Genomic DNA, 67,212 nt, shown 5'->3' on the forward strand with positions numbered 1-67,212 from the left:
TTTATGTTCTAAATGTTATTTTTGTGTTTTAAGTGTTACTTTTGTACTCATTTATCTTTAAAAAATTTTAAATTTTATATTTTTAGATACACCACAATGGAATGCATTGCAATTCTAATTACACATATAGAGTACAATTTTTTACACTTATATGTTTAAAACAAAGAGTAAAGAGTTAGAAACTACATACTCCATGACAGTGACTATATTTAGCTACCATAAGGAGCTACTGAGCTATATATACCACTATTTCTCATTATTTTATGTGGGCTGAAGGTTCTGTCTTTTTTCATTTCCTTTAACCTTGATGGCTCTATTGGCATTTCTGGAAGAGTTGTTTACTCACCACAAACCTTTTCTTGTACAAATCTCCCCTTATGTTTTGAAGCACAGTTTTGCAAGGTATAAAATTATTGATTGTTAAAAAAAGTTCCATTATGTCCTCCCATTGCCTTACAGCTTCTTGGATTCTCTAGGGAAACCCACTATTGCTGTCTTGTTTCTGATCAACTGTTTCTCTCTGACCGCTTACGAAATTGCCTCTTGCTATTTGTTTTAAAGCAGTTTGACTACTATAGTTCTTCTTATCTGTGGTTTCCATTTGTGTAAGCTATAAAAATTCCAGAATGAGCAACACATGAGTTTTAAATTGCAAAGTGTTCTGAGTAATATGATGCAGTCTCACCCAACCCCACCCCTCCAGGGCATGAGCCTCTGCCTTCTCCAGCAGTTTCCCAGTTGATATACTGTTTTTGTAATACCTTCCTGTTAGTTGCGAGTTGCCATCTTTGTTGACAAACTGACTGTCATGATAGTGCTCCACTTGTGTAGAAGAGAACATCTCTCCAATTACTCATACACCACATTCTGTTTGTGCCCATGTTGCATTATTAGCACCTTGGAGCCTAAGAATAGAAGACACACCTTGACCCTCTCCTAATGGAAAACATGATTTCCCACGAGACTATGACCCAAGAAATTGAGATGAGTTTAATAAGTTTAGGATGAAACTGTTTCACAAATAACCTCAAGAGAAAGTACCAGTGACTAGGAAGTGAATTCTACTTCATTGTAATGCTAAAATGTCCAATCAGGAAGGAAGTTGAACCATGTTTTGATAGTATATGGTTGTATAACAAAGTGTCCTTAAGAATGGCTCATGTGTAACCAAGGCAGTCTGGTGCATGCCTAACTCCCAAGATTGAACCTGATTTCATCTGACAATGCAAGGTAACCCTCCACCCCCGCCACAATGCCATGATCTGAGGGATGAGGTATCAGTCCCTGGGAATAATGAGGAGCCAGTGGAGGCCCTTGTTCTCTCCAAAAGGAAAATGTTATAGTCGTCATCCATGGGAGAATTTAAGCCTTATTCTCATACCATGTAATACATGCAGAAGCACATATTTCTCGTGATCCTGGGCTAACATTTTGCAACCTCTACCGATTACTTGGCTGTGAGAGTTTGAAAGCTTCTTAGAAGGAATTTCAGTGGCCAATTCTGCTCATTATTTATTTGTTTGTTTTTGGCACCAGGGATTGAATACAGGGCTGCTTAACCACTGAGCCACATCTCCAGGCTGCCCCCTTTTATTAAAAATATATACTTTATTTAGAGACAGGGTCTCACTTGGTTGCTTAGTCCTGACTAAGTTTCTGAGGCTACCTTTGAACTCACGATCCTACTGCCTTAGCCTCCCACGTTGCTGGGATCATGGGCATGCACCATTCTATATGGCTCAGTTAATTTTCCTTAATGATAAAAATAATGATTGTTTTGATGATATGGGTTGAAGTCAAGAAATCAAAGAGAAGTTGTTTTTTTAAATTTGTTTTTAGTCCCCACCAGTTTAAGCAAGAGCCAGTAAGGGTCCGTACCAGTTCTGGATGAGAAGAGAGTTATAGAAAAACTTCCATATGAAGTTGATTGCAAGTAATAGAATGGATATCTGGCCAAGGACAAGGAGTCAAAGGCCACTTCAAACGTCTTGGTGATAAAATGTGAGAACCCAGATAAAAAACAAGTTTGTGGGAAGAGAAAAGTGAAGACCGAGTCCAGGAGTTGAGATGTCTTGCAGTTTTCATTCAGCATAGGTGGGTGACTTGTTCCAGGCCAGCAATCCCCAAAGGATGGCAAAGTGCCTGTATTTATGTATACAGTTTGCAGACAGCCTGCTCGCGTCCTTCTGTAAGTTAAATAATCTCTGGGTCACTAATACAATTTGATACAGGGCTTGGGCTGGGGCCCAGTGGCAGAGTGCTCACCTAGCACTTCTGTGGCACTGGATTTGATCCTCAGCACCACATGAAAATAAATAAATACAAGAAAGGTATTGTGTCCATCTACAACTAAGAATATCTTAGTTAACTTAGGTAACTGGTACAAAGTAACCGCTATGTAAGTAGCCATTATACCATTGTCATTACTTGGGAAAATGTCTATACATTTACTTGGTACATGAGCAAATCATGTTCAAATCCTTCCCAGCCACCAGGGTTTGAGACCTTGGGGGCAGAATCCAAGCATGTGGCCACAGGTATTTCCAATCCCTGGAGAACACCCAGGGCAGGTTGTCTAGAAAAGGCTTAGAAATATGTTGTAGGGATTCCAATAACATCTGGCCCAGAGAGAGAGGCAAGTAGAGGGTCACAGATGGCACCTGGGAAAGCAGGGGGTGACAGGCAGAGCCTTGAGTGTTGGGGGGTGGCAAAGAGGACAGGCAGAACATTTGGGAACACAGGGAAGGTGAGCAGATATTGTGATGGGGAAACACTGAATGCTTGGGGAAGCAGACGGAGAGAAAAGACGTCATTGTTAATAAAATAAAAAAATGGGGACAGAATAGATTTAGAAGCTCAGGAAGTCTTGACATTCAAATTCCTCCTCCATTTCAGAAGATTGTGTTTCCCTTTCTGAGCAGAACATACAGTGGGTTTTTTTGTTTTGTTTTTGTGTTTTTATTTATTTTTTTTTTAGAAAACTGGTAAAGTGTTCACTGGTTTTGAAAGATGATTTATGGCCCATGATTAAGGTTTTCTCTAGTTTCAGGTCACACAGTATTGGTCTCTACTTTTTTCCATTTTTCATGAATATCTAACACCTGGCCTAACAGTGGATACTAAATTTATAAGCCAGTGTTTGTATTTTTAAAATGAAAAATTATTATGGAACTCTATTGCGGACTCCGACCAGCAGAGTCGAACAAAAGAAAAACAAGGACCCGGCGGAACTGTGACAGGTTTTATTGAAGGCGCAACAAGAGGAACCCGGTACCAAGAAAGTGCATAGTATATATAGGACATTGGAGCCAATCACAGAGAAGGTCACATTTCAACCTTGTGGACACATAATAGGGAAGACAGGAAGCATTTACTGGGCCCGAGCTCTTGTGGTTTCTACCGGCCAATGGGGTGGACTTCCTGGTACAGGCGCAAACTTGTTTACGCCAAAGACGGCTGATTTGGCCCAAAACCAAGCCCCATCTTTCCTTGGGCAGGGGACAGCCCTTGGCCACAGGAACTGTCCCCGACACTCTATAGGGTGATACATAATTGGTTCTCAAAGATACAGCTCATCCCTTCCTTAGTTTATCTCTCTCTCTCTCTCTCTCTCTCTCTCTCTCTATCTATCTGTCTGTCTGTCTATTTTCAGTGCTGGTGGTGGATCTATCACTCAGCTACATACTGATGGTGGTGGATGGTTAGCATGAAGACGTGATTGATGGGATCATGCAGGTCAGGGAGTCATTTTATAAACCTGGCCCACTGTGCAGACCCCCACTTTTCTTTTAGAAAAGTAATTTACCTAGAGCCCTGCCTGGGCCAAGTCAGTGTCCTATCTTCCATTCCTCAACCAACAACCTGTGATTGCTGTTAGAAGTGCTTTCTACTCTGCTTGAGAACACAAGTTACCCTGGAGGGAATAAGTTCTGGGACACTTTCACAGGCCAGATTCCAGAACTCTTGGGCACAGGATGATTGCACCTAACCATCAATATGCAAGAACCATTCCAGACCAGCATGGGCCAATGTGACCTAGAGTTGTCCTGGTTCTTTGGCATGTCAACTTCCTGTTCCTGTCACTAGTGTGAATCTGCTAACTATGATTTCAGACACACACCTCACTCTCTCAGGTATTAGCTTATTTAAAGACATAGGGGAGGGAAATAGGTACACTCTCAAGTGGGAATGTCCTGTCCAATAGTATGTTGTGCCCCTATTTTCCTACTGGTCCCAGAAAAATTCCAATGAAAACTGGTCAGTGCAGACCAAGGTGACTTAAGGATTGCATTTATGTATTTAGAATATCATCTTCAACTTTTCATAATAAGTTTTTTCTATTGATTTTTTAAAAACAATAGAATGCATTACAATTCTTTATTACACATATAAAGCACAGTTTTTTATTGCTTATTTACATATAAAGTATGTTGACACCAATTTGTGTCTTCATACATGTACTTTGGATAATGATGTCCATCACATTGCACCATGCTTGCTAATCCCCTGCCCCCTCTCTTTCCCTTCTGCCCCTATTTTCTATCTAGAATTCATCTACTCCTCTCATGCTCCCCTTCCCTACCCCACTATGAATCAGCCTCCTCATATCAGAGAAAACATTCCACATTTGGTTTTTTGGGATTGGCTAACTTCACTTAGCATCATCTTCTACAATGCCATTCATTTACCTGCAAATGCCATGATTTTATTCTCTTTTGTTGCTGAATAAAATTTCATTGTGTATATATAACGCATATTTTTTTTTTTAATCCATGCATCCTCTAAACGGCATCTAGGTTGGCTCCACAGTTTAGCTATTGTGAATTGCACTGCTATAAACATCGATGTGGCTGTGTCCCTGTAGTGTGCCGATTTTAAGTCCTTTGGGTTTAGACTGAGGAGAGAAATAGTTAGGTCAAATGGTGGTTCCATTCCCAGATTTCCAAGGAATCTCCATACTGCTTTCCATATTGGCTGCACCAATTTTCAATACCACAAGCAATATATGAGTGTACCTTTTCCCCCACATCCTCACCAACACTTATTGTCATTTGTCTTCATAAAAGCTGCCATAATAAAAGTTTAAAAACAGTAAATTCACACACACACACTTGGGTTTAGCTTTGGTGACTCTGGACAAGACCATGTGGAGTAGGAACCTACAAATACAATGTCATCCTACTGCCAGTTAAGAAGTAGGAATTGGTCCACAGGCAGGCCTCTGGAATCACACACAGCGTCTCCCATAAAGTTGAGGAGCCAATCAGGTGTGAGGCCTAGAGATGTCAGAGAAGCCTCACTGTTTCCTCCCTTTCTTTTGATATTGATTTCTGGGCCAATAAACTTTGCTCTACTTTGGATATATTTTATTTATTATCTAAAATCCTCTCTTGCTTTGTTATTTTTATTTTTAAAAATAGTTTTTAGTTGGACAGGATACCTTTATTTTATATATTTCTTTGCAATGTGGTGCTGAGGATCGAATCCAGTGCCTCACAGGTGCCAGGCAGGTGCTCTGTCACTGAGCCACAACCCCAGTCCCTTGTTTTTAATTTCAATTTTTTTTGCGGGCATTTCTGCATTCTGGTGATTTATGAACCTTCTCCTTTGAGGTTCAGTATAACATTCTTCTTGACATCCCAGCATTTCTGTCCCAACCAGACATGTTCCACAGTTCTTATGGACCTCAAGTGTTGCTAGAGGAATGATTAAATGATCATTTAGTTATCAAAGCAAAAAGGGCAGTGTTTCCAGGATAGAAGTCTTCAAAGAATGCTCATTATTAGATTTCTATTTTTACTTATGTATTTAGCCATGGACTCATATGGTTTTTGCAGTGATCCACAAACGTGGTCCACAAACCAGCAGATTTCAGAAACTTTTCACATTGACAGCTATTTTCAAATAGTTGCATTCTGATTGAGGAACATTGGACTGAGGGTAAACATTAAGATTCTTTTAAAGTGCCCATGGATTTTTCTGGCTAGAACATTGCAGAGGGTTTTGCCAGTTTTCTCACCACTCTGCTTATCTCATTTGTGTTGAAAAAAATCTCAGATGCAAGGAATGCACCCCAGAGGCAACTTCTTGCAGCTGGCCACCCACAGGCCCCCAAACCCACCGATCCAATCCTCCATCCCCCATTATTTGCGTGTCAGGTGCAGTTGGATTGTTAATTATTGGGTAAAATCCAGAGTTTTGGCCCCAAGGAGCCCAAGGTCTAGCTTTTTGGTTATTGGACCACTGGGTTGGTTATTCACTTTTCTTTGCCTCTCAAGACAAATCTGAGCTACATCGGGTGACCTAAATCTAGTAGCACTGGTAGTTTAGGAAAATTTCTCATTTTGGTTAAGAAAACTAACAGCAAGAATAATTTGTCAATTCCCTGTGGGAGGAATGTGGGGTTCTGTCCCCAAGGTGTCCCTGGCTCTTTCCCTCTTCTCAGCCATATAATCTTCTCCTCATCCTGGGCAAGACAACCGTGTACTGCTCATCCCTGGAATCCTGGGCATGTGCCTTCATCTTCTCCGTCTTCCATCAAGAGAAATATTCCCATTTCACAAATGCAGCAAAACTTGTCCCCCAAATAACTGGGCTACTATTACTGAGAAGAAACAATAAAAACTACTGAACATGGGGGCTGGGGCTGAGGCTCAGCCATAGAGCTCTCACCCAGCATGTGCGAGCCTCTGGGTTCCATCCTCAGCACCACAGAAAAATAAATGGATAGAGTATTGGGTCCAACTCCAACTAGAAAAAATACTTTAAAAAAATACTGAAAAGGCAAAGTATTCTAGCAATTAGGGAAATGCAAATTAAAACTGCACTGAGATTTTCTTTCACTCAAGTCAGAATGGCAATTATCAAGAATATGGTAACAATAAATTGGTGAGGATGTGGGGGACAGGGAATGCCCACACCTTGTTGGAGAAACTGTACATTGGTGCAACCTCTCTGGAGAGCATGATGGAGATTCTTCAAGAAATTAGATCTTGAACCACCATCAGACTCAGTTATCCCACTTCTCAGCATAAATCTAGAGGATAAAATCAGCATACTACAGGGACATAGCCACATCAGTATTTATGATAGCACAGTTCACAGTAGCTAAGCTCAGAGCCAGCCTAAATGCCCATCAACAGATGAATAGATAAAGAAACTGTGGTATGTATACAAGGTGGAATATTACTCAGCTTTAAAAAAGGATGACTTCATATCATTGGCCAGTGAATGAATGGATCTGGAGCTTCTTATGCTAAAGTAAAATAAGCCAATCCCCCCAAAACAAAGGTTACATGTTTTCCCTGACATGCGTTATCTATATCACAAGGAAGGTGGCGGGCAAGAAGAGAAGTTCCATAGATTAGAAAAAGAGGAATAATAGGAAGGGGGTGGGGGATAACACCAGAAAAGATTGTAGCATGAATAGATCATACTATTTAAATATATGAAAATACCTAAGTGAATCCACCCATAATGCCCACCCACAGGAATGGGGTCCTTATGAGAATAAGGTATAATTTATGTTTGGATAATTTTACCAAAATGGACTCTAAGGTCATGTATAACTAAGAAGAACCAATAAAATAGAAAAAAGATAAAAAAAGTACTGAAAAGGACAATGGGATCAAATTGATAGCATCACAGCCGGATGACGAAATGTCTTTAGGTACATTCCAGAATTTTCTAAACCGCTCCCCCATTGGATGCTGCCAAAGGTGTTGGAGCCTGTGGGAAGGTGGAGGTTCAGGGCGCTGCATGGAGTCGAAAGGACTCCCCCCCCCCCCGCATTGATCTGCAGGTGCAGGAATCCCAGGGGGCAGGTAACCTTGTGGCCTCCACGGTTAACTAAGGCAGAGAAGAGCAGGGTGCATTGGAGTCTATGGAGTTATTTACCAAATTAGGAAAACCTGGAATTGTTGTTCCTGGACTCCCAATCAAACCCAAATTGTTATTCCTTAAGGAGAGAGACCCTTGAACCCCTCTTAACAAGGAGTCTTCTCTGTATTATGTGACTTTTTGCAACACTAAATTGGGGGGACAAGACCAGAGCTCTCTTTGGAAACAAATTGTCTTTGTTTGCACCAAGACAAGCAGGTAGGGTCTGTCTTTTTTCTATTTCTTTTCTCCTCAGTAAAAGCAAGGTCCTAAGCAACTCAGTGAGACCCTGTCTCTAAATAAAACTCAAACTAGGGCTGAGGAAGGGGCTCAGAGGTCTTCTGAATTCAACCCCCAGTGGCCAGAGAGTGAGGGAGCCCGGGTGCAGCTGGGGTTTACCCAGGTCTGCTCTCTGGGGGTCTCTTCTGTGCTGATCTCCTTATTCTGCTCAGGCTCAACGTGGGCTGGAGATACAGATTCAACTCAGCTGCAGGAAAATCAGCTCTCATGCTGCCAATGGGATGGCAGCCTCCTCCAGGGCGCCTGCCAGGTCCCTGTGACCCTTCCCCAGCGGGAGCCATGACTCACTGGGCAATTCCCAAGGGGCGAAAGGCCAGTTCTGCTTGGAGAATTTAGCACAGATGAACAGAGGACAAGTCAGCACCCCCCCACCCCCACGCTCTGCGTGGTCTTATAATAGGAGGAGGCCCAGGTGGTGAAACTTTCCAGACATGACTTCAATTTCCTAACATCAAAACCCAACAGACCTTAGAATTCTGGTCACCCTGACCCTAACCCAATACCCAGACCTCAAAAGAAAAAGAAAAAAGCTGGATCCAAACCCTGCCATTCTAGCCTCCTTCTTGCCTGGGGTGGATATCACCCGCTGTCACTCAAAAAGAAGGCTAGCTGGGCTCAGGCTGGGGAGAGCGGAGACTGACGGACGCCCTGTCCAATCAGAAGCCCCTGTGCTGAGCGCTGTCCAATCCTGAGCGCAGCCAGCGAGCAGGGGGCGGGCCTCCGCGCTCGGGATGGGATTTATTTCTCCATGGTCCGTGCTTCTAAGATTCCTGTAGTTGGATTCCAGGCTTCGCTCCGTGCCCGGGATCCCGCGTGGGCCTGCCATGCAGGGACTGAAGCTCTCCAGGGCAGGCTTGGCTGCAGGGCACCAGGAAATGGTGAGTGTGCAGTGGCACCTGGTGCCTGGACAGGGAGGCTCGGGAGGGAGATGGGGCAGGGGGTCCTGCGGGTCCTGCTGTGGGGGGAACCCGCCTTGGCCGACCCCGACTCCAGGCGCTCTCTGGGTCCACAGGCCTGAGCCCATTTGGGACAGCGCCCCTCAGTCCCCCTGGCCAGCGGGGTGCGGAGCGTGACAGTGGCAGAGATCCCTCGCAGCCTCCCCATCCCCTGGGGCAGCCTCAGCCCCTGCAGGAGTCCTATCTATCTGGCAGGTGATCGTGGCTGCCCTGCGTCTTCCCGGGCTGTGGTGATTGACAGGTGGGACCAGGAGAAGAATCCAATTCCAAGCCAGGGATGGCGCACAGCAGTCATCCCAGTGGCTGGGGTGGGGGCTGATGCAGAAGGATTGCGAGGTCAAGGCCAGCCTCAGCAAGTGGGTGAGGCAATTAGAGACTCAACCCTGCTCTAAATAAATTGCAAAATAGGGCTGGAGATGGGGCTCAGTGGTCAAATGCCCCTGAGTTCAATGCCAGTTACCAAAACAAACAAACAAACAAACAAAAAACCCTCCAAACACTGTTTTCCTGCAGGAGGGGAGCTGAGGTGTACAGGGACCTCGCTTATTCCTGAGCTAGTTTTGTGGAGTTTATTTGTTTTGTTTTGTTTTGTTTTGTAGTTAACAGAAGGGTGCTTTACCACTCAACTCTGTCCCTGGTAGTTTTTAGTTTTTATTCTGACTGTGGGTCTAGCTAAGTGGTTGAGATTGGCCTGGTTAGGGTTTGATTGATAATGACTTTTCCATTGCAATGAAGTGTATGATTTTTACACACTCATGGATTCGTGGATGGACTTTGTTGACGTCGTGATTCCTCAATGACAATTGTAACAGTACAGCTTCACAATGTACGTGTTACGTAATAACTTTTTTCTCTTATAATTCAAAAGTTTCTTGGTTAAGTTTACATATATTTAACTGTGGATGAATTTTAGGACTGGATGTTTCCATTAAGAGTAAAGCATGCTGGATTGTTTATTAGTGCATCATAGTTATACATAATTCCACATGCATATGGCACCCTGTAAAACTTACCCATGGTATTTTATACTATTTTTAATCTGAATATCCCATGACTATTAATGTATTATCCTGGTCATGTGAACTGATTTGAGTACGTCCACTCCAGTGGGGGACTATCAAGTGTCTTTATTGGCAAAACAGTTTCCACAAATTGTTAGGAAGCACTTAAACTCATTGAGTTTATTAGAATTCTTTGGTTTCCTATCGTCATTGATACTATTTAATTTTCCCTCTGATAGGGTTTTAGTTTACACTTATTGGGTTTCTAAAGATGTTGGATTCTTTTTATTCTTATTATGGAACACATGGGTATCTCCTGTACAAATTGGCAGCTCAAGTCTCCTCCCTGAATTTCTTCTGTGGTGGATTTCAGAGTGTCGGGACCGTGAGAATCACAACTCCGTAGGCCCTTTTCCTACCCAAGGGGGCTGGGATCTGCAGGGGTCTCAGGGTTTTCTCCCCCCTGAGGTTTTCTTTCTTTTGGGGGGCATGGGGCATAGTGGATTGAATGCAGAGGTCCTTTCCCACAGAGCTACATCCCTCCTACTTTTTATCATTTATCTCCTGACAGATGCTGAGATGCTGAGTCTGGCCTTGAACTTATACCTCAGCCTCCTGAGTGGCTGGGATTACAGGTGTGTGCCCTCCTGCCTGGGGCCCCCTGAATGTTCTAAATGTAAGGGAAGCAAAATGTCAGATCCACAACCCTGTCTCCCAGAGGAAATCTGTACACATGTATCCATAAATTCCTCAAATTCCAGTTCCCTGTCCCTATTTCCAGTGACAGTTTTGCTCCCCATGTCACATGAGAGAAAAGTACACCAAAAACCACTTGACATTTGAAAAAATGTGTGTGTGTGTGTGTGTGTGTGTGTGTGTGCACGCGCGCGCATGTGTATTCTCCCTTCCTCTCCCAGGCCAGACACCTTGTCAGAATGTCTTTGGGCTGAGTGTCCCCCCTGTGGACTGCATGTCCCAGGGGTCTCATGCCCTCTGTGATATTTCCCTGGTCCTGTTTTGGCTCTGCCTGACATGAGGATCCCACACCTGGCACATCTGAGGTCTCTTGAGTGTCTGGTACATATCAGCCACCTGTGGACCTATGAGCAGGTGCATTTAGGGGAAGTAGTTTCTCAGGGGAGCAGGTGATGGCCCTGCAGCTGGGAGGAGTCTCCTTCTCCAGAAGCCACTTCAGATGTTCCCTCGTCCTGGCTCCTGTGGATCCTGGAACAGCGATGGGCATGCAGCCATTTATGAACACACTGGTTCAAGTTCCTCTGGAAATGCGTCCAGAGGGGTCGTTACTCTGTTAGCTTTTAAAGAACTCCATGCTATTTTTAAAAATGGCTGCACTGAGCTTATATTCTAGCCCTGTGTGAGCAGGTCTCTTTCTCCATATCTATGTCATTGAAGGACTAGTTCCTTCACCTGTTTGATAATGGAGCCTTTCCCACAGCTGGACTCAGGCTGCAGAAGGTCTCCTACTTGGCTGGGGACTGAATTCCTGATGCAATTGGTTACAACCCAGGCTGCCTGTGCTCACTGCAAGAAGGTGGTGTGAGCCTATTCTAGAAAGAAACAGGGAGCAGGGGTTTTGATCCTTTTTCTTCACTCCTGTGGGGGGGGGGGCGTTGATCATAGTCCATGTAAGTGCTTGCCGCCAATGTGAAGCCCTTCTTTGTGATCTAGGGAGATTTGCACATGCTCAGTTGCCATTGCTCCCAAAGCTTGGTAGGTTGGGATGGAGTCCATGGAATGGGGAAATATGTTGGGACCCTGAGTGCCTGGACATACTTCTACCAGAAACAACTGGTCAGGCCTGGAGTTATTACTGAGATAGGGGGGAGAGGGCTCAGGCAGGGCTGCTGGGTGAATTGCATTTGTCCTGTCTACCCTTAAGGACTGGCTAGAGAGGAGCTCAACTGTTAGCAACCACAGTTTGCAGATCATGCTGGAAATCCCTTCTAGGGATAAACTGGGACCCTTGATCCCACTCCCCTTCTGTCCTGGTCCCATGGATAAAGCTTATGACCCACCACAGCCATAGAAAACCATTCCTTTTCTCTCATCCTGATACTTGTGTATATCCAGCTCTTTCTTCTATGAGCACCAGACAAATTGGGTTTCCAGCTACAAGTCATTTAGTGTCCAATGGGCTCCATTTGTGACCCCAATTCAGTCTGCCTCTACCCTGGGTGACACTGGATTAGGGTATTCTGTCCCAATTATGTGTCACATTGCTCAAGGCAGGACTAATGCCCAAGAGTTCCCCAACTTTGCCTGCCCTTTGGGTGGTAGAGATTTTCTGAGTGGTCCAATGCATAGGTCTCTCAATCCATGTATAACTTTATTTAAGAGGGACTCAAAACAGAAGTAGGTGTTTATTTGGTGTATCCAGGAGCCTTCTATTCTGGTATAATTTTGAAACATCCTCCTCTTCAACATGTGCTTCTTTGGGGTGCTGGAGTGTAATCCTGTACCATGCACATCCTGCACCCAAGCCCTACCAGTGCTCTGCGCCTCCAGTTCCCACACCTCCCTTCATGGTGGGTTGTCTTGTTCCTTCATGTCAAATCATCTGCTGGATATGGTTGCATTTATCTAGGCCTTTTCATTGCACTTCATAATAATAATGACATTTACATACATATGGAGTCATCTATGAAATTTCTGCATTGTGATTTTTTTTGGTCCTAAAATTACTGCAATATGATAATTTTATAATATGCATTAATGCCTGGTATTGATAGCTCCTGCTTTTTGCTCTTAGAGTTCAGAATTCTTGGCTAATTGCATATCAGTTTAACCTTCCAGGAGAATTTTCAAACTGTTTGCTTTGGTCCCTTCTTCAATTACAAGGAAATCATGGTGAAATTTTGATGGGGTATTATCATAGATGAACCTGAGGGAAGTCGTCCTCTTTATAATGAGGAGTCCTATCTATTACCAGAATGTGTAATTCAGTCTGCTATGAGCTCATCTGCATTTGCCTTTTCTTTAATTCTGAAGATGTACTTTGTAAGTCTGAGTGTGTGTGAAATGCAACATTTATGTGACATCTAAATAAACTGACACAGTGTTCCATAGTATTTGTCAAACTGTATGCCAAATGGCAAACAAAATGTGGCTGATTGCCAGAAATGGTCATTTTCCATAGTTTATTATTTATCTATTTTCAAATGGACATCCTCTGTCACCAGGCCCCAAGTTTTGGCTCTGGATGAGCATGCTGTGTCCCCATAAGAACAGGTGCTGTAGTTTCGACGTCTGTTTCTGGGAGCCTTGGATGCTCCCTAGCAAAACAGCTTCCACAAATGAATAGTGAGCAGGGCTCAGACTCCATCTTGCCTACATGTTCTTCAACACTGTCTCAATTTGTGTATACAATGTGACTTTATGGTACAGTCCCTCCTTTCTAAAGACGTTGATTGCTTTGTGATGATGGGACATTTAGATACCTGGTATTTGAAGGGGCTCTTCACGGCTCTTGCCTGCGTTTCTCTCTCAGTCTCTGTTCTCCTTTCTTCAAAGAGTTTGGTTAAAGGTGAGGCAGTTGGTTTCTTTCATCTGTCACTTCTCCTTGAACTCTTTAATGGAGTTATTTGAGGAATAGATTTTTTTTGTTTTCAGATATACAATTTATAAATTTAAAAATTTTTTTTCTGTAACTTTGAAAAAATGACTTTTTTGTTCTTTTTTTCCTTTTGTGAAACTGGGGATTGGAACCAGGGTGTCCTATTACTGAACTGTATCCTCAGCCCTTTTTAAATTTTATGGAAAAAATTTAAATTTTTAAATTTTTTCTTAATTTTTTATAATTACTATTACCTACTTTTTAAAAATTTAGGCAGGGTTTCACTCAGTTGCTGGGGTCAGCTCCTCAATTGTGATCCCCCTGCCTCAGCCTCCAGACCACTGGATATATCAGGTATCTAGCACCACATGCATCCTATCTCACAATTTCTTTATTTCTCTTTCTCTCTCTTTCTCTTTCTCGCTCTTACTCTCTCTCTCTCTTTCTCTCTCCCTCTCTCTCCCTCTCTCTCCCTCTCTCTCCCTCTCTCTCCCCCTCTCTCTCCCTCTTCCCCCCTCTCTCCCCCTCTCCCCCTCTCCCCCCCTCTCCCCCCTCTCTCTCCCTCTCCCTCCCTCTCCCTCCCTCTCTCTCTCTCTCTCTCTCTCTCCCCCTCTCCCTCCCTCTCCATCCCTCTCCCTCCCTCTCCCTCCCTCTCCCTCCCTCTCCCTCCCTCTCCCTCCCTCTCCCTCTCTCTCCCTCTCTCTCCCTCTCTCCCTCCCTCTCTCTCCCTCCTCTTTCTCTCTCTCTCTTTCTCTCTTTGACTCTCTCTCCTTGACTCTCTCTCTTTGACTCTCTCTCCTTCTTCCTCTCTTTCTCTCTCTCTCTCTCTCTCTCTTTCTCCCTCCCTCCCCCTCCCTCTCTCTGTTTTTAGGTCATTATTTATTTTTTTAGTTTTTAAATATTTTTTTTATTTTTTATTATTTTTTAAATACACAACAACAGTGGAATGCATTATAATCCTTATTACCTATAAGCCGAATTTTTCATATCTTTGTATATAAAGTATGTTCACATCAATTTATGCCATTAGACATGTACTATTTTGCATTTCAATTCTTAACACACATATATATCAATTTTTCATCTCTCTTTGTATATAAGGTACGTTGACACCCAATTCAAGTCTTCATACATGAACTTTGTATAAAGATGTCCATCGCATTCCGTCATCCTTGCTAATCCCCTGTGCCCTCCCTTTCCCTTCCACCCCTCTGCCCTATTTAGAATTCATCTATTCCTCCCATGCTCCCCCTCCCTAACCCACTATGAGTCAGCCTCCTTATATCAGAGAAAACATTCGGCATTTTTTGGGGGGGATTGGCTGACTTCACTTAGCATTATCTTCTCCAACTCCATCCATTTACATGCAAGTACCATGATTTTGTTCTTTTTAATGATGAGTAATATTCCATTGTGTATATAAGCCACATTTTTTTACCCAGTCATCCACTGAAGGGCATCTAGGTTGACTCCATAGTTTAGCTATTGTGAATTGTGATGCTATAAACAATGACCTGACTGTGTCCCTGTAGTGTGCTGTTTTTAAGTTTTTTGGTATAGTCTGAGAAGAGAAATAGTTGGGTCAAATGGTGGTTCCATTCCCAGATTTCCAAGGAATCTCCATACCGATTTCCAAATTGGCTGCACCAATTTGCAGTCCCACCAGCAGTGTATGAGTGTGCCTTTCCCCCACATCCTCGCCAACACTTATTGTTGTTTGTCTTCATAATAGCTGCCCTTCTGACTGGAGTGAGATGGTATCTTAGAGTGGTTTTAATTTGAATTTCTCTGACTGCTAGAGATGATGAGCATTTTTTCATATAATTGTTGATTGATTGTATATCCTCTTCTGAGAATTGTCTGTTCAGGTCTTTGGCTAATTTATTGATCAGATTATTATTATTATTATTTTTTGGTGTTAAGACATTTGAGTTCTTTATATACCCTAGAGATTAGTGCTCTATCTGAGGTATGAGGGGTAAAAAATTGCTCCCAGAAAGTAGGCTTCCTATTCTATTGGGCTTTTTTGATAAAAAAATCTTTAGTTTCAATCCATCCCATGTGTGGATACTTGGTTTTAATTCCTGTGCTATAGGAGTGTTATTAAGGAAGTTGTAGCCTAATCCCACATGATGGAGATTAGGGCCTACTTTTTCTTCTATTTGGAGAGTCTCTGGTTTAATTCCTAGATCCTTGATCCATTTTGAGTTAACCTTTATGCATGGTGAGAGAGAGGGATTCAATTTTATTTTGCTGCATATGGATTTCTAGTTTTCCCAGCAACATTTGTTGAAGATGCTCTCTTTTCTCCAGTGCATATTTTTAGCACCTTTGTCAAATATAAGATAGTTGTGGTTTTGTGGGTTGGTCTCTGTGTCCTCTATTCTGTACTATTGGTCTACCAGCCTGTTTTGATGCCAGTGCCATGCTGTTTTTGTTACTGTGGCTCTGTAGTATAGTTTAAGGTCTGGTGTAGCAATACCACCTGCCTCCCTTTTCCTGCTAAGGATTGCTTTAGTTATTCTGGGTCTCTTATTTTTCTAGATAAATTTCATGATTGCTTTTTCTATTTCTATGAGGAATGCCATTGGGATTTTCATCAGAATTGCATTAAATCTGTAGAGTGCTTTTGGTAGTAGGGCCATTTTGATAATATTAGTTCTGCCTATTCAAGATCAAGTTAAACCTTTCCATCTTCTAAGGTCTTTGATTTCTCTTTAGTGTCTCGTAGTTTTCATTGTATAGATCCTTCACCTTTTGTTGATTCCCAAGTTTCTTTTTATTTTTTGAGGATATTGTGAATGGGGTAGTTTTTTTCATTTCTCTCTCAGAGGATTTGTCACTGATATACAGAATTGCCTTTGATTTGTGGGTGTTGATTTTATATCCTGCTATTTTGCTGAATTCTAGTTCTAGAGGTTTTCTAGTGGAGTTTTTTTGAGTCTTCTAGGTTCAGAATCATATTATCAGCAAATAGTGCTAGTTTAAGTTTTTCTTTTCCTACACATATTCTTTTAATTTCTTTCATCTGTCTAATTGCTCTGGCCAGTGTTTCAAGAACTATATTGAATAGAAGGGGTGAGAGAGGGCATCCCTATCTTGTTTCCGATGTTAGAGGGAATGCCTTCAGTTTTTCTCCATTTAGAATGATGTTGGCCTGAGACTTAGCATAGATAGCCTTTAAAATGTTGAGGTAAGTTGTTGTTATCCCTAGTTTTTGTAGTGTTTTGAACATGAAGGAGTGCTGTATTTTGTCAAATGCTTTTTCTGCATTTTTTGAGATGATCATAAGGTTCTTATCTTTAAATCTACTGATGTGATGAATTACATTTATTGATTTCTGTATATTGAACCAACCTTGCATCCCTGGGATGAATCCCACTTCATCATGATGCACCATCTTTTTGATGTTTTTGTATTTGATTTGCCAGAATTTTATTCAGAATTTTTGCTTCTGCTTTTTAGAGGTATTGGTCTGAAGTACTCTTTCTTTTCTGTGTTTGTCTGATTTTAAAATCAAGGAGATATTGGCCTTATAGAGTGAGTTTGGAAGTGCTCCCTCTTTTTCTATTTCATGGAATAATTTGAGGAGTATTGATGTTAGTTCTTCTTTGAAGGTCTTGTATCCATTGAGTCCTGGGATTTATTTATTTATTTTTTTGGTTGGTAGGCTTTTGATGGTGTCTTCTATTTCATTGCTTGAAAATGATCTGTTTAACTTAGTTGTGTAAGTCACGTGATTCTAGACATTTGTTGATGACTTCAATATTTTCTGTTTTATTGCACTACAAATTTTCAAAATAATTTCTAATTATCTTCTGTATTTCTCTAGTGTTCATGGTGATATTTCCTTTTTCATCATGGATTTAGTAATTGGAGTATTTCTCTCCTTCTCTACAGTAGCATGGATAAGGTTTTATCAAATGTATTTGTTTTTTCAAAGAGCCAACTTTTCATTTTGAAAATTAAAAAAAAAATTAAAAATATATGGCAGCGGAATATATTACAATTCTTATTACACATATACAGCACAGTTTTTCATATCTCTGTATATATAGGTTGGCATCAATTCGTGTGTTCATACGTGTACTTTGGATAATGATGTCTATTATATTCCACCATCCTTGCTAATCCCTTTCCCCTCCCTATTCCTCCCACCACTCTGCCCTAAATAGAATTCATCTATTCCTCCCATGCTCCACCTCCCTACCCCACTATGAGTCAGCCTCCTTATATCAGAGAAAACATTCAGCATTTGTTATTTTGGGTTTGGCTAACTTCATTTAGCATTATCTTCTCCAATGCCATCCATTTACCTGCAAATGCCATGATTTTATTTTCTTTTATTGCTGAGCAATATTCCATTGTGTACAGATGCCACGTTTTCTTTATCCATTCATCCACTGAAGGGCATCTATGTTGTCTCCACAGTTTAACGGTTGTGAATTGCTCTGCTAAAAACATTGTGACTGTGTCCCTGTAGTATGCTGTTTTTAAGTCCTTTGGTTATAGACTGGGGAGTGGGATAGCTGGGTCAAATGGTGGTTCCATTCCCAGTCGCTTTGTCAATTTTTGTTGCTACTTTTGTTCCAATTTCATTGATTTCAACTCTGATTTTAATTATTTTCTGTCCTTTACTGCTTTTGGTGTTGATTAATTGTTTTTCCTAGGGTTTTGAGATGTAAATTTAGGTCATTAATTTGACTTTTTCTTTTTTTAAGGAATGAACTCCATGCAATGAACTTTCCTCTTAGTAATGCCTTCATAGTGTCCCAGATATTTTGATATGTTGTATCTGTGTCCTCATTCATCTCTAAGAATTTTTAAATCTCCTCTTTTATGTTTTCTACAACCCATTTTTTATTCACTAGCATATTATTTAGTCTCCAGGTATAAGAGTAGCTTCTATTTTTAACATTGATTTCTATTTTCATTCCATTATGATCTGATAGAATGCAGGGTAGTGTCTTTACTTTTCTGTATTGCACAGAGCTCCTTTTTTGGCATGACATATGGTCTATTTTAGAGAAGGATCCATTTGCTGCTGAGAAGAAAGTGTCTTCGCCTGTTGAAGGAAGAAATAGTCTATGTACATCAGTTAAATCTGAGTTATTGATTGTATTATTGTGTTCTATAGTTTCTGTCTGGATATTGTTTGGAAGATCTATCCAGTGGTAAAAGAGATGTGTTAAATTCACCCAGAATTATTGTCTTGTGGTCTACTTGGCCCTTAAACTTGAGAAGAGTCTGTTTGAACATAGATGCTCCGTTGTTTTGGGGGTGTGTATATTTTTAATTGTTCTGTCTTGTTGGTGTATGGTTCCTTTAAGCAGTATGAAGTGTCCTTCTTTATCCCTTTTGATTAACTTTCACTTGAAGTCCACATTATTTGATATAAGAATGGAAACCCCTGCTTGCCTCCACAGTCCATGTGAGTGGTAGGTTTTTTTAATATTTATTTTTTTGTATATGGACACAATACCTTTATTATTTAGTTTTATGTGGTGCTGAGGATCGAATACAGGGCCTCACATGTGCTAGGCAAGTGTTCTACCACTGAGCCCCAGTCCCAGCCTGAGTGATACATTTTTTTTCCAACCTGTCACCTTCAGTCTGTGGGTGTCTTATCCTATGACTTGAGTCTCTTGGAGTCAGCATATTTTTGGTCTTTTTTTTTAAATCCAATCTGCCTGTCTTTTGATTGCTGAGTTGGAACTAAACTTTCAGGGTTATTATTGAGACAAGATTTGTATTCCCAGTTATTTTTGTTTATTTTTGGTATTTAACTAAGTCAGTTTCTCTTTGATAGGTTTTTCCTTTAGAGTGATACTACCCTTTTCTGATTTTTTATTGTTGTTCATTTCCTCCTCATGGAATATTTTGCCAAGGATATTCTGTAGTGCAGGTTTCTCATTGTAAATTCTTTTAAGTTTATGTATGTTGAAAGGTTTTTATTTTGTCATAAAATAACATCTGAATCGAAATCTAATTGCTAATCAAAGTTTAATTTTGCTGGGTATGATTCTTGGTTGGCATCCCTTTGTTTCAGAGCTTGGTTTATATTGTTTTGGAGGATCTTGTAGATTTCAGGGTCTCAGTTCAGAAATCAGAGATCCTGATTGGTTTTCCCCATATGTAATTTGATTCCTTTCTCTTGTGCCTTTTGAAATGCTCTGCTCCTCCTGTATGCTAGCTGTTTTCATTCTGATGTGCGTTGGTGTAGACCTGTAATGATCTTGTTCATTTGGTGTCCTATATGATCCTTGTATTTGATTTCCCAATTCACTCTTCATGTTTGGAAATTTTTCTGGTATTATTTCATTGAATAGATTGTCCATTTCTGTAGTTTAGAGCTCTATGCCTTCCTCTATCCCAATAGTTGTTAAATTTGGTCTTTTCATATTATCTCACAATTCTTGAATCTTCTGCTCATAGTTTCTTACCATCTTCACTGGGGTCAACTTATTTTCTCAAGATTATATATTTTGCCTTCAATGTCAGAGGTTCTGTCTTCCAAGTGATCTATTCTGTTGGAGATGCTTCCTATTGAGTTCTTAATTTGGTTTACTGTTTCCTTCATTTCAAGGATCTCTGTTTTTTTTTTCCAAAATCTCTATCTCCTTATTGAAGGAATCTTTTGCTTTCTGTATTTGCTTATGTAGCTCTTTATCAAAATGATCCTTTGCTGCCTGTATTTGCTCTCATATCATCCTTTAATTCACAGAAAATTATGTACCTTCTCCCACTTATCCTGCTATTCTGACCATGGATTCTAATAATGTAGCATCTTTGTTTGGGGCATATTCTTTCTTGGTTTCTCATGTTGTTTATGCATCCTCCCTTCCAGCTCTGTGTTTTTAAGATATATAGCCATGTAGGCTTATAGTGTCCCCAATGGGTTTCAATACCTTTCTTTTTAAAAAATTTATTTATTTTTATAAATACATGACAACAGTGGAATGCATTACAATTCTTATTACACACATAGAGCACAATTTTTCGTATCTCTATATAGAAAGTATATTCATGCTAATTTATGCCATTGTATATGTACTCATTTCTTTCTGCAATACAACTCTTAATACACATATATATCACAATTTTTCATATCTCTTGTTGTACATAACGTATGTTGGCACCAATTTGTGTCTTTGTACATGTACTTTGGATAATGGTGTCATCACATTCCACAATCACTGCTAATCCCCTGCCTCTTCCCCTCCCCTCCAACCCCTCTGCCCTATGTAGAATTCATCTATTCCTCCCATGCTCCCCCTCCCTACCCCACTATAGTCAGCCTTCTTATATCGGAGAAACCATTCAACATTTATCTTTTGGGTTTGCCTAACTTACCTCTCCAATACCATCCATTTACCTGCAATTGCCATGATTTTATTATTGCTGAGTAAAATTGCATTGTGTATATATGCCCCATATTTTTATCCATTCATCCACTGAAGGGCATCTGGGTTGGCTCCACAGTTTACTATTCTGCATTGTGCTGCTATAAACATTGACATGGCTGTGACCCTGTAGTATGCTGTTTTCAAGTGTTTGAGAATAGTCCGAGAAGAGGAATAGCTGAGTCAAATGGTGTTTTCATTCCCAGATTTCGAAGGAATCTCTATACAGTTTTCCACGTTGTTTGCAGCAATTTGCAGTCCCACCAGCAGTGTATGAGTGTGCCTTTTCCCCCACATCCTTGCCAACACTTGTTGTTTGTGTTTATGATAGCTACCATTCTGACTGGAGTGAGATGATATCTTAGAGTGGTTTTGATTTGCATTTCTCTAATTGCAAGAGATGATGAACATTTTTAAAAATATTTTTTGATTGATTCTACATCCTTTTCTGAGAAGTGTCTGTTCAGGTCCTTGGCCAATTTGTTGGTTGGATTATTGGGTTTTTTGGTGCTTAGCATTTTGAGTTCTTTATATACTAGATATTAGTTCTCTATCTGATATGTGAGGGGTAAAAATCTACTCCCAGGTTGTAGGCTCTCAGTTCACCTCAGATTTTTTTTCTGAGAAGAAACTTTTTAGTTTGAATCCATCCCATTTGTTGATTCTTGGTTTTAATACTTGTGCTATAGGCATCTTATAAGGAAGTTGGGGCGGCCTAGCCCCATGTGATGAAGATTATGGCCTACTTTTTCTTCTATTAGATGCAGAGTCTCTGGTTTAAATCCTAGGTCCTTGATCCACTTTGAGTTGAGTTTTGTGCATGGTGAGAGATAGGGTTTTAATTTCATTTTTTTTTGAAAATGGATTTCCAGTTTTTGCAGCACCATTTGTTGAAGAGGCTATCTTTTCTCTAATGCATGTTCTTGGCACCTTGTCTAATGTAAGATAATTGTAATTTTGTGAGTTAGTCTACGTGTCCTATATTCTGTACCATTGGTCTACCGGCCTGTTTTAGTGCCAATACCATGCTGTTTTTGTTACTATTACTCTGTAGTATAGTTTAAGGTCTGGTATAGTGATACCACCTGCTTTGCTCTTCCTGCTTATAATTGCTTTAGCTATTCTGGAATTCTTATTTTTCCAGATGAATTTCATGATTGCTTTTTCTTTTTCTATGAGAAATGTCATTGGTATTTTGATCAGAATTGCATTAAATCAGTATAGTGCTTTTGATTGTATGGTCGTTTTGATAATATTAATTCTGCCTATGCAAGAGTAAGGTAGATCTTTCCATCTTCTAAGGTCTTCTTTGATTTCCTTCTTTAGGGTTCTGTAGGTTTCCTTGTATAGATCTTTCACCTCTTTTGTTAAGTTGATTCCCAAGTATCTTATGTATTTTTTTGTTTGAAGTTGCTGTAAATGGTGTAGTTTTTCTTATTTCCTTCTTGAGGTTTTGTCACTGATATACAGAAGTGCCTTTTTAAATGTGTGTTAATTTTATATCCTGCTGGTTTGCTGAATTCATTTTTTAGTTCTAGAAGTTTTCTGGTGGTGCTTTTGGGGTCTTCTAGGTATAGAATTGCATTGTCAACAAATAGTGCTAATTTAAGTTCTATTCCTGTAGTTATTCCTTTAATTTCTTTCGTCTGTCTAATTGCTCTGGCCAGTGTTTCAAGAAATATGTTGAATAGAAATGGTGAGAGACAGCACCCCTGTCTTGTTCCAGTTTTTAGAGGGAATGCCTTTAGTTTTTCTCCCTTTAGAATGATGTTGTCCTTAGGCTTAATGTAGAGAGCCAGTATGATGTTGAGGTATGTTCCTGTTATCTCAATTTTTAATTTTTTAAATTTTATTTATTCTAATTTGATATATCCCACAGAATGCAATTTAGCTAATATTATACTAATAGAGCACATTTTTTCATGTCTCTGGTTGTACACAAAGTAGTCATATCATTTGTTTTAATAAATGTACTAAAGATAATGATATCCATCTCGTTCCACAGTCTTTCCTACTTCCTTATCTCCTCTGTTCCCCTCCCACCCTCTGCCCTATCTAAAGTTCATCTATTTCTCCAATGCTCCCTTCCATCCCCACTACGAATTAGCCTTTTTATATCAGAGAAAAGTTTCAGTATTTGTCTTATTGGGATTGGCTAACTTCACTTAGCATTATCTTCTCTATCAGTTCTAATTTCAATTATTTCTTGCCTTCTACTACTTTTGCTGTTGATTTTTTTCTTCTAGGAATTCGAGATGAAGTATGAGATCAATTATTGACTTTTTCTTCTTTTAAGGAATGAACTCCATGCAATGAAGTTTCCTCTTAGTACTGCTTTCATAGTGTCCAAAAGATTTTCATATGTTGTGTCTATGTTCTTGTTTACCTCTAAGAATTTTTTAATCTCCTCCTTGAAGTCTTCTGTAACCCATTGTTCATTCTATTGTACCAAATTGATTCACTCGTTGAACTGCTTATAAAACTTGAAATATTTCAAGTTTGTCTTTTCACGAGGTGGAAGGTGGAAGTGTCACTTTACATGTCTCCAAACATTAATATTTTATGAATATTTTACACATTGGTAATGTGTCATGGATGATACTTGAAACTAATTGTATTGGGGAACTCAATCTATTTCATGGATAGAAAGCAGAGAGAATAGAAACCAGATTGTTTTCAAAAGCTTTTTTATCGCTCTATTTGTCTCCCTTGTGCACAATCACCTCATGAGAATATCTTTGACAAGTCTGATTTGCATCTGGAATGTCCCCCAAATTTCACATTCACTGATGGTAGAAATGTTAGGAGTTGGGTTTTTATTCAGTGCTTGGATTATGGTATATATCCTTCACTTCACTCTGATATGGAATATATATATATATATAATATATACATACTGTTTTTAGACTTATGTATTTTCCTCTGAATTAGATAATGGAAAGTATCTTATTACATAATTAAAGTCACTCTCTACATGACAGTCAGTTCTACTAACTCTTAATTCATATTAAAAACTGAATAATGGTTTGGTCCGTGTTGATCTAACAATTTTTATTTCAGGAGCCATTGACATTTGGGGATGTGGCTATTGATTTCTCTAAGGAGGAATGGGAATGCCTGGATCCTGCTCAGCAGAATTTATATAGAGAAGTGATGTTGGAGACCTACAGCAACCTGCTCTTTGTGGGTGAGCATAATTTTCCTTCAAAATTTCTAATTATAATTATTTAATTTTCTTCCCTTGAAGTATATCTTTTGGGAACTTCTCCACAAGAATGTGTTGCAGATTTATGCTTTCAATAAAAAAGATGGGGTAGTTCTTGGTGCTGACAAGAAAATGTTAATGATGTTTCCTTTCATCCTTAATGTTCTCCTTTGGTGGCATGATATATATCTTTCACTTGACATATGGTTGATTAGAGGAATGCAGTGATGTCAAATCCTGTGGCCCACATTTAGCAGAGGACATAGTTAAGGTAGAGAAGGAAGCCTAAATTAAAAAAAGGTTCATTGAGACATTATCCAGCAGAAAATATTTTTGAGAAGCTTTGAATTCTTTCTCTTGTTATCATAGAAAAACCTGTTCTGTGTTTTGTGCTTTAATATTATGTAGTATTCTCCTTTTCCTCTAGTAATATCTCCATACATTCAAATTAACAACAAAACACTCCCCTTGCCTTGTGAGTGTCAATGTTATCTGACAGCTCTTCCATAATTTAAAAAATATTTTTAGTTGTTAGTGAATTTCCTATTTATCTATATATGGTGCTGAGAATTGAACCCACGACCTCACACATGCTAGGCAAGCTCTCTACCACTACTCTACAACTCCAGCCCTTCTTCCGTCATTTGCAGGAAAGTTCACATTTCTGGAGACATCTAGGTCCATCCAGTGTAATACATTACTATCATAAGTCAGTTTCTCTAATCTTATTTGTACATTTTTTTTCACTAAAATTTCCTTATCAGTGTTCTTTCTGATATGTGTAATGGATTTTCTGTGAAATTATCTGCCATGGAATGAATGTGGAGTTGGACAAAGACTGCTGTTTTGAGAGATGGTGTAAGTTTTATTTGAATTAGAGGATTTGTAAAATAATACATCTGTGGATATTTACAATTTGGTTATTTTTTTCTCTTTTTTTAATTGTGTACAGTAGGTTTCATGTTATAGACTGGGTTTCCTCATATCAGTTAATTGCTTCAGAAACTAAGATATATATGATTCTTGTTTGTATTGCCAATAATATTATATGTGCTTTTGCTTTTATAAATATTAAGCCTGTTTTGTCCATGACTTTTGTATTTTATCTTGATTGGCTTTTCATTCTGCCCATGTACGTAGAAATTGAAGTTTTCTATGTATAAGTGTAATGGGGATTGATGGCAGTGATACTCTCATGCTGAACTACACCCCAAGCTCCTTTTCACTCATATTTGTAGAGAGGTTCTCACTAAGTTATTGAGGATGTCTTGAATTTGCAATTCAATTGCCTCAGACTTCCTAGTAGCTGAGATTACATGCATGTCCATCATTTGTATATGGATGAGCTTGTTCTTATTTATAGGATTAAGACCACATTATTTTAAATGTAGCTTTGAGAAATGTTGCAATTCTCTTTATCTTTGAATTTTCATTGTAATCAAAACCACAAAATAAAACTTACTGTCTCCAAAATTTTAAATGTACAGTTCAGTAACATTGATTTAATTTGTTATGCAATATATCTCTACAAAGTTTACTTCTCAGAAAAAAAATGCCTAGGAAGCAAGGGCTCATTTCTTTCTCCTCATCACAAAACTATTCTCTTTTTTTCAGAAAGCTTCTTTTTTAGTTTAGAGGTGTCATGTTTGTAGAATTCTGTAGTATTCTTTCTGTGACATTTCAGTTAACCTAGTGTACATACATTTTGTGAAATATATAATTAGAATAAATTATTTGACTTCAAAGTTCTATAGTTTCCATATTCCAATATGGCCCATCATTCTTTTCAAGGGATATTTGGTTTGTATCCCCCATGATGGCTCTGTTGAATAACAATTTAACAACACTGGTGTGCAGTGTTTTTAATTTGCTATTGATGTGAGGGCTTATTGCCACACTCACTAAGAACTCCGTCTACCTGACTCCATGTTTGCATTTACAATTGAATGCTGTAACTTTTAGTATATTCTTTTTAGCAGGGAAATAGTCTTATTTTTATTTTGGGGAATATTCATACAATTTAAAGGATAAATTTCTCTGCAAAATTTTTTTAACAATGGTAGGTTGATGAATACTACATGGAGCCTCTAGTTAACTTTAAGTAGTATAGTATAAACATCTTTAAATTTAATCTTTCAATTTTGAACAACAGCATGCAAAAGAGTGTTCAATCAACTGACACATATTTAGGGATTTTTGAAAATACCTACCACTTTTGACTTCAAATATTTATTTCATGTTGGTTACAAAATAACTATCACTTAAATATTTATTAACCTTTGTTTTAATATATAAAATTGATCTAACCAGCATAATATCCCACTTGTGATTAAGAACAGGAATTCTATAAGTCTATAGTAGTTTCAAAATATTTTCAAAGTCTTATGCTTAGCAATTACCATTTTGCTTCACTCTATTTCCCTTTTCGGTAAGGGGGGATTTATGTCTCTTAGTATGACAATGATTCTTTGTTTTCATTCAACCCTCTCAGTGTTTTCTTTGTGTGTTTGGGAAGTATGAAGTATGTAGCGAATGTATTTTACTCTTAATTCAGAACCTAGGGAAAGGGTCCTTTTCTCTCTTTTGCCTTTTTTCAAAGTTTTTTTTTTTAAATTTAAAACGTCTTCTATGTCCTATAACTGTCTTAAACTATGTTTTGTGAGCTATAATGTAGACAGCCCAGGTTTTGTTCAATCACTTTTGTATGTGTCATTATTATATCCTTTTGCTTTCAGTATGTGTGTGTTCTTAGATTTAGAGTATCCTGTAGACTACCTACAGTTGCAATATTTAGAGTTAATTCAGATACCCAAGTTTTGTTTTCATCAGAATTTTGTAATTTTGCATTTGCCAACAAAAAACTATAAAAATGAAGAATCTCCTACTCATACTTTGTATGAGTATCAACTTGACTTCACTTTATTAAAAAACTGAATATATTTATGTGTCCTTTTAAAATTATATTATGTTACAGGTATATATGTTTATTGACAGTATTGTTATGCTTTTTTCTTTCAAATTCTATTGTAAAATTACATGTCTGGAGACCCATCATTACAATAAAATAGAATTGTTTTTGCCAAGAAATGTTTAAAATTTCATAAGACTTATGATGTTGTGTACTTACATTTTATTATGAAGGATCACCTTTAGTACTTTTTGGAGAACAAATCCAGTGTTGATGAATAGTGTGTGTATTTTTATATGTTTAAAGTCTTCATTTTCCTTCTCTTTTGAAAGGTAGTAGCTGTGAATATAATGTCTTGGTTGATAATTTTATTCTTTCATTCCTTGAATATAGATAGACTCGAATTCCTTCCTGTATTGTGAAGATTCGACTAAGGATTTCACAATTATATAGTTACACATTTCTAGGTGACCCATCTTTTTCTCTTGGATGCTCTCAGTATTGTGAGTTTTTAAACTTGGGTTAAAACCTACTTTGAGTCTTTACAACTTGGAGAAAACTGAGCTGCTTGGATGTTTCATTTTTCCTATTTTCTGAGATGTGTTTATTAGTACTGGAAAGAAAATTTAAGGGCGATTTAGCACTTTGCATTTTTTACTTTGTCTTGGCTTCATATTTTGATCCTCTATCTCAACCTCCTATGTTGCTATGTACAACAACCCCTGACTCTTTCAGACATTTTCTAAAGAAAGTCTTTAAACCTACATTTTCTGCTTATTACTATTAACAACTCTTGACTAATTTTTATTCTGTTTTTTGTGTGTTGGTTTAGTTCAGTAAACTTCTTTTAAATGATAATTGACTATTCCCTTTGAGTAATTCATAACCTTGCTTACAGTTGATTTAGCCATGTTTTTTTCGGTTGGTAAGCAGGAACCCCTTTTTGAACAGTCCCCAAATATTCACATTTCATATTTTTATTTTTTAATGAAACAGAAGAAAGTTGGTAGATTTTGAAAATATATTCTGAAGGAGGAAAATCATTGTGTAACACAATGTATTTTTCTCTACTATATTACTCTCCATAGTAATGTACTCATCTTGGATACTGTGAACACAAAGATGATTAGGAAAATTTTCAAAGTAATTTTCTGTGTGTATTTTTATTTGATTTATATATTTATACAGTAATGATGGACTTGGATTTAATAATTCACTCCCCTGCTGATGTTATTTTTTGCTGTAATTTCTTAGATTTGCAAAATATACTCATCCCAGTAAAGTAAGTAAACATGTTTGTTATTTTTATTTATTTCAGCCATGAATACTCATCAACCTCGAGAAATTTCACCAGAGCAGGGAATAAAAGAGAGAGAGGGAAGATATGGAAAGTGTTACTTTGACTATTTACAACCAAGAAAACAATGGGAAAATATAGGTGAGAGTAAAGTTCAAAAATTGTATTATAATAGACAAAATCAATCAGTAGTCCCTATTATGATAAAAATTTTATGGTCAAAGGCACCAGAGACAATTAATATCTGAAACAAAAATTCAATGTATTCCAATTATTTTAGGAGTTTTATATGTCTTTAAGAATAAATCCACAGCCATTTTAGAACTGAAAGGCAATGTGGAAAATTTGAAATCTAGTCCATGCATCAGTTTTTAACTTGGCCAATTATAAAAGTAGCACTGAGTTAAAATTCCACTCAAACATTTGCACAGAGAAGATATTTCTAAAAGTGATCCTTTTGGGAGCTTCTTTATAAAATGTCCATTTTTCTGAAACAAAAGATTAATTTCTCCTTGTGCCCAAATGGACAATATTAAGAATTGTAGAAAAGTTTCTACTTCCCCACTATTGCTCAATGACAGTTCTGATACACATTTCTGGAAAGTGCACTATATAGATAATGCTATAAGTAACACAATAAGCCATGTCTCTACCCTGAGTAATGACCAGTATATTTACATTGGTGATAAAAATTATGACTATAGAGAAATCCTAGTCTTTCTCTAAAGGAAATTTACCAGATGAAAAATGTAGGAAAGTCTTGCTTCAGTGATCAAAAACTAGTATTCATTAAAATATTCATAGCCAAGACAAAACCTGCAAGTGTAAGATATGTGAAAGAGTTCTTAACCACAGTGCAGAGCTTGCTTAATACAAGAAAAATTATAGAGAAAGAGAGCCCTATAAGTATAGATGATATTGAGCAAGCAAATGCTTTGATATATTTTTTAAACACAGCAGATACTATGACAGTGATAAATTCTACAAATTTAAAGAATGTGGAAAAACTTTTAGTGAAAAGTTACAACTTGTTAAGTATCAGAGGATTTATACTAAAGGAAAGACCTGTAAATATAAAAAGTGTGGGAAAGCCTTAAAAAATTTTTCACTCTTACTCAACACCAAAAATTTATTCTGCAGAGAAGACCTACCAATGTGAAGAATGCAATGCACTCAAGAGCTTTACTCAACATCACAGTGTTCATATAAGAGAAATGCCATGCAATTTCAAAGAATGCGACAAAACTTCTAATAAAAGCTCAAATCTTATTTGTCACCAGTATACACACCCTGGAGTGATGCCCTACATATGTAAACAATTTTGCAAAGGTTTCAGTCAAAAACCAAGCCTTAAAAATTACCAGAGAATTCATACTGGAGAGAAGCCCTTCAAATGTAAAGTTTGTGGCAAAAGTTTTACTAGAAATTCACATCTTGATTGCCACAACAGGATTCATACTGGAGAGAAGCCCTACAAATGTAAAGTGTGTGGCAAGAGTTTTACTAGAAACTCAAATCTAGATTGCCACAACAGGATTCATACTGGAGAGAAGCCTTACAAATGTAAAGTGTGTGGCAAAAGTTTTAATAGAAACTCAAATCTTGATCGCCACAACAGGATTCATACTGGAGAGAAGCCCTACAAGTGTAAAGAGTGTGGCAAAGCTTTTAATAGCATCTCACATCTCTATTCCCACAACAGCATTCATACTGGAGAGAAGCCCTACAAATGTAAAATGTGTGGCAAGAGTTTTAATCACATATCATCACTTACTCAGCACCAGCGAATTCACACTGGAGAGAAGCCCTACAGCTGTAAAGAATGTGGCAAAGCTTTTGATAGCATCTCACAGCGTAATTGGCACAAAAGTATTCATACTGGAGAGAAATCCTACAAATGTAAAGTGTGTGGCAAAAGTTTTAATAGAAACTCACATCTCTATTGCCACAACAGGATTCACACTGGAGAGAAGCCCTACAAATGTAAATTGTGTGGCAAGAGTTTCAGTCAAAAATCATCACTTACTCAGCACCAGCGAATCCACACTGGAGAGAAGCCCTACAGCTGTAAAGAATGTGGCAAAAGTTTTAATCAAAAAATAGCACTTACTCAGCACCTGAGAATCCACACTGGAGAGAAGCCCTACAAATGTAGAGAATGTGGCAAAGCTTTTAATCAACAATCATTACTTACTCGACATCAGAGAACCCATACTAGAGAGAAGTCCTATAAATGTGAAGAATGGCAAAGCTTTTAATATTGAAGATCACATCTTACTAAACATTATAGATTTTATACTGGAGAGAAGTTTTACAATAAAAACATTGCATCGGTGTCTTTAAGGATGAATCAACCCTTATTTCACAGTAGTTCAACACTATTTCACACCAGAGATATGATAGCACAGAAATTATATAAATGTAAAATAGGTGACAGAGTCTCCAATAATTGTTCACACCCTACTCAGCAACTCAGAATTCATACGAGTGAGAGGACATGAGAAAAATTTTTGCAAATCTTTTGGCCATTGATCAAACATTTTTAAAACACTGGAGGATTTATAGCATATAGAAACCCAAAGAATGTGTCCAAGACTGTATTCAAATTTCTGACATTTTTTAAATTTCTGACCTCATATCTGTAGCAAATGTGGAGTAGCATTTGTCCAAAGTGTGTACCTTAGATAACAGCAAAATATTTACAAAAACACCTTGACAAATATAAAGATTGTAGTAAGTTTCTTATCTATAGCCCATCCCTTGAAGTATTTGGGACCTAGGAGGGAAAAAATCATTTAAATGTGGAAAATGGGTAATTGCTTTTGACATTTGCTGAAAATTTTCTTAAAATCTTTAGCTGATATTGTATAAATAAGGAAATACAAGTATAGAATTGTGCATCCCTAAAAGGATATAATTTTAGTATAAATCAACAATTACTAAAGTGTCTCATTTTTCACAACTGGAGAAATAATAATACTCAGAGTTGATTATTTCCGAAGTCTCATAAGATTTATATGAAATTTAAAATTTAAATTTTTAAGAGCCTCTTAAACTTAGGGACACTTAATCAGTAAACCACATCCTCAGATTTTTTTTCTTTTTTATTTAGAGTTAGGTTTTGCTAAGTTGTATAGGGCCTCACTAAGTCATGGAGCCTGACTTTGAACTTGCAAAGCTTCTCACATCCCTAGGGTCACGGCATGGTCCACCATGCCCGTTTTACAGAGCATTTTTACTTGTATTTCATTACAGATGCAATTTGTTACTAAATAAAGTGTGAATTTCTTAATGTAAACCTTGTCATGCATTTAATGATGTTATTAGGTCACACATCTCCCACTATTCACTTTGCTAATGGATCAATGCAATAGTAAAACATTCTATTGGGTAAATAATGCTATAATGTCTCCATTAATTATTTCATATGTTTAATCGAGTATTATTTGGAGAATATTATTTATGGAAATTATATACTCTCTTGTTTGTAATTATGGGAAAATTAAGAGAGTTATAGGAAGGACCTAGGGATACTAAAATAATGCCCAGATATCCCTAGTTTGAATCATGAGTTTAACATTTCACCTTATAGAGTAGCAGAACACCCTAAGGGATCTACAACTCTGGAGAGTTATACAAGCTCCCATTCAGGGAGAGGAGAAAGACCCAAGAGACTAGGAGCCAACGTGCGTATTCAGGCAATAAAGGAGGGTTGCTGAAGGGGGAAATAGTCTTAATGTTTCCTGGGGAATCCACATGGTCCACAGGCCCATCCTGACTCTTGGATTGAAGAAACCATGCAGTTCCTCATGAATTCTATAACGTTCATCACTGAGGTGACTAGACTCACCTCTAGTGTAGGAAAAACATCCCAATTTGGGACCACCTCTTTAGTCTTGGATACCCAGTAGAAAAGTGTAACCAGAAACATGTAAAATGATGACTGTAAAAAGAAAAAGACATACTATAGGAGCATTTATGCCCCCACATTTTTTATTTCATTATATATTTTGATTTTGAAGACCTTTTTCTACTTAGTAACTTACAATGTAATGTTTGTTATACTTAATGGATTATACGATAGATAGCATGTGTCATGGTCTCCCAGACCCCTGTGCAACCCAGTAATTATAAGATACTATAAACTAACCCTGTCCCTCTTCAGATCTTAAAGCTCTAAGAGCCCATGACACTGTACAGAGAGAGAAACACAATTTTGATTGAAGTAAACCTCTAGACTCTCATCTACAAGTCCTGTTCAAAAAGTAAAAACACACTATTCTCTCATATGTGAGCTTTTGGGGTCAAAAAACACCACCCACAAACATTGCATTTAACTTTATTTGGGAAAAATAAATATTGAAATATAATGATAAGTTCTAGGAGAATAATATTCACAGCATTTTTTATTCCTAAGTGTAAATCTCTATGTTTCATGTTTAGGTCCACATTATTTTATGCAGTAAACTGGCTTCATTTTACATATGAGAGTTTTAACTATTTATAAGGCCCAGAGGAAAGAATCAGTCCTAGAGGTCTAAGGAAAATATAAAGATCTTCCCTTTTCATGTGACTGCGTAATGTCTGCATATCCTTGATGAAACAGCTAAAGAATGCCCATTTCTCAATGCATCTGGCTCGGTCACTCAGTCATTGGAACCCCAATTTATTGAGTCATCTCAAGGCTATCACTCCCTTTAGGATCTGACCTGTTCTTGGGAGCATGTAGTGTTCTTCATGGGATCACTAGGTCATCCAAGATGTTAGAATGAAGTTTTCTTTGTTCTAACTTGTATTTATTCGGTTTCACTTTCAATACAAGTTAGAACAAGACTCCAGACTCTCACCTGTGGAGAGGATGCTCTGCCCAGCACTTCCCAGTCAGGACCCTGAAAAGCTGTTTGGACTCCCCAGTACATAGGTTCAGTGTGGGGGTTTTCCTAGTCTGGCTATACAGTTGCCTGTGTCTGTTCCTTTTGCTTTCTCTCTTGCTTTCATGGTATTACTCAAGGAAACACTGTCTGGTGTGAAGAGAGTGTCGTCCTTATCTATTGGACCTGACCTGCCAAGTTGAGCAGCTGCCCACATACTGAATGTCACAAACACATGTATGTGTTATCTAATCAGTAACTAGTGTGTCTTTCAACTGCATGATTTTTTATTGCATGGAGAAGGAAACTGAGAATGCTTTTTTGAGGGCACACAGCACTATTCATAGTATTCATAACACTGCTATGTAATATTTCCTCTCTGCTCAACTTGTAAGTATTTCTCTTGTGCTGCTTTTTAAATCAAATAGAAAAGAGTTGTAAACAAAAAATTTTGTGATTATATATGTTACACAGACTGACTTGGGCAACTCTATTTACCATTGTTTATTATTTTTATGGGTTCAAGGTAGTCTTTTATAATTTTATTTAACCTTAATGACATTAGCATCTTTTGAAGAGATTTTCACTCACAAACCTTCTCTGTATACAATTTTTCCCTTATCATTTTTAAAATTTCTTACTCTCTTTAGGTATACATGACAGTAGAGCAAATTTTGACATATTATACATGGAGTAAAACTCATTTTAGTTAGCATTCCATTCTTCAGGTGTACATGGTGGGGACCTTCACTGGTGGTGTATTTATATATGAACACAGAATAGTTGTGTCTGATTCATCCTACTGTCATTTGTATTCCTATTTCCCTTTTATTCCCTTCATTCCAACTTTGTCTAATCCACTGAATTTCTATTCTCTCCCCCTCCCTTGTTGAGTTGTTTAGCACCCACATATATTTTGTGTCTGTTTCTTTCTACTATCATTCCTATCCCCATATCCCGTCCCCTCCCTGCACTCCTCTCTACTTAATCTAAAGTAACTATTTTTCCCCACCCCTCATTGTGAATTAGCATACACTAATCAGAGAGAACATTTGGCCTTTGTGTGTGTGTGTGTGTGTGTGTGTGTGTGTGTATGTGTTTTGGGGGGCTTATTTCATTTAACCTGATATTCTTCAACTCCATCCATTTACCACCGGATGCCATAGTTTCATTTATCTTTAAATCTAAGTAATATTCGATTGGTGGGGGGAATATATATATAATCACATTTTATTTATCCATTAATCTGTTGAAGGACATCTAGGTTGGTTCTATGGTTTAGCTTTTGTGAATTGTGCTGCTATAAATCTTAATGTGGCTGTGTCCCTGTAGTATGCTGTTTTTAAGTCCTTTGGGTATAGTCCCAGGAGAGGGATCGCTGGGTCAAACGGTGGTTCCATTCTGGTTTTGCAAGGAGTCTCCATACTTATTGACATCATGACCTTCAGTGAATGTGGAATTCAGAAAGATGCTTGGTGCTTAATTGCTGCCTCAGAATTCTTACATTTTACTGACAAACCTTTACCAGACTTTGTAAGCAAGTATTAGAAGGAAGATTCTTGCTATGGCTTATAGGCCTGTATTCAATCTCCTTACGCTTCAATTACTGGAAATGTAAAAGTTAATAATGGAAGATGATAGATATCTTGTAACATGTAGTAAATGTAATTTAACTAATTGTATCACCAGAAATTATAGAGAAAAAGGAACGATGATACTTCATCAGCCCTCTTGTGTCTTATTACCAGGAAATATTTCAGAACCATGGTAGGCTGATGCTGGTTTTCAAGTCTTACAACAAACACATGCCCAGCTAGTGAGATCTAAGTATGCTCTTGGGCTCACAATAGTGGGAGTTCTTCCCTTGGTTCATTTTATTGCTCCCATGGTCACAGCTTCGGTTTCTATATCTCAAATATTCAACATGCAAATTTTCTTAATAATTTGGCTCAGAATACTTCCAACACTCTTCACAATCAAATAAATGTTGATGAAAAGATTGAGACCAAGCTAAATGCCTTAGAGGCTGCTGTCATGAATATAGATAATGAGCTTTCCACTTTGAAATTCAAGGAAAGACTTAAATGTCATGCTAGCTATAAGTATGTGTGTGTTATTGCTGCCCAATGCAATGCTTCTTAATGGTATTGGGAGAAGGTTCAAAACCATTTGTTGGATATTTGGCAGAAGAATGATAACAGCTTGGATCTTTTGGAGCTGCATCATCAGATTCAAGATATACAGAAAAGTAAGATTGATTTTTCAGATCCTACTTCTTTAGCTGATCAAATACTTAAGGAATTAAACAGCTTTAACCCTGGAAACATTCTTAAACACTCTGCATGGTATATCATTGTATTGTTCTCGTTGCTACTAATTCTCTCTTGTGTTGTAATTGTAGGATTTTGTGCCAGATGAAGAAGAATTCAGGGACTCAAAATAATGACCCACCACCTGCTTTTTCAAAGAAAGAAGGACAGACATGTGGGAAGCCCCTCTGAATGACCCATGACATTTATCACCATTCCTGGTCCCTCAGCATTTCTTTTTATTGGAGACAGGGTTTTGCACTGTTTGACCTTGAACTTGCACAAGCTGGCCTTAATCTTGTAGTCCTCCTCCTTTAGCTTCTTAAATATATGGGATTAGTTGTGTGCCATGATCCCAACTATTGTTACTTTTTTGAGTAATATGCACAGCTTTCCACATCGGCTACACACCCGTGCATAAGTGTTGATTTTTCTCCACATCCACATCGCTGTTTGTCACTTTTCTAAGTTATTCATTCTGACTGGGGTGTGGTGATACCTCATGTATTTTTTTTTCTTGTGGTGCTGGGGCCTGAACCCAGGGCCTTGCACATGCAAGGCAAGCACTCTACCAACTGAGCTATTTCCCCAGCCCTCCTCATTGTATTTTTGATTTGCATTTTCCTGAAGGCTAATATATGGAACATTTTTCTATATGTTTACTGGAACTTTTTGTTTCTTCTTTTGAAAACTGTCTACTTCATTTTCCCACTTGAATGGCATTACTTAGTTTTTGATTGTTTGGTGTTATAAATTTTTTGTTCTTTACATATTCTAAATATGAAGCTTGTATCAAATGCATACTGGGCAAATATTTTCTGCCATTTTATAGGGATTCTACTTTTTCTTCTTTTCTGTACATCAGAATTTTAGTTTAATGCCTTATTTATTTATTTATTTATTCTGTGATTTTAAAATTCTGTCTAAAACATTTGTTGTCCTTACCAGAGTCTTAAATTGCTTTCCCTTGTTTATTTTGTAGTTACCCCTTTTGAATTGAGTTTGAACAGGTTGAGGAATAGGGATTCAGTTTCTTTGAGTACTGAAACTTAATACTGAGCTTTAAAATTGGGAGGTGTGAGTCTTCCAATTTTGTGCTTTATATTTTTCTTGGAAAAAACCTATATTTGGTATTTGAGGTTGACTGAACTTCCATATTTACTTTAGGCTTACCATTAAATCTTTTTCAAAAATGACATGTGGGAATTTTGCTAAGGTTTACATTGGTATGTAAATCAACTTGCATTTTACCATTTTAGCAACATTAATCTTATCAATAAATAGTTGATGCCTATTTATTATTTTAAACATTTTCTATAGTATTTTCTGCTTACAAGACACATTTGTAAGTTTTTGCTATGTATTTAATGTTTGATTCTACCATAAAAGGAATTTTTTAATAATTTTGCTTTGAATATTTATTGCTCAGCTACAAAAATTGTATTGATATAATGGAGCTATATCTTGCACGAATGCTGAACTTTTTTATCTAAATACTTCTTTCATAGAGAGCTTAGGATTTAATTCACATAAAGCCATCTATCTGTTCTTAGAGTTAGATATAGTTTGATAGGTTCACTTCACATTTCTAATATGGATTGTTGTTGTTGTTGGGTACCAGGGATTGAACTCAGGGGCCCTTGACTTCTGAATCACATCCCCAGCCCTATTTTGTATTTTATTTAGAGACAGGGTCTCACTGAGTTGCTCAGTGCCTTGCTTTTGCTAAGGCTGGCTTTGAACTCACGATCCTCTTGCCTCAGCCTCCCAAGTCACTGGGATACAGGTGTGCGCCAACCATGCTCAGTTCTGATATGGATGTTTTTATTCTGTTTATACTTATTCAGTCTCTTATTAAGTTTTTTTAGATTTTCTATGTCTAAGTCAGTTTTGATGGATTTTTTTATAGGCATTTGTTCATTCAGTTGATCATTATATGCTCTTAAAATTTTCTAAATTTTTTGTGGAGTCTGCTTTGATTGTCTCACTTTTATTTTTGATTTTTATTAACTTGAGTACTCTCTCAATCTCTTTTTTCTTGGTTAATTGAACAATCAATTTTGTAAATCTTTTGAGCAATCAAGATATTTTCTTAATTCTTTCTTCTGTCTATTTCTTTTATTCTTAGTTAATCCTATATTAAAATTTATGATCTGTGCAATTTGATTACAGCTTGCTTCTCTTTGTCTAGTTACTTACTGTGTAAATTCATGTTTTTGTTTGTTGTATTTTGCTGCTCAACATCTTATTTATTTTATAATGTAGGCTTCTGTAGTTATGAATTTTCTTCTGGGAGCTACTTTAGCTGCACCTCATAAGTTTAGGCATGTTTTCTTTCATTTTTATCCACCTAAACTATTTTCTATTTTTTCTTCCTAAAGAGTACACTATCTAATTGCTACATGTTAGCAGATTTTTAAATTTTCTGTTTTTTTTTTAAAAATTTTAAAATTTCATTGTAGTTACAAAAGATACTTGTCCTGATTTCAGTGCTTTTAAATTTATTAACATTTTTATGGCTTTAAAATGACAAGTTCTGTACAATGTTTCCTATACACTGGAGTAAAATGTGTAGTCTACTCTTTGCGGCAGAATATTCTGTATAGTCCTCTAGACCTAGTGTAGTTCAAGTCGTCTTGTTTTCATGGACTTTTTACTAGTCATTTCATTCTTTCTTGAAAGTGGGATGGGATATCACAAATTATCCACCCCCTTTTTGTAGAAATGTTTCTTTCTCTAATCCTGATAGTTTTCAATTCACATATTTTGCAACACTGTTTTTTGACATGTATACATTCATAACTTAGTTTGTGAGATTGCCCACTCTATTGATATGTATTATATATTTTAATTTTTACTATAAATATGCAGATATATCATATATATAATTTAATATATGTAATTACAAGTATATATAATGTTCTTGCCACTATCTAACAATTTCTGTTACAGCTGATTTTATCTGACAGTTGTGTAGTTCTCCAGCTGTTTTCTTTATTGTTTTTATTTTCTTGTTTTGTCTTGTATTGCGGGTTTTTCCCAGGAGCCCTTTACCACTGAGAGCTATCCCAAGCCATTTTTATGTTTTATTTTGAGGTAGGGCCTCACTAAGTTGCAAGGAACCACCCATGAATTACTTGGGAGTCTTCTCTCGGTATGGAGCCATGGAGATTTAGATTTAACTTTAGGAACTATGGGCAGCTCCCCAAGCACATTAGATTGCCCAAGGCACATGACCTCTAAAAGTTACTAGGTGATATTCATTGGCTGTGACCAAGTTTAAAACTAGCCATTGCATATTTGTGTCCTTTGGTCCAGATTGGACAGGGAGAGCCTTCTCTTCCTTCTCATCAACAATTGGCAGAAGAAAGGATTGCCATAACAAAGGTTGAATCTGCCATGAAGACTGCACAGCTTACTAGAGTTAATCCACAAGAGCCTGTATATTAACATTTCCCACTGTTCATACCCCTACAGGAGCAATGTGGTAATAATTGGGAATTATTGAGTGGCCTTGCCTACCTCATTCTCCTCAAAATTCATCAACTCTATTCCATGGCTTTATTGCTCAGTTAGTTATTAAAGGAAGAAAACGAGTTTTGCAGATAGTTGGGTCATAGCCTAATATTATTTTTGCAACTTTTTTTACACAAGAGCATGATTGGCTTTGGCAATCTTCTAATACCTGTCTGATAGCTTTTGCTAATTTCCCTGGTCAAATGGAAAGCCATTAACTTCATGATAAAATTATTCAGTTTGCTCTTGTGACTACATTTACTTTTCCTGAAAATTGTATGTGCTTAACCAATAGTTGGAGCACTAACAGTATTTGCTGATGGATCGAGTTCAGGAAAAGCAGGTTTCTATAGCTATGTTCATACAGAGATAATACAGACATCATATACTTCTGCAGAATGAGCAGAAATTTAAGCTCTCATTTGGGCTTTAATTCATTTTGCAAACGAGTCAATCCATATTTATTCTGATAGTTTATATTGCAGTTGGAGTCACAAAAAATATTGAAACATAAACTACTGGGAACACACCTTTGCAAGAGTTATTTAATTTGTTTCAGACCTTACAAAAGACAATTCAAATGTGTCACCATCCATGTTTCATTAGCCATATAAGGGCACATTTTAATCTTCCAGGCCCTTTAGAATCAGGTAATGATAAGATTGATAAACTTGTTGCCGATTGTGAATAACTATTTTTATATGATTGTGCATAAGCCTCACATTCTTTACATCATCAGAATGCTGCTTCTTTACATAAAAAATTAATATTCCTGGGGAAAAACTTGTCAAATTGTTCATCAAATCTCTCAATGTTTTATACATATTTTATCTTCACCAATTGAGGTTAATCTCATGGTTTATGACCAAATCAGTTATAGCAAATGGACGTAACTCACATTGGCCAATTTGGCAAACAGCATTAAGTTCATGTTATTTTTGATACTTACTCTAAATTTATTTTTGACATTGCCTGTGTAAAAGAAAATACTCAACATGTTATTTCTCACTGTCTAGCTACTTGTGCAGCATTAGGATGTCCTTTACAGATTGGAGTATTATCAATTTCAATCTGATGGCAGTTTTGCCATCAATTTTCTATTGATCATAAAGCAGGTATTCCCCATAAGCCTCAAGGTCCAGCCATTGTAGAATGAGCTCATTTATCTCTTAAGCTACAGTTACAAAAAAGGGGGGATAAGGCCCCCCAAAATAACCTTAATCATGCTTTGTTTTAATTTTTTTTTAAATTGTGACTCTAATAGTCACACTGCAGCTGAAAGACACATCTTCCATGGCAATAGGATCCTTGGTTCAAGCTTGGTGGAATGATTTATAAACATAACAACAGAAAGGATCAGATTAAGTGATAATGTGGGGTAGAGGTCATCTTGTGTTTTCCCAGAACATGCCTCTCATCCTATTGGGGTACCTGAACATGCTATCAGACATGAAGGACCTAGAACCGAGGTTCAGATGACTGAGGATTGATCCAGAGATGTCAGCCCTGACCCGCAGCAGGAAGTGCAAGCTATATAGGAGGAAAAGGATAAAGAAGGCCCAGAGAGACTGAAAGTTGAATCTACCATCATGGAAACAACTGGAGAATCTAATGCTACAACATGAACAGATAGTTTGACACAAGGAGGAACTAACTCTGCAGCCACAATGTTTGTGGCCATGTTAGCTCTGTTGAGCTGTCCAGTAAATGCAGTCCAGGAAGAAACCAACTGGACATATGTTCCAGACCCATCTTTGGTACACCCCATGGTGTGGACCAGAGAATCCATCCCAGTATTTACTAATGATATTCATGTAATATGTGGTTTTACAGGTACTCAGATTACAACCAACCCTGTGACTGGATTTAGTTATACTGGTTACAGTGGACAACTATGTATATATTGGTCCCATGATAATCATGCTGGATATCTAGGGGTATCTTTTGAAGAAAAGACAGCATATGGGAGGGGTCTAGATGAGCCAATCGTACTGGACCCTGGGACTCTAAGCAGTATGTCCAAATAGTTATTAAAATGGGACTTTCTCATAACAAGCCAGTCATTGCCACAGAACGTCTGCCAATACCTTACTGTCGTAATCATTCTGCAATAGAATTTGGCACCATTCCTAAATGGATAGACTGTGCAAAAGTCTTGCCAGTACAACAAAAAGGTTCTAGAAATAGTAGACATACTTTAGACTGGTCTGCAAGAATTGACAAAAGACATAAGGATGCCATGATCCCCTGAGGTTTTGTTGGTAATATCCAAACCTTCAATGAAGGCGGTATCCAAAAAGATGTTTGGAGCTTAATTGCAGCCTCAGATTTCCTATATTACACTGACAGCTCTATGCTTGACTTTGTAGGCAGGGGGTGTAAAGAGGGTTTCTGGTATGGTTGCAGGCTTGGTTCAATCTCCTTATGCTTTAATTACTGGAAATGTAAGAGTTAAGAGAAAGGATGATAAATATCTTGTAGCCTGTAAAACTGCAATTTACCTAATTGCACCACTAGATATAACAGAGGGAAAGGAACATTAATCCTTCACCAGCCTTCCTTTGTCTTACTACCATTTAACATTTCAGAGCCATGGTATGCTGATGCTGGTGTTCAGGTTTTACAACAGAGGCATGTTCAGTTGACCAGACTTAAGTGAGCTCTTGGACTCATAATTTTTCGTCATAATTTTTAAAATGTCATTTAATTTCATTTATTGCTTCTACAGTTACAGCCTCAGTGGCTATATCTCAGAATATTCAACATGCAAATTTTCTTAATCACTTGGCTCAAAATACTTCCAAAGCCCTCAATGATCATAAATGTTGATGAAAATATTGAAACTAAATTGAATGACTTAGAAACTTCTGTCATAAATATTGATAATGAGCTTTCTGCTCTCAAGTTTAAGGAAAGGTTTAAATGCCATCTGATTATGAAGGTCTCTGTTACTGTAGCCAAATATAAGGCTTCCCTATGGGATTGGGAAAAGGTTAAATCATCTAATGAGCATTTGGTATACCAATAATAATAGCCTGGATCTTATGGAGTTACATCACAACATCCAGGATATTGAAACAAGCAAAATTTATCTTATGGATCCTAACTCTCTAACTGGAAAAACTTCAAGAATGAAATGGCTTCAACCCTGGAAACATGCTGAAACACTCTGCATGGTATGTTATTGGAATGAGATGTTTGCTACTAGTTCTTTTTTGTATTGTGATAATAGGTTGTCTCTCCCTCAGAACAAGGTTCCAAGAACCTGAAATATTGGCTCATCATTTTCTATTGCAAAGTAAAAAGGGGGACTATGAAGGGTGCCACCTGTGAATTACTTGAGGGTCTTCTCTGGGTATGGAACCACAGAGATTTAGGTCTAACCTTGAGAACTATCTGCAGCTCCCCAGAGTGCACTAGATTGCCCAAGGCACATGACCCTATCTCTGCTCTATTAGGAAGACCCCTCTTGTAGCTTTGGAGTTGGGCATAACCCATTGGGAACTGCAAAGCCCTCCTCTACCTTGTTTGGCAAAGAACATTCCATGGAAAACCTTTGCTATTCCCTGATATAAATAGGGCGAACATGGGCTCCATTTTGCTCTTTTGAGTGTGGAAGCTTCATCCCTAAGATAGGCTAGCCCATCCTGCCCCTGCTTTTAAAATTACTTTCTGTATCCTGTGGGGTTTTTTTCTGCTTTACCTTTCTTAGCTTTTATTTTGCAGCCAGACCATTCCACCAAGAGGAACTCTATTTTTACCACCTGCAGTTTTGAATTTATGATCCTTTTTTCCTCAGTCTCCCAAGTCACTAGGATTATAGACCTGAACCACTGGGGTGGGGTCCTGATTGCTATTTTTATTTAACACTCTTTATTCTTATCCCAACTTTGTTTTGGAATCTAAAGTGAATCTGATGTAGACAGCAGAATAAGTTTGTTTGGTTCTAGGTCTTATACCCAAGAGTGTAATACTGGGCTACCTCCCCAGCCACTTTATAATATTTTTATATTTTCTTTTCAGACAGTGTTATGCTAAGTTGCTGATGCCAGCATCAAACTTGTGATCCCCTATCCTCAGTCTCACAAGTAGCTTAGTGACAGCATTGTGCCACTGTGCCCAGATGATGATGACTTAGACAGGCTCTCCATAAGTCACCGAATTTGGCCTCCAACTTGGAGTCCTCTTACCTCAGCCTCCTGAGTTTCAAGAGTCACAGAGGTGTGCTGCATGCCCAACTTGATCAATATACTTTCTAAAATTTGAATAAATTGGATCCATATGTAGTAATAGTAATGAAAAAAGTAATAGTAATGAATAAAATGCTATTTCTATGTTGCCACTTTTTTTCTACCTACATGTTTTTGGTACATCAATTTTCCCATTATTGCCTTTTAATGATTCAGTTTTCTTCTGTACCATTTTTATTTTCTTCTTTTGGCACATGATTAGTTTTTCCTTAGTGATGGTTCTGGGAGCTCTAACGTTTTAAATTTATGAGAATTAGTTTTTATTCATGCCAAATTAGTTTCAATTGTATAGAAAAGTTTTGCTAATCTTACAGATTTGTCCCTCAGTCCTGGTTTTTATCTTTGTCATAGACTATAAATTCATGCATTGTGTGTCTTCTATGCCTTGGATATCATTTGTCCCCAAACAAGCTTAGCTTTTGGACACTTGGTCCTCATTATAGTAGCACTGAGGCAGGGGAACCTTTCAAATGTGCTGTCTACTGGGTGTTAATTCAGTCACTGGGGACACCACCCTCAGAAGGAATGGACCTTAGTCTCTTGGAATGAGTTTATGAGAAAATGATTTGTTATGAAAAATCAAGACTGCCCCTCTCTGATCTGTGGCTCATATTGGTACATATGATTTTTCCTCTTCCATTTGTCCCCACTCTGATGACAGCCATCATGTTGGAAGGGAGCAAAGTGGGTACTCCCCAGAAGCCAAGTGGATGGCATCCCTTTATCTTGGACTCTCAGACCCTAAAATTGTGACCTAAAGGAGTTTTTAATCATAAACTACTCCGCCTTAGGTATTTCCTGACAGCAATAAAAGAATGGAGTCTTGTAGTCATTCAGCATCAATGTTTGGTTCTAAGTGTTATTTTTGTGTTCTAAGTGTTATTTTAACACTCATTTATTTTTTAAAAATTTTTTTAAATTTTATTTTTTTTAAATACACAACAGTGGAATGCATTGCAATTCTTATTACCCATATAGAGTACAATATTTTACACTTATATTTTTAAAACCAATAGAAAAGAGTTAGAAACTAAATACTCCATGGCACTGACTGTACTTAGCTACCATATTGAGCTACTGAGTTACATCTACCATTATTTCTCATTATTTTATGTGGACTCAAGTTTCTGTCTTTTATCATTTCCTTTAACCTTGATGGCTCTATTGGCATTTCTGGAAGAGTTGTTTACTCATCACAAACATTTAATTACACAAATTTCCCTTTATATTTTGAAGAACAATTTAGCAACGTATAAAATTATTGATGGTTAAAAAACAAGTTTCATCATGTCCTCCCACTACCTTCCAGCTTCTTGGATTCTCTAGGGAAACCCACTAATGCTGTCTTGTACCTGAACAACTGTTTCTCTCTGACCACTCACGAGATTGCCTCTTGGTATTTGTTTTACAGCAATTCGACTCTCATAGTTCCTCTTACCCATGGTTTCCTTTCTGTAAACTATAGACAATTCCAGAATGAGCAACTCATGAGTTTTAAATTGCAAAGTGTTCTGAGGAGCATGATGCAATCTCACTCCATGCACCCCGGCCCTCTAGGGCAGGGGCCTCTGCCTTCTCCAGCAGTTTCCCAATTGATACACTGTTTTTGGAATACCTTCCTGTTAGTGTCCAGTTGCCATCTTTGTTGAGAGACTGACTGTCATGATAGTGCTCCACATCTCTCCAATTACTCATGCACCACATTCTGTTTGTGCCCATGTTGCATTGTTAGCACTTGGAGCCTAAGAATAGAAGACACACCTTGACCCTCTCCTAATGGCAAACATGATTTCCCATGAGACTATGACCCACGAAGTTGAGATGTGTTTCATAAGTTTAGGACGAACCTCTTTCACAAATAACCTCAAGAGAAAGTACCAGTGACTAGGAAGTCAATTCTACTTCGTTGTAATGCTAAAATGTCCACCAGGAAGGAAGTTGAACCTGTTTCCATAGTGTATGGTTGTATGCCAGAGTGTGCTTAAGAATGGCTCCTGTGTAACCAAGGCAGTCTGGTGCATACCTGACTCCCAGGATGGAACCTGATCTCATCTGACAATGCAAGGTAACCCCCCCGCCACACACACACTGCCACCATGATCTGAGGGATGAGGTATCAGTCACTGGGCATAATGTGGAGCCAGTGGAGGTCCTTATTCTCTCCAAAAGGAAAATGCTACAGTCGTCATCCATGGGAGAATTAAGCCTCATTCTCATACCATGTAATGCATGCAGGAGCACATATTTCTCGTAATCCTGGGCTAACATTTTTCAACCTCTAAAAATACTAGGCTATGAGAGTTTGAAAGCTTCTTAGAAGGAATTTCAGTGGTCAATTCTGCTCATTTTTAAATTTATTTTTGACACCAGGGATTGAACCCAGAGCTACTTAACCACTGAATCACAGCCCCAGTCTCCCCCCTTTTTAATATATACTTTATTTAGAGACAGGGTCTTACTGGGTTGCTTATTCCTAAGTTTCTGTGGCTGACTTTGAACTCATGATCCTCCCCCTCAGCCTCCCAAGTTGCTGGGATCATGGGCAGGCACCACTCTGCCTGGCTCAGTTCATTTTCCTTAATGATAAAAATAATGATTCTTTTCAATGATAAGGGTTGAAGTCAAGAAGTCAGAGATGAGTTGTTTTTGTTTTGTTTTTGTTCCCCCTCCAACCACCAGTTTAAGAAAGAGCCAGTAAGGGTCCATACCCGTGATGAATGAGAAGAGAGTTACAGAAAAACTTCCAGGTGAAGTTGATTGCAAGTAATAGAATGGATATCTGGCCAAGGACAAGGAGTCAAAGGCCACATCAAAGTTCTTGGTGACAAAATGTGAGAACCCAGATAAAAAGCAAGTTTGTAGGAGGAGAGAAATGAAGACTGAGTCCAGCGATGGAGATGTCTTGCAGTTTTTATTCAGCATAGGTTCCAGGCCAGCAATCCCCAAAGGATAGCAAAATTCATCAATTTGTGTATAAAGTTTGTAGACAGCCTGCTCACCTCCTCCTGTAATTTAAATAATCTCTGGTTACTAATACAATTTGATACAGGGCTGGGGCTGGGGATCAGTGGCAGAGTGCTCACATACCCTTGGGAGGCACTGGGTTTGATCCTCAGCAACACCTGAAAATAAATAAATAGAAAAAAGTTATTGTGTCCATCTACACCTAAAAATATTTTTTTAAAAACTGGTACAAAGTAACTGCTATGTAAGAAGCTGTTATACCATTGTCATTACTTGGGAGAAAGTCTGTACATTTATTTGGTACATGAGCAAATCATTTTCCAATCCTTCCCATCCACCAGGGTTTGAGACCTTAGGAACAGAATCCAGGCATGTGGCCACAGGTATTTCCAATCCCTGGAGAACACTCAGGGCAGATTGTCTAGAAAAGGATTAGAAATATGTTGTAGGAATTCCAATAACATCTGGACCAGAGAGAGAGGCAAGTAGAGGGTCAGAGAAAGCAGCAGGTGACAGGCAGATCCGTGAGTGGTGGGGTGGCAAAGAGGACAGGCAGAACCTCTGGGGACACAGGGGCATGGGCAGATGTTGAGATGGGGAAACACTTAATGCTTGGGGAAGCAGATGGAGAAAAAAAAAGACCTCACCGCTAATAAAATAAAAAATGGGGACAGAATAGATTTAGAAGCTCAGGAAGTCTTGACCTTCAAACTCCTCCTCCATTCCAGAAGATTCCATTCCCCTTTCTGAGCAGAACACACAGTGGGGTTTTTTTGTTTTGTTTTTGTTTTTATGTTTCTTTTAGAAAACTGGTAAAGTGTTCACTGGTTTTGAAAGATGATTTATGGCCCGTGAATAAGGTTTTCTCGAGTTTCTGGTCACACAATATTGGTCTCTCATTTTTTTCCATTTCCATTGAAAATCTAACACCTGGCCTACCAGTGGATACTAAATTTTATAAGCCAGTGATTGTATTTTTCAAATGCAAAATTATTAGGGAACTCTACAGGGTGATACATAATCGGTTCTCAAAGATGCAGCTCCTCCATGCCTTGGTCGGTCGGTCTATCTATCTATCTATCTATCTATCTATCTATCAAATTACCCTGGAGGGGACATGTTTTGGGACACTTTGACAGACCAGATTCCAGAACTCAAGGAGACAGGATGATTGCTCCTGACCATCAAATATGTTAGAACCGTTCCAGGCCAAAGTGACCTAGAGTTGTCCTGGATCTTTGCCATGTCAACTCCTGTTCCTATCACTAGTGTGCATCTGCTAACTACTATTTCTTTCAGGTATTAGTTTATTTAAAGGCATAGGGAAGGTAAACAGGGACACTCTCAAGAGGGAGGGTCCTCTCAGGTAGTATGATGTGCCCCTATTTTCCTACTGATCCCAGAAAATCTCCAATTAGGGCTGGGCAGTGCAGACCAAGGTGACTTGAGAGTTGTATTTATATATTTAGAATATCATCTTAAATTTTTATAAGTTTTTTCCTACTGATTTTTTAAAAAACTAAATGACAGTAGAATGCATTCCAATTCTTATTACACATAGATAGCACAATTTTCATACCACTGTTTGTATATAAAGTAGGTTGACACCAATTCATGTCTTCATACATGTACTTTGGATAATGATAACCACCTCATTCCACCATCCTTGCTAATCCCCTGCCACATCCCTTTCCCTCCCTCTCCTCTGTCCTATGTAGAATTCATCTCTTCCTCCCATGCTCCCCCTCCCTACCCCACTATGAGTGGTATTCCTTATACCAGAGAAAACATTCAGCATTTGCTTTTTTTGTGGATTGGCTAATTTCACTTAGCATTATCATCTCTAACTCCATCCATTTACCTGCAAATGCCATGATTTTATTCTCTTGTTGCTGAGTAACATTCCATTGTGTATATATAATGCATTTATTTATCCATGCATCCACTGAAGGGCATCTAGGTTGGTTCCACAGTTTAGCTGTTGTGAATTGTGCTGCTATAAACATTGATGAGGCTGTATCCCTGTAGGTTGCTGTTCTTAAGTCCTTTGGGTATAGACTGAGGAGAGGGATACCTGGGTCAAATGGTGGTTCCATTCCCAGATTTCCAAGGAATCTCCATACTACTTTCTATATTGGCTGCACCAATTTGCAGTCCCACCAGCAGTGTACGAGTGTGCCCTTTCCCCACATCCTCGCCAACACTTATTGTTGTTTGTCTTCATAATAGCTGCCATAATAAAACTTTTATTACATTAAAATTCTCTCTCTCTCTCTCTCTCTCTCTCTCTCTCTCTCTCTCTCTCTTTCACACACACACACACACACACACACAGGTTTTGCTTTGCTGTCTCTGGACAAGACCATGTGGATTAGGAACCTACAAACACGATGTCATCCTACTTCCCGTTAAGAACTAGGGATTGGTCCATGGGCAGGCCTCTGGAATCACCCACAGCATCTCCCATAAACTTGAGGAGCCAATCGGGTGTGAGTCCTAGAGATGTCAGAGAAGCCTCACTGTTTTCCTCCCCACTTCTTGATAGTGATTTCTGTGCCAATAAGCTTTGCTCTACTTTGATCACATTTTATGTATTATCTAAAATCCTCTCTTGCAAGAACACAAGAGCCAAGAAACACCACCCAACCTCCGTATCCCTGGGATCCCAACCAGCAACAGTGTCAGATCTTTTACTGCTTTACTTATTTACTCACTTCATTTGATCTCTTCATTAATACAGGTGGGCACCAGCCACCGCTCTGGGTTCTGTTGGAAGGCAGCAGTCACACACCCACACACAGCATCCTAAGGTAAAAAGAAGGCAAGCCACCGACACAGAACATCAGAAAGGAAGGATGAATTTGTGTCCACGGGACTGAGAGTGGGAGTCTGAAGATGGTGCTATGGTGTTTCAATAAGCTAATGCTTCCCAGGGGGGCACGTGGCCCCAGGAGCTCGCTGCAATAAAGACGCAGGTGGAGATGATGCTGTTGACCAAAGCAAGAGCCAGGCACGAGAAAATGGCCCAGATCACGCTTCTGCTCCTTGTCCAGGTGCTTTGTGAACTGTGTTCTGAACTATCCCCGAGAACCTACTGATATGTGTCAAGGTGACATGATCAGGGACACCGTGGAAACAGGGACTCTGACCCTCGGTTGCTCATGAAGACTCACCCAGTATCAGAGCTTTGAATATTTGATTTTGAGGCAGGGTCTTGCTAAGAGGCCAACTGTGGCCTCCGACTTGAGATCCTCCTGCAGCAGCCTCCCAAATGCCTGGCCTTACAGACATGGGCTACCAAACCTTGTCCTTTGCTTATAGCGCAGCGTTTTCAGGAAGGAAGTCTTCAGAGAATGCTCATTATTAGATTTCTATTTTTACTTATGTATTTAGCCATGGACTCATATGGTTTTTGCAGTCATCCACAAACGGGGTCCACAAACCAGCAGATTTCAGGAACTTTTCATGTTGACAGCTATTGTCAAATGGTTGCCTTCTGATTGAGGCCTATTTGACCGAGGGTAAACATTAAGATGCTTTTAAAGTGTTCATGAATCTTCCTGGCTAGAACATTACAGAAGGTTTTTCCAGTTTTCTCGCCACTCTGCTTATCTCATTGGTGTTGAAAAACCTCTCAGATGCAAGGAGTGCACCCCAGAGGCAAGATCCTGCAGCTGGCCCCCCACAGACCCCCACACCCACTGATCCAATTCTCCATCCCCCATTAATTGGGTGTCAGATGCTGTTGGATTGTTAATTATTGGGTAAAACCCAGTGTTTTGTCCCCAAGGAGCCCAGGGTCTAGCTTGTTGGTTATTGGAACCACTGGGTTGGTTATTCACTTTTCTGTGCCTCTCAAGACAAATCTGAGCTCCATCCAGGGACCCATATCTAGTGGCACTGGTAGCTTAGGAAAATGTCTCATTGTGGTGAAGAAAATTAACAGCAAGAATAATTAATCATTTCCCTCATGGGGAAAGGGGGGTTCTGGCCTCAGAGTGTCCCTGGGTCTTTCCTTCTTCTCAGCCATATAATCTTCTCCTCATCCTGGGCAAGACAACTGTGTACTGCTCATCCCTGGAATCCTGGGCATGTGGCTTGACCTTCTCAGTCTTCCTTCAAGAGAAATGTTCCCATTTCACAAATGCAGCAAAACTGGTCCCCTAAATACCTGGGCTGCTGTCACTGAGAAGCCAATGTAAAAAATACTAAAAATGAGGGCTGGGGCTGGGGCTCAGCTGTAGAGTGCTTGCCCAGCACATGCAGGCCCTGGGTTCCATCCTCAGCACCCCAGGAAAATAAATGGATAGAGTAAAGGTCTGACTCCAATAGAAAAAAATATTTAAAAAAATAAATACTGAAAAGGCAACGCATCTAGCAATTAGGGAAATGCAAATTAAAACTGTACTGAGCTTCTCTTTCACTCCAGTCACAATAGCAATTATCAAGAATACTGTAACAATAAATTGGTGAGGATGTGGGGGACAGGGAATGCCCACACCTTGTTGGAGGCACTGCACATTGGGGCAACCCCTCTGGAAAGCAGGATGGGGATTCCTCAAGACACTAGGACTGGAACCACCCTCTGACTCAGTTATCCCACTCCTCAGCATAAAGAGGATAAAATCAGCATACAACAGGGACACAGCCACATCGATGTTTGTGATAGCACAACTCACAATAGTTAAGCTTCAGAACCAGCCTAAATGCCCATCAACAGATGAATAGATAAAGAAATTGTGGTGTGTATACCCGGTGGAATATTACTCAGGTTTAAAAAAGGATGACTTCATAACACTGGCCAGTAAATGAATGGATCTGGAGATTATCATGCTAAAGTAAAATAAGGCAATCCCCCCAAACCAAAGGTCACATGTTTTCCCTGATATGTGTTATCTACATCACAAGGAAGAGGGCTGGCACAAAGAGAAGTTCAGGAGATTAGAAAAAGGGGAACAACAGGAATGGGGAGGACATAAGAACAGGAAAGACAGTAGCATGAATGGACCATAATGTTCCTATGTAAATATATGAAAATACCTAAGTGAATCCGCACATCATGCCCACCCACAGGAATGGGGTCCTAGGAGAATAAGGTATATTTTATGTTTGCGTAAGTTTACCACAATGGACTCTATGGTCATGTATATCTAAGACGAACCAATAAAACAGAAAAAAATAAAAAGTACTGAAAAGGACCATGGGACCAAATTGATAGCATCCTAGCCGGAGGAGGAAATGTCTTTAGGTACATTCCAGAATTTTCTAAACGGCTCCCCCATTGGATGCTGCCAAAGGTGTTGGAGCCTGTGGGAAGGTGGAGGTTCAGGGTGCTGCAAGGAGAAGAAAGGACCCCCCCCCCGCATTCATCTGCAGGTGCAGGGCTCCTAGGGGGCAGGTAATCTGGAGGCCTCCAGGGTTAACTAAGGCAGAGAGGAGCAGGGTGCATTGGAGTCTATGGAGTTATTTTCCAAATTAGGAAAACCTGCAATTGGCTTTCCTGGACTCCCAATCAAACGCAAATTGTTTTTCCTTAAAGAGAGAAACCCTTGAGCCCCTCTTAAGCAGAAGTCTTCTCTGTATTATGTGACTTTTTGCACCACTGAGTTGGGGGGACAAGACCAGAGCTCTCTTTGGAGACACATCGTCTTTGTCTGCATCAAGACAAGCAGGTAGGGTCTGTCTTTTTTCTATTTCCAAGTGCAGAGTATTCAGCTGATATAAGGATGCACACCTGGGCAGGGGTGTCTCTGGTTTTTGGAGGAGGCAGAATCCCATTGCCTGGGATCCAGGGGACTGGTCGGAACCAGGCAGAGCACCCAGGGTGGCCTTGATCTGTCCAAGGCTGTTATCCTGTGGCCACCGCAGGTATTTCAAAAAAATGGAAGGAAAGAAAGAAAGAAAGGAAAAAGAAAGAAAGAAAGAAAAGAAAGAAGTGGCACACGCCTGTCATTCCAGTGGCTTGGGAGACTGAGGCAGGAGGATGGGGAATTCAAAGCCAGACTCAGCAAAAGCAAGGTGCTAAGCAACTCGGTGAGACCCTGTCTCTAGATAAAATTCAAACTAGGGCTGGGGACGGGGCTCAGAGGTCTTCTGAATTTCAACTCCCAGTGGCCAGAGAGCGGGAGAGCCTGGGTGCAGCTGGGGTTTACCCAGGTCTGTGCTCTCCTGCTCCTCTTCTGTGCTGATCTCCTTATTCTGCTCAGGCTCAATGTGGGCTCCAGATTCAACTCAGCTGGAGGAAAATCAGCTCTCATGCTGCCAACTGGGTGGGAGCCTCCACCAGCGCTGGCCTTGATGCACAGAGGACAAGTCAACCTCCCTAGGACGCTCTGGGTGGTCTTATTATAGGAGGAGGCCCAGGTGGTGAAACTTTCCAGAAATGACTTCAATTTCCTAACATCAAAACCCAACAGAACTTAGAATTCTGGTTACCCTAACCGTAACCCAAAGCCGAGACCTCAAAAGGAAAAGAAACCTGCAGCCCAACCCTGCCATTCTGGCCTCCTCCTTGCCTGGAGCCAATATCACCCCCCTGTCACTCAGAAAGCAGGCTCCCTGGGCTCAGGCAGGGGAGAGCGGAGACTGACGGACGCGCTGTCCAATCAGAAGCCCCCGTGCTGAGCGCTGACCAATCCTGAGTGCAGCCAGCGAGCAGGGGGCGGGCTTCCGCGCACAAGTTGGGATTTATTTCTCCGCGGTTCGTGGTTCCCCTCAGATTCCTGCAGTTGGACTCCAGGCTTCGCTCCACGCCCAGGATCCCGGGTGGCCCTGCCATGCAGGGGCCGAAGCTCCCCAGGGCAGGCTTGGCTGCTGGGCACCAGGAGACGGTGAGTGTGCGGTGGCCCCTGGTGCCTGGACAGGGAGGCCCGGAGGGAGGGGAGGCCGTCCGGCGGGACCTGCTGTGGCGGGAGCCACCCGAGCTGGCCGACCCGGACTCCGGGCGCTCTCTGCGTCTGCAGGCCCGAGCCCCTCGGGGACGGCGCCCCTCAGTCCCCCTGGCCCGCCGGGTGGGGAGCGTGACCGTGGCGGAGACCCCTGCAGCCTCCCCTTCCCTGGGCAGCCTCAGCCCCTCTCAGGTCCCACGGGGCAGGGGAGCGCGGTGCCGGCGTCTTCCGGGCTGTGGTGATTGACAGGTGGGACCCCTGGAAATGTCCAGTCTCCAGGCCGCGCGATGGCGCCCACCTGTGCTCCCAGAGGCTGGGGCGGGGCCTGATGGCCTCAGCAGGTTGGCGAGCCCCTTAGAGACTCGGGGAGACCCTGCCTCTAAATGAAATGCAAAATAGGGCTGGGGCCGGGGCTCGGGGGTCCAGGGCCCCTGAGTTCAATGCCCGGTACCCCCTGCCCCCCCAAAAAAAATCCAATCTCCAAACCCCGTTTTCCTGCAGGAGGGGAGCTAAGGTGAACAGGGACCTCGCTTATTCCTGAGCTAGTTTTGTGGAGTTTATTGTATTTTGTTTTGTTTTGTGGGGTTTTGTAGTTACAGAAGGTGCTTTCCCACTCAGCCCTGTCCCTGGTGGTTTTTAGTTTTTATTCTGCCCCTGGTCTAGCTAAGTTGCCGAGGTGGCCTGGTTAGGGTTGGATTGATGATGACTTTTCCATTGCAATTAAGTGCATGATTTTCACATCCACGTGGGTTCGTGGGTGGACTCTGTTGACGTCGTGATTCCTTGATGTTAATTGTAACAGCGCAGCTTCCCAATACGCATATTACATAATAACTTCTTTTTTTCTCTCATAATTCAAAAGTTTCTTGGTTAAGTTTACATATATTTAACTTTGTGGATGAATTTTAGGACTGGATGCTTCCATTAAGAGTAAAGCATGCTGTCCCCTGTCCCCATTTCCAGGAAGTGTGTGTGTGTGTGTGTGTGTGTGTGTGTGTGCGCGCGTGCATGCGCGCATGTGTATGCTCCCTTCCTCTCCCAGGCCAGACACCTTGTCAGAATGTCTTTGGGCTGAGTGTCCCCCCTGTGGACTGCATGTCCTAGGGGTCTCATGTCCTCTGTGATATTTTCCTGGTCCTGGTTTGGCTCTGCCTGACATGAGGATCCCACACCTGGCACATCTGAGGTCTCTTGAGTGTCTGGTACATCTCAGCCACCTGTGGACCTATGAGCAGGTGCATTTAGGGGAAGTAGTTTCTCAGGGGAGCAGGTGATGGCCCTGCAGCTGGGAGGAGTCTCCTTCTCCAGAAGCCACTTCAGATGTTCCCTCGTCCTGGCTCCTGTGGATCCTGGAACAGCGATGGGCATGCAGCCATTTATGAACACACTGGTTCAAGTTCCTTTGGAAATGCGTCCAGAGGGGTCGTTACTCTGTTAGTTTTTAAAGAACTCCATGCTTTTTTAAACTCATGCACTGAGCTTATATTCTACCCGCATGTGAGCAGGTCTCTTTCTCCATACCCATGTCATTGGAGGACTAGTTCCTTCACCTGTTTGATAATGGAGCCTTTCCCACAGCTGGACTCAGGCTGCAGTAGGTCTCCTACTTGGCTGGGGACTGAATTCCTGATGCAATTGGTTAAAACCCAGGCTGCCTGTGCTCACTGCAGGAAGGGTGGTGTGAGCCTATTCTAGAAAGAAACAGGGAGCTGTGGTTTTGACCCCTTTTGTTTCACTCCTGGGAGGGGGGATTGTAGTTCCAGGGAAGTGCTTGCACAACAATGAGAAGCCCCTCCTTGGTGATCCAGGGAGATTTGCACATGCTCAGTTGCCATTGCTCCCAAAGCTTGGTGGGTTAGGATGGAGACCACGGAATGGGGAAAAGTGTTGGGACCCTGAGTGCCTGGACATACTCCTTCTAGAAAGAACTGGTCAGGCCTGGAGTTATTACTGAGGTAGGTGGGAGAGGGCTCAGGCAGGGCTGCTGGGTGGACTGCGTTTGTCCTGTCTACCCTCAGGGACTGGCTAGAGAGGAGCTCGACTGTTAGCAACCACAGTTTGCAGATCATGCTGCAAATCCCTTCTAGGGATAAACTGGGACCCTTGATCTCACTCCCCTTCTGCCCTGGTCCCATGGATAAAGCTCATGACCCTCCACAGCCATAGAAAACCACCCCTTTTCTCCACTCATGATACTTGTGTTTATCCAGTTCATTCCTCTATGAGCACCAGACAAGTTGTGTTTCCAGCTACAAGTCATTTAGTGTACAGTGTGCTCCATTTGTGATCCCAATCAGTCTTCATCTGCTCTGGGTGACACTGGATGGGGGTATTCTGTCCCAATTATGTGGCACATTGCTCAAGGCAGGACTAAAGCCCAAGTGTACCCCAACTTTGCCTGCCCTTCGGATGATAGAGATTTTCTCAGTGGGCCAATGCATAGGTCTCTCAATCCATGTATAACTTTATTTAAGAGGGACTCCAAACAGAAGTAGGTGTTTATTTGGTGTATCCATGTGTGAAGAGAATCCAGGAGCCTCCTATTCTGGTATAATTTTGAAACATCCTCCTACTCAATATGTGCTTCTTCAGGGTGCTGGAGTGTAATCCAGTACCACACACATCCTGCCCCCAAGCCCTACCAGTGCTCTGCGCCTCCAGTTCCCACACCTCCCTTCACGTTGGGTTGTCTTGTTCATTCACATCAAGTCCTCTGCTGGAGATGGTTGCATTTATCTAGGGCTTTTCATTTCACTTAATAATAGTGCTGAGTAATATTCCATTGTGTATGTATACCTCATATTTTTTTTTTTTATCCATTCATCCACTGAAGGGCATCTGGGTTGGCTCCACAGTTTAGCTATTGTGAATTGTGCTGCTATAAACATTGACCTGGCTGTGTCCCTATTGTATGCTGTTTTAAAGTCCTTTGGGTATAGTCCAATAAGATAATAGCTGGGTTAGATGGTGCTTCCATTCCCAGATTTCCAAGGAATCTCCCTACTGCTTTCCATATTGGCTGCACCAATTTGCATCCCCACCAGCAGTGTATGAGTGTGCCTTTTCCCTCACATCCTCACCAACACTTATTGTTTATATGCATAATAACTGCCATTCTGGCTGGAGTGAGATGAAATCTTAATTAGAGAAATGCAAATTAAAACTGCTATGTTGAACTTTTTTATACAATGGAGCAACAAATATGTATATCATATTCTGAGAAATCTTGTTCAGTTCCTTGGCCCATATATTGATAGAGGTTATTTGTTTATTTGTGTGTGTGTATGTGTATGTATGTGTGTGTGTGTGTGTGTGTGTGTGTGTGTGTAGATTGAGTTCTTCACATATCCTAGAGATTGGTGCTGTGTCTTACGTGTGTGTGGTAAGAATTTGCTCCCAGGATGTAGGCTGTCTCTTCACCTCACTGAGTATTTCTTTTGCTGAGAGGCTGTTCAGTTTGAATCCATCCACTTATTGATTCCTGGTTTTAATTCTTATGCTATAGGAGTCTTATTAAAGATGTTAGGGCCTAATCCTACATGAAGATTTGGACCGACTTTTTCTCCTCTTAAATGCAGGGTCTCTTGTTTAATTCCTAGGTCCTTGATCCACTTTGTGTTGAGTTTTGTGCATGGTGATATAGGGACTTAATCTCATTTTGCTGCATATGGATTTCCAGTTTTCCTAGCACCATTTGTTGAAGAGGCTATTTTTTCCTCCAATACGTTTTTGATACCTTTGTCTAGTATGAGATAACTGTATTTATGTGGGTTATTCTCTGTGTTCTCTATTCTGTACCATTGGTCTACATGTCTATTTTGGTGCCAGTACCATGCTGTTTTGTTACTGTTGCTCTGAAGTATAGTTTAAGGTCTGGTATAGGATTCCACCTGCCTCCCTCTTCTTCCTAAGGATTGCTTTGGCTATTCTGGGTCTCTTTATTTTTCCAGGATTAATTTCATGATCCCTTTTTCTATTTCCATGAGGAATGTCATTGGGATTTTGATTGGAATTGCATTGAATTTGCATAGTGCTTTTGTTAGTATGGTCATTTTGACAATATTAATTCTGCCTATCCAAGAACAAGGGAGCTCTTTTGATCTTCTAAGTCTCTTTTAATTTTTTCCTTTAGCATTCTATACTTTTCATTGTAGAGGTCTTTCACCTCTTTCATTACGTTGATTCCTAAATTGTGCGGGGTTTTTTGAGGCTATTGTAAATGGGGTAGGTTTCCTAGTTTCCCATTCAGAGGACTTGTCACTGATGTACAGATTCCCTTTGATTTATGGGTGTTGATTTTTATATCCTGCTACTTAGGTGAATTAATTTACTAGTTCTAGTAATTTCCTGGTGGAATTTTTTGGATCTTTTAGGTATAGAATCATGTCATCAGCAAATAGTGGTAGCTTGAGTTCTTCTTTTCCTATCCATATCGTTTTAATTTCTTTCATCTGTGTAATTGCTCTGGCCAGTGTTTCAAGATCTGTGTTGAATAGAAGTGGTTAAAGAGGGCGTCCCTGTCTTGTTCCAGTTTCTAGAGGGAATGCCTTTAATTTTTCTCCATTTAGAATGATGTTGGTCTGGGGCTTAGCATAGAGAGCCTTTATGATGTTGAGATGTGTCCTGTGATCCCTAGTTTTTCTAGTGTTTTGAACATGAAGGGGTGCTGCATTTTCTTGAATGCTTTCTGTGCATCTTTTGAGATGATCATATGATTTTTATCTTTAAGTCTATTGATGTGATGAATTAACTTTATTGATTTCTGTATGTTGAACTAACCTTGCATCCCTGGGATGAATCCCACTTGAGTATGATGCACAATCTTTTAAATATGTTTTAGTATTCAATTTTCCAGAATTTTCTTCAGAATTTTTGCATTAGAGATATTGCTCTGGAGTTTTCTTTCTTTGATGTGTCTTTGTCTGATTTTAGAATCAGGGTGGTTTTGGCCTCATAGAATGAATTTGGACGTGTCCCCTGTTTTTCTATTTCATGGAATAATTTGAGAAGTATTGTTGTTAGTCCTTCTTTGAAGGTCTTGAATCCATTGAGTCCTGAGTTTTTTTGGTTGGTAGGCTTTTGATGGTGTCTTCTATTTCATTGCTTGAAAATGATCTGTGTAACTTGTGTATAGCATCCTGACTCAGTTTGGGTAATTTTATACGATTCTAGACATTTGTTGATGTGTTCAATATTTTCTGTTTTATTGGAGTACAAATTTTCAAAATAATTATCTATATTTTTGTAGTGTTCATGGTAATATTTCCTTTTTCTTCATGGATTCTAGTAATTTGAGATTTTTTTTTCTTTCTCTACATTACCATGGATAAGGGTTTATCAAATGTATTTATTTTTTCAAAGAGCCAACTTTTCATTTTGTAAAATTAAAAAAACTTAAAAAAATTAAAAAAAATAAATGGCAGCAGAATGCATTAGAATTCTTACTGCACATGTTCAGCACAATATTTCATATCTCTGTATATAAAGTAGGTTGACACCAATTCATGTCTTCATCTTTGGATAACGATGTCTATCACATTCCTCCGTCCTTCCTAATCCCCTGACCCCTTTCCCTGCCCACCCTGCTGCTCTGTCTATAATCCATCTATTCCTCCTGTGCTCCCCCTACCTACCCCACTATAGTCAGCCTCCTGATATCTGAGAAGACTTTCAGCATTTGTTTTTTTTGGGGGGGTGGATTGGCTAACTTCACTTAGCATTATCTTCTCCAGTGCCATCCATTTCCCTGCCAATGCCATAATTTTATTCTCTTTTATTGCTGAGTAATATTCCATTGTGTAGATATGCCACATTTTTTTATCCTCTCATCCACTGAAGGACACCTAGTTGGCTCCACAGTTCAGCTGTTGTGAATTGTGCTGCTATATACATTGATGTGGCTGTGTCCCTGTAGTGTGCTGTTTTTAAGTCCTTTGGGTATAATCCAAGGAGTGGGATAGCTGGGTCCAATGGTAGTTCCATTCCCAGTTTTCCAAGGAATCTCCACACTGCTTTCCATATTGGCTGCACCAATTTGCAGTTCCACCAGCAGTGTATGAGTGTGCCTTTCCCCGCATCCTGGCCAACATTTATAGATTTGTCTTTAAAAACAGCTGCCATTCTTATTGGAGTGAGATGATATCTTATGTAGTTTTAATTTGCATTTCTCTAATTGATAGAGATGATGAAACTTTTTTCATGTATTTGTTGATTGATTGTATATCCTCTCCTGAGAAGTGTCTGTTCAGGTCCTTGGCCAATCTTTTGATTGGGTTATTATTATTATTATTAGTGCTTAGCTTTTTGAGTTCTTTATATACCCTCAATTAGTGCTCTGATGAGTGAGGGGTAAAAATTTGCTTCTAGGATGTAGGCCCTCTGTTCACCTCACAGATTTTCTTTTGTTGAGAAGGAACTTTTTAGTTGGATTCCATCCCATTTATTGATTCTTAGTTTTAATTCTTGTGCTATAGGAGTCTTATTAAGGAAGTTGGGGCCTAATCTCACACGATGGAAATTAGGACCTACTTTTTCTTCTATTAGATGCAGAGTCTCTGGTTTTACTCTCAGGTCCTTGATCCATTTTGAGTTAACTTTTGTGCATGGTGAGAGGGGTTTAATTTCATTTTGTTGCATATGGATTTCCAGTTCTCCCAGCACCATTTGTTGAAAATGCTATCCTTCTCCAGTGCATATTCTTGGCACCTTTGTTTAATATAAGGTAGTTGTAATTTTGTGGGTTGGTTTCTGTGTCCTCTATTCTGTACCATTAGTCTACCAGCCTGTTTGGGGGCCAATACTATGCTGTTTTTTTACTATTGCTCTGTAGTATAGTGTAAGGTGTGGTATAGTGATGCCACTTGTTTCACTCTTCCTGCTAAGGATTGCTTTGGCTATTCTTGGTCTCTCATTTTTCCAGATGAATTTCATGATTGCTTTTTCTATTTCTATGAGGAATGCCATTGGGATTTTTATTGGAATTGCATTAAACCTGGGTAGTTCTTTTGGTAGTATTGTCATTTTGATAATATTAATTCTGCCTATTCATGAACAAGGCACATCTTTCCATCTTCTAAGGTCATCTTTGATTTCTCTCTTTAGGGTTCTGTAGCTTTTATTGTATAGATCTTTCACCTCTTTTGTTAAGTTGATTCCCAAGTATTTTATTTTATTTTATTTTTGTGTATATTGTGAATGGGGTAGTTTTCCTCATCTCCTTCTCAGAGGATTTGTCACTGATATACAGAAATTCCTTTGACTTATGGGTGTTGATTTTATATCCTAATGCTTTGCTGAATTCATTTTCTAGTTCTAGAAGTTTTCTGGTGGAGTTTTTTGGGTCTTCTAGGGATAGAATCATATTGTCAGAAAATAGTGCTAGTTTAAGTTCTTCTTTTCCTATATTTGTTCCTTTAATTTCTTTTGTCTAATTGCTCTGGCCACTGTTTCAGGAACTATGTTGAATAGAAGAGTGAAAGAGGGCATCCCTGACTTGTTCCAGATTTTAGAGGGAATGCCTTTAGTTTTTCTCCATTATTCTAAATGATGTTGACCTGAGGCTTAGCGTAGATAGCCTGTATGATATTGAGGTAAGTTCCTGTTACCCCTAGTTTTTCTAGTGTTTTGAACATAAAGCAGTGCTGTATTTTGTCAAATGCTTTTTCTGCATCTCTCGAGATGATCATATTGATTCTTATCATTAAGTCTATTGATGTGATGAATCACATTTATTGACTTCTGTATGTTGATCCAAGCTTGCATCCCAGGGATGAATCCCACTTGATCGTGGTGCACAATCTTTTTGATATGTTTTTGTATTTGATTTGCCAGAATTTTTTTGAGGATTTTTGCATCTATGTTCATTAGAGAGATTGGCCTGAAGTTTTCTTTCTTTGAAGTGTCTTTGCCTGGTTTGGGGATCAGGGTGATATTGGCCTCATAGAATGAGTTTGGAAGTTTTCCCTCTTTTTCTATTTCCTGAAATAGTTTGAAGAGTATTGGTATTAGTTCTTCTTTAAAGGTCTTACAGAACTCGCTGGTCTTGGGTTTTTGATGGTTGGTAATGTTTTGATGGCTTATTCTATTTCCTCACTTGATATTGGTCTGTTGGAGTTGTCTATATTTTCCTGACTCAATCTGGGCAGATCATATGACTTAAGGAATTTCTCGATGCCTTCACTGTGTTCTATTTTATTAGAAATTATTTTGAAACCTTATACTCTAATTATCTTCTGTATTTCTGTAGTGTCTGTTGTGATATTGCCTTTTTCATCATGTATGCTGGTAATTTGAGTTCTCTCCTTCTCTTTATTAGCATGGCTAAGATTCTGTCAATTCATTTTTTTAAAGAACCAACTTTTAGTTTTGTCATTTTTTCAATTATTTTTTTTGTTTAGATTTCATTGATTTTTCACTCTGATTTTAATTATTTCTTGCCTTCCATTGCTTTTGCTTCTAAATTATTCTTTTTTACATCTTTGAGATGTAGTGTGAGGTCATTTATTTGTTGACTTTTTCTTCTTTTAAGGAATGAACTCCTTGCAATGAATTTTCCTCTTAGAACTGCTTTCACAGTTTCCCAGACATTTTGATATTTTGTGTCTGTGTCCTCATTTACCTCTAAGTATTTTTAATCTCCTCCTTGATGTCTTCTGTAACCCATTGTTCATTCAGTAGCATATTGTTCAGTCTCTATTGGATGCAGAATTTTTTATTCTTTATTTTGTCATTGATTTCCCATTTCATTCCATTATGATCTGATAAAATGTATAGTAGTATCTCTACTCCTTTGTATTTGCTAAGAGCTGCTCTGTGGCATAGTATATGGTCTATTTTAGAGAAGGATCCATGTGCTGCTGAGAAGAAAGGGTATGCTGGCTGATATGTAGAATATATGTCAGTTAAGTCTAGGTTATTAATTGTGTTATTGTGTTCTATAGTTTCTTTATTCAACTTTTGTTTGGAAAATATGTCCCGTGGTGAGAGAGGTGTGTTAAAGTCACCCAAGAATATTCTGTTGTGGTCAATTTGACTCTGAACTCCAGAAGAGTTTGTTTGAACATAGCTGCACCATGGTTTGGGGCATATATATTAATGATCGTTATGACTTGTTGGTGAATCGTTCCCTTGAGAAGTATGTGGTGTCCTTCTGTATCCCTTTTAACTTTGGCTTGAAGTCTATTTTATTTGATTTGAGTATGGACACCCTGCTTGCTTCTGAGGTCCAAGTGAGTGGTATGATTTTTTTCAACCTTTCACCTTCAGTCTGGGTATGACTTTTCCTATCAGATGAGTCTCCTGTAGGCAGCGTATTGTTCAATCTTTTTGGCTACAGCAAACAGCCCCAGCCTGTATCATTTGGGTTCCTGTCATCACACTCAGAGGTTTGGAAAATGCAGAATCATCTTAGGATAAATTTTCCAGAGTTTATTTCCATCATTAGCAAATTACCTTTCTCAATAGTTTGTAGAAAGTAAATTTTATAAAAAATACATGCAGAGAAAAGAAAATCCTAAGGAAAAGAGCAAACTTAGAAGATGTAAAATGGGTACACAATTTATTAACATATTGTAACATATAGTCATGTGCTGTCTAGTACATATCTGACATAAGGCTTAGTTGTCAGATCTACCAGATTCTGTCAATTTCACTTGTTCTTTAAAAGTGCCAATGTTGACATCATAAATTCTTTCTATGATATGTTCATTTTCAATATCTTCTAAGTTTGCTCCTTTCCTTAGGATTTTTTTCTCTACATGTATTTTCATAAAATTTACTTTTTCCAAAGTATTGATATAGATAATCTGCTAATAAATTCTTAGTCATTAAAGGGCTAACATAAGTCTGTATTTTTATTAGTTGTTGAGGGACCTTTATTTACTTATGTGTGCTGAGAATTGAACCCAGTGCCTCACACATGCCAGGCAAGTTCCCTGCCCCTGAGCCTTGGCCCTTCTGTTCCACATCTCTATTCTTCTCTTCTCAGCCTTACCCTTCACCTCTTATTCTTCAGGTCCTTGGCACTAAATGGACCGTGGCCTCATGGTCTTGGTCTGAGCTGGGGCTGGGACCATGCTTGGGCTGGTGTGAAAACTGGGTCCCTGTGTCCAGACAGAAGGGTCCTGCAGTGCAGAGTGTGGTGGCAGCTGGAGGACCTTTCCCAGTGGTAAAGGTGGCAGTGGTGGGGGCCAGTTGGAGCACCCTCATAGAACTCTTTCCCACCTCTCCTCTGTCTAGGGTAGAGTTGCTCTTTCATAGCACACGCCTGAGTACAGAGCACCACACCATCTTCCAAAGTGCTTTACCATTGACCTTTGCCACTGCAGACTTGGCTGTTCCAATCACTCAACGTCCCTGTGGCCATCAGTCTTATAGTGGTGTGTGTGGGGGGTGACTATTCCCCTTCCTGGTGAATCTACAGTAGTCTCTACTGCCTTGACTAGGAGCTTCCTTGAAGAGTCCTGCTTGATACTCATGTTCATATATTTATTTGCCTTGTAAATATTTTCTCCTTTGTGAAAACTCTTTTGAAATTTCTCATCTGTGCTGGGCTCTGTTAGGATGTCTTCCTCCCCCAAAAATGTGAAGTACTTTGAATATTCTGCCCTCTAAGCACTTTACTAAAAATGTTCATGGACAACATCTCCCTTCCTAGATCTTCCTTTAAACATTGAGATCCAGTGACTTAAAATGACCAAAGTAGAATTCACAGAGGTGAAGTCCTAGAAATATTCAGAGGGGAATCTTGGAAAAGAGAAAGTAAAAACAATCAGAGAAGAATGAAGTGAATCTACACCCCGGAATGTTTAGGTGAATACTGTGGCCCACGTGCTCTGTGATGAGGTGACCGGGGACCTTCCCTGTGGGTGAGGACAACACTAAGTAAGTGGTTTGACCCAAGGTCACAGCCACTGGGAAAGTGATCAGGTCTCGTTGAGGTCACGGTCCCACCAGTTATCTAACCATGACTCCCTTCTCAGCCCAACTTCTAGGTGGTCCTCCCTCCTAGGAGCATTTTCAGGTTTTCAGAGCTCTAAATTCTCTACTAAGTATTTGGTGGCACTGTCCCAGGCAGGTGACTCCCATCTCACTGTGTTGGGGATTTGTCTCTGCCATTCCGAGTTTGCAGATCAGGGCTTTCTGTTCCCTGGGCTTACAGCTGCATTTTCTGACTTTCTGGTAAATATTGTGAGCAAGGACAAGCTCACTGGAGACCTTCCAGCTCCTGTTCCTGAGGGACTAAGCTGTGTGAAGGTTGAGGGTAGCCGTCATTGGACCTTTGTGTTTTATACGAGATGGACTCGTCCATCATCTCACTTTTGAAAACTACATCAAAATAAGGAGAGGAGATTCCAGAAGTTACTGGAAACTGGGATTTTTTTTTTTTTTTTAACAAACTCTTGAAGGAGGGTGAATGTTAACACTGTGAAATTATTTCATTGTTAGGATACCTAAAACATTCAAGTTAGAAAATAATGCATTACTATTATTTTAAGTGATAACATTTGTGATGTTTTCTTTCAAAAGTAATACAAAAGTGTGTTTTCTGTAATTTATTTATTGATAGATTTCTTATTTGTGATACATGATGGAACAATGCCTTTCAACTTATAGTGCACATAGAGAGCACAAGTTTTCGTGTCTCTGGTTAAACATAAAATAGTCACACAGTTTGTGTCTTCATACATGTATTGGGGTAATGCTGTCCATCTCATTGCACCAGCTTCTTTTCCCCCCATGCCCCCTCTGTTTTTCCTCCCTCCCCTTTGCCCTATCTAAAGTCCCTGTGTTCCTCCCATGATCCCCCTTCCCAATTACGGATCAGCCTCCACATGTCAGAAAATATTCAGCCTTTGATTTGGGGGGATTGGCTAACTTCACTTAGCACAATATTCTCCAGCTCCATCCATTTACTAGCAAATGCCATGATTTTATTCTCTTTCAATGCTAATATTTCATTGTGTATATACACCACAGTTTTTTAATCAATTCATCTGATGAAGGGCATCTAGGTTGGCTCCACAGTTTAGCTATTGTGAATTGTGCTGCCCTAAACACTCATGTGGCTGTGTCCCTGTAGTGTGCTGTTTTAGATCCTTTGGGTATAGACTGAGGAGAGGGATAGCTGGGTCAAATGGTGGTTCCATTCCCAGATTTCCAAGGAATCTCCATACTGCTTTCCATATTGGCTGCACCAATTTGCAGTCCCACCAGCAGCGTATGAGTGTGCCTTTCCCCCACATCCTCGCCAACATCTGTTTTTTTTTATCTTCATAGCAGCCATTCTGACTGAGCTGAGCCGAAATCTTAGTTTTGATTTGCATTTCTCTAATTGCTATGTTGAACTTTAAAAAAATATTTGTTGCTCAATTGTATGTTATATTCTGAGAAGTGCTTGTTCAGCTCCTTGGTCCATTTATCAATTGGGTTATTTGGTTGTTGTTGGGTTTTTTTTTTTTTGTTTGTTTGTTTTTTTGGTGTTAAGATTGAGTTCTTCATATACCCTAGAGATGAGTGCTGCTTTACTCTCAGGATGTAGGCTGTCTCTTCACCTCACTGATTGTTTCTTTTGCAGAGAAGCTGTTCAGTTTGAATCCATCCACTTATTGATTCTTGGTTTTAATTCTTATGCTGTAGGAGTCTTAATAAGGGGCCTAATCCAACATGATGAAGATTTGGACTTATTTTTATTCTCTTAGGTTCAGGGTCTCTGGGGGCTTAATTTTATTTTGCTGCATAAGAATTTCCAGTTTTCCCAGCACCATTTGTTGAAGAGGCTATTTTTTTTTCCAATGCATGTTTTTGGTACCTTTGTCTACTATGAGATAACTGTATTTATGTGGTTAGTCTCTGTTTTGGTGCCAATACCATGCTGTTTGGGTTACTATTGCTCTGTAGTATGGTTTAAAAGCTGGTATAATGATGCCCCCTACTTTACTCTTCTGCTAAGGACTGTTTTAGCTATTCTGGGTCTCTTTATTTTTCTGGGAATAATTACATCATTGCCTTTTATATTTCTATGAGGAATGCTATTGAGATTTTGATCGGAATTGCATTAAATCTGAATAGTGATTTTAGAAGTATGGTCATTTTGATAATATTAGTTCTGCCAATCCAAGTGCAAAATCGATCTTTCCATCTTCTAAAGTTGTCTTTAATTTCTTTAGTGTTCTATAGTTTTAATTGTAGAGGGCTTTCACCTCTTTCATTAAGTTGATTCCCAAGTTTGTTTTGTTTTGTTTTGTTTTAGTTTATTGTGAATGAGGTAGTTTTTCCTAGTTTCCCTTTCAGAGGATTTGCCACTGATGTACAGATTGCCTTTGATTTATGGGTGTTGATTTTGTAACCTGCTACTTTGATGAATTCATTTATTAGTTTTAGTAGTTTTCTGGTGGAATTTTTTTGGATTTTCTAGGTATAGATTCATGTTATCAGCAAATAGTGATAGTTTGAGTTCTTCTTTTTTTGTGGTTATTCTTTTAATTTCTTTCATCTATCTAATTGCTCTGGCCAGTGTTTCAAGAACTATGTTGAATAGTTCCCTGTTTTGTTCCAGAATTTAGAGGGAATGCCTTCAATTTTTCTCCATCCAGAATGATGTTGGCCTGGGGCTTAGTGTAGACAGCCTTTATGTTGTTGAGATATGTTTCTGTTATCCCAAGTTTTTCTAGTGTTTTGAATGTTTAAAGGTGCTATATTTTGTCACATGCCTTTTCTGCATCCATTGAGGTGATTATGATTCTTATCATTAAGTCTATTGATGTGATGAATTAATTTTATTGATTTCTGAATGTTGAACAAACCTTGCATCCCTGGGATGAGCCACACTTGATTGTGGTGCACTATCTTTTTGATATGTTTTTTGTATTTGATTTGCCAGAATTTTATTCAGAG

The 67,212-nt window shown here is 39.2% G+C and overlaps 1 protein-coding gene across 1 annotated transcript; it reads left to right on the plus strand.

Moving 5' to 3' along the window:
* The first annotated feature begins 6,853 nt into the window (after positions 1 to 6,853).
* Positions 6,854 to 53,565, plus strand: LOC143385698 (uncharacterized). Its single transcript, XM_076841263.2, has 6 exons — positions 6,854 to 6,874; positions 8,955 to 9,056; positions 24,173 to 24,299; positions 29,852 to 30,767; positions 52,639 to 52,701; positions 53,151 to 53,565. The coding sequence occupies exons 1-6, from the start codon at positions 6,854 to 6,856 to the stop codon at positions 53,563 to 53,565; spliced, it is 1,644 nt and encodes a 547-aa protein (XP_076697378.2).
* Positions 53,566 to 67,212: the final 13,647 nt, after the last annotated feature.

Source organism: Callospermophilus lateralis, chromosome 20 (assembly GCF_048772815.1).
Source record: "Callospermophilus lateralis isolate mCalLat2 chromosome 20, mCalLat2.hap1, whole genome shotgun sequence".
In the NCBI taxonomy this organism is placed as follows: Eukaryota; Metazoa; Chordata; class Mammalia; order Rodentia; family Sciuridae; genus Callospermophilus; species Callospermophilus lateralis.

What these genes read in the sequence shown, in the direction of transcription:
- LOC143385698 (XM_076841263.2), top strand. Translation starts at nt 6,854, where the DNA reads ATGGCAATTATCAAGAATATG. An exon ending in CTGCAGGGCACCAGGAAATG is followed by an intron (nt 9,057 to 24,172) that starts GTGAGTGTGCAG and finishes TTTTTATTTCAG; the next exon opens with GAGCCATTGACATTTGGGGA. An exon ending in TCCTATAAATGTGAAGAATG is followed by an intron (nt 30,768 to 52,638) that starts GCAAAGCTTTTA and finishes TATTCTGCTCAG; the next exon opens with GCTCAATGTGGGCTCCAGAT.